The following is a 72,089-nucleotide window of genomic DNA, read 5'->3' on the forward strand; positions in this document are numbered from 1 at the left end:
TCCCTTTTGAGCTTTCTGCTAGGCACAAGACTAGCCAGGGTCAAGGAGGAAAAGGAAGAGAAAGAAGGTGAATATATCTGCTTGATTCCCAAGGGCAGCACAGCGAGCACCCAAAACTGCAAGAATGGAAACATTTATCTATGTTAGAAATAAATTATTTCTCTCAGATAAATGCCTCATGTGCCTATACAAAATGATTTATCCTTGCCAAAACTCACTGTTGGTTTAGCACAGTTGTGGAAACAAAACAACCTTTTTCTCCACCACCCAACCCCCACAACCAGGAAAAAAAAACGGGGATAAGAAATGCCAAAATCTCATTCATTTTGAAGAAGCTCTACAAGCACTGTCCTGTCAGAAATCAGAGGACAGCATCCATTCACTCTCTAGGAAAGGCAATTTTAAATTCATTTCAGGCCTTGCCCGTAATTGAGTTTAACAGCACAAAATCCTTCAGTTGACCTACAGTCAATCTTTTACTTCTCTTTAATACAATTGCTCACAAAGTAAACCAGTCTATCTGAATTTCTGGAATGAGAGCAAAGCTTAAAAAAAAAAAAATCAGAAGCACAAATAAGCAAAAAAGTGTTAAAGCCATCTGTTTGGGGAATATCAGAACTGATGCAGGTAAATAATTAAACTTAAACTAAGTGGCCTTTTTTTCCATACAAAAAGAAAATTTCAGGACCACATGGTATAAAAGTATCACATATGGAAACTAATTAAAACCCTATCAAAAGAAGCTTGTCATCTCTTATACTTCAGTAAGTGAACAAGAAAATAGGACAAGGTTGCTACAGAAATGGGCACAACAGTTTGCTTTGAAATTTGTCATTATTTAATCAAACCACATTTCAGGAATCCAAGTTGCTTATGTTACTGTTTATTTGATCAGAAGTAAATTCAAGTTTGATATAAGCTAATGAAGAATAGCTGTAAATTATAGGATTTGAATGTGCTATTACATGGCATCTTGAAGTTCACATCATCATATCGTTATGTTAACTTAAAATAAAACGAAATATTCAAACAAAAAGCCAAGGAATCTCATCCTAGAGGTATATGAAAAAAAAGATAAAGTGGTTCTGAATGGAGATTCAAGTCACCTGAGTTCAACTTTTAGCTCACTGAGTATTTTGGTCACTTAAGACTTAACCATTGTCACCGTCCCATCCGTGATGCCCAATAGGTTCCTTTACTTGTACATTCAATCCCACTTTCATATTCCCCTGGAGATTTGGTACACATAGTTAAATATGCTACACTGAAGTGAATTTAGCAATGCGCAAATTCTCGATTGCTCGGCATCTCCCTATCCCACAAAACACCCCCAAACATTTACACATGTGCTCTCTCTTCCTCCTTTGTTTTGTTAAATTTAGATGTCTCACATGGATTCTTAAAGACAAACCTGTGAATAATTATTCTCACCTTTCTACCTGGGAATCCTCTAATTAGAGTCAAACTGAGAAAGAATCTTATTAGACCTCCTACTAGGTGCTTTATATGTATGATCTCATGTTATCCTAAGAATGACTCTGTCAGGTATGGAATATTATTATTCTAATTTAACAAATAAGAATACTGATGGTTGAGAAAATATCTGGCTTGCCAGAAGTCACATACCCAGAAAGTGACACAGTTGGCACTAAAACCATGTGTGTCTTTCTCAAATGCCCAAATAGCATTATGTTATAGTGTCTAACTTTAGAAAAAACAACCTGATAAAAATGGGAGGGTCATCATTTGTGAAAAGAGTTTACCTTAAGATCAACAAGCCTTACCCATAATCCAGAGCTGTGTTTCCTTTTGGACATGAATGTTTTGGTCATAAAATGTGTCTGAAATATTTTTTGTGGGAAGATTTGTAAAATAAAAGAAAATAAGAATATATAACTAATGAAAACATCTGGAAAGGGAATTTAGGTGCCAAGTTAATCAGTTGGAGTGTTAAAAGTTGTTGACAGTAAAAATTATAATTTTTTTTAACATAATATAAGATATTTCAAATACTGGTATAAAAGCAATCTTAGATTGTTTGGACTCATAAAAATAGGATGATAGGGGGCGCCTGGGTGGCTCAATCGTTAAGCATCTGCCTTCGGCTCAGGTCATGATCCCAGGGTCCTGGGATCGAGCCCCGCATCGGGCTCCCTGCTCTGTGGGAAGCCTGCTTCTCCCTCTCCCCCTCCCCCTGCTTGTGTTCCCTCTCTCGCTGTCTCTCGCTGTCGAAATACATAAATAAATTCTTTAAAAAAACAGGATGATAGGAAATCATCATATACATAAACACTCATGTCTGTCACATTACAAGAATCTCCATAACAAATATTTTCACAGTGTCATTTGGTAAGCTATTTCATTTCAAGATTACTTTAAGGAAATAAACTTTTTTTTTCCTAAATATAAGTCTACAGAGATCAATAAAGTCCTTTTAATCTTGCTCAGTCTGATTAGAGCATTATTTAGTACTATATGAGTTTTTAAAAATGTATGAAGTGAAAGCATATGCAGATCCTTCCTTTTCTCGTCTGTACCATGAATCTACCCTAAGCAGATACAAACTGAAAAATTTCACAGTGTAAGACACTTGGGTGCCATTATATGATTTTATGTGGAGCCTAGGAAAGTTGCCACCTTACACACACAAGCTCAATATAGCAATCAAGATTCAGAGATGACCTTTTGGTCCAGTTGTCTAGCACTGTTGAGATCAAGCTGTTGGGTTCTGAGGCTTACCTTGCTTTAGATCCCTTGTAATGTTTACCATAGTGCTCTGCTCATTTGGAAACATTTATTGATTTAATGAATAAAGCAATATATTCTGTAGGAGAGCTGATAGCTTTGCAAATAGCAATAGTTCCTTCCTTCCTTCCTTCCTTCCTTCCTTCCTTCCTTCCTTCCTTCCTTCCTTCCTTCCTTCCTCCCTCCCTCCCTTCCTTCCCTCCTTCCTTCCTTCCTCCCTCCCTCCCTCCCTCCCTCCCTCCCTTCCTTCCTTCTTTCCTTCTCTCTCTCTCTCTCTTTTCCTCAATAAGAACACGGTGAAGTCAGGGAATTTTGTCTCCATTAAGGAAAAAGCCTAACCAAAGATAACAGGGATGCATCTCAGCTTTTGGACTTCAAGAAGAATATTGCTAGTACCTTCCAATTGTAAAAGGGACTATAAAACACATTAAAATGCCTCTGAACCTCTTATCCAGACTAAATAATCTTCATTGTTGGTGGATATCTGGCTCTTTCTATGGGTCATTATAGTTGACTTTAGCAGAGTCAGGGGATACTCACAATCAGATATGCAAGCAGAACCATCGAGTAGAAAAGGCAATAAATCACAAGTCAGGAAAACAGTCTAAGCTGTGAAATTGATGAAGCAAAATAAGCAAAAACTTAAGTGGTCAGCAGCAAAGACAATGGAAATCATAAACAGGCTGAAAACTAGGACTAGGCGATTAGACCTGGGTTTTCATGGTTAAAGTCACTAAGCTGGACATGAGGATAAGAAACTTACCACAGCTCAAGACGTCTAGGTTAAAGGCAACAAAATCAGGACAGGGAGGCCAGTTACTAGTTGGAGAGGCATACTTTGGTGCCATTACATCCCGCAACTAGCATTGATGATGCCTCTCCCTCCTGCTTAGTATCCTAATGTTCAGTTTACCTCCTGCACAAATCTTCACACTGATTTTCAGGTTGTCACTTTCAACATTTTACTATTTGATAGTTTTATTCATCCATTTTTTTTGTTTGTTTTAAGAATCACTCTCAGACAAGTAGCTTTTCACAAAGGAAATATAACAAAATAAATCTTACTCTCCTTTTGGTTGAAAATCTCTTTTGAATTGCTCTTTTTGATCTCCATCGAGGAAGTTGTTAAACACTTACCAGTAAGTTTCTAAGAGACTATAATCACAGTTTCTTTAACTCAGACATGACTATCTTGCTCTTGATCTCTTCTCTCTGAATTTTGGAACTGAACATATCAGCTTAAATAAATGAATATGTCATTTTTCTATCTTTTCATGACCATTGATGTGATAGATATCAGAATAGAGTCCTTTTTTTCATTTTCTACCTTGTGCTGATAAAGGGGGCAGAAAGGTAATAATGTCTTTAAATGGAATACAGCATCTCATGAGTATTCAGGACTTAGAGTAGCTGACATTGGCAAGGATTACAGAATGAAGAGCATTGATGATAGGTGTATAATAAAAATGTGGTTTTATCGGAGAAGACATTCTGCTTGCCTTGCTTCCATTATCCGACATCTAATCAAACTGGAACCAGATTATACGAGGAAAAATTGTATTTGTAGCACTGGATGCCATCCATTTCTGTAGACTGAAAAGTGGTCATGATTCCTAGCTGGACACATCCTGTTTTTTGTTTTGTTTTGTTTTGTTTTTTCAGAGTAAATTATCCCACTCATAATGTGTCTTCTAGGAAATTAACACCATAAATAATACTTGGGTGCTCATACCATTTTTGTCCAAGTAATGATTAAGAACTACAATTTTCCATCGTCTTGAAGATTATATAAAGGTCAAGAAAATAAAACAGTTTCTCTTTGTTGAGACTTCCACTACACAAAGGGCCTAAGAAATAGACCTTATATTTCTAATATATGTGTAGGGTGATGCTTTATTTTTCAAAAGCAATGTTAGTATATAAAATATAAATTTAATGTGCTGAGACATTATTAGTTACACTGCCAATGATAATAGAACTAATACTTTATATTTTGATTTTTCTGAATTTGTAGAAATTTTTCCATGCCTTATTTGGACCTCACAAAAACTTTAGGAAGTAGGCTGCATTTTGATGGGAAAAAAATCCTCAAACTTATTGAATGCTTATTTTGTGTTGGCACATTGTGGGTACTTGCAAGTGTATTACCTTTTATTTTATTTTATTTTATCCTATTTTATTTTTAGAGCAGGAGTGGGGAGGAGCAGAGGGAGAGGAAGAGAGAGAATCTTAAGCAGGCTTCACATTCAGCATGGAGCCCAACTCGGGGCTCAATCTCACAATCCTGAGATCATGATCTGATCCAAAATCAAGAGTCGGGTACTTAACCAACTGAGCCACCGAGGTGCCCTTCAAGCCCTTCAAGTAAAGTATTACCTTTAATCCTCAAAGGAATCCAGCAGGGTCAATTTATAGAAGAAAATGAGGCTCAAAGAGATTAAGTAATTTTTTCTTGAATGCATGGAAAGTAAGTGAAATTCATTCATTCATATATCCGACTCTCTACTTACAATTCCGGTTGGATATGTTTGAGTTATCTCAAACTTTACATATACAAAATTGAATTCTTTATTGTCACTCTCAAATCTGCTGTTCTTCATTTTCCTCTTCTCTGTAAATGACAACACGGTCCTCCCAGTTGCTCAAGCCAAAAATATTAGAATCATAAATATTTCTTTTTATTTTCCCTCATCCCACATCAAATTCATTAGCAAATACTGTTAGTTCTACCTTATTTATCCTGAATCCCACCATTGGTCATCATTTCTACTTTGATCACTTTGCTCTAACCATAATCAACTCTCACCAAGACTATCTTAAAGAAGCTCCCAGTGGTCTAATTCCATGCTAACTTTCTCTAGCCTACTTATTGCAAAGCAGCCAGAGTTTTCTTTTGAAAAAGTAAATCATATTATGTCACTTTTGTGCTCACAACCCTGCAACAGCTTACTATTTCACTCATAGTGTTAATCATGGTCATCAAGGTCCTGCATGATCTGTCACGTGCTCTCCTCTCTTCACTCTCTCACTAGCCCAACCCATGTACACTGGCTTTCCTCCTTGACCAAGCCAAGCACATGCTGCTTCACGCCATTTGAAAATCTCTCTTTCTGGATTGCTCTTCTCTTAAATAGTCTACCACGGCATTTCATTTGAGTCTCTGATTAAATGCAGTTTTATAAAAAAAAAATCATCTATTTTAAATAGCATGCCAGTTTCCCTCCCCTTCCCTGCTTTAGTTTTCTTCTTAGCACATTATCAACTGATATCAATTTATTTATTTTGTTTTATTGTCAACCTTGTGTTACTAGCATAAGCATCCCCAAGATAGTAATAACTTCGTTTTAGCTTATTGTTGTGTCTTTAGCACAGAACATAGTAGACTAGATTATTTGAAACATCCACATGATCATCAAATATTAAGTCTCATATGTGCTAGACACTATCTTCTGAAAGAGTTAAATCTAGTGAAAAAATAAACATTGATCAAGTAGTTATTGGAGCACTGAGTGATAAAATCAAGACTTGCACAGTGGTATAGGAGCAGACAACAGGTGACATGACCTACATTGGGATATCTGTGAAGATTTCCCGAGATTGACTATGGGTATGAGTTAGACAGGCATAAAGGGAGATGGTAGGGCAAAATAATTACAGTAGATGGAATGGCAGATGCCAAGACTGCCATGTATGAAGAAAGCAAGCATTACTCATTTGAAAAAGGTGAAGAATTTTTAAATGGGAGAATTAAGTACATTAAACAAAAGGAGGGTAGAGGAAAATAAAGCTAGGAAATACAAGCTTCATGTATTAATCATTTTCCTAAACACAATGGGACCTATATAGACTAGAAACTTTTCCAAAGGTCAGTCTAAAATGTGAAGATTGAATTAAAATATGTAGTATGAATGTGGACATTTGTGAAATGACAGCAATAGTATAACATGGTAGCAGTGAAATGGAAAAAAAAAACCCACAAAGGATTCTAAGAGAATACTCTTTTTTCTTTTCTTTAGAGAGAGAGAGAGTGTGCACATGCATGTGTGTGAATTGGCGGGGAGGGGCGGAGGGGGAGAAGAGAGAGAGAACCCCAAGCGGCCCCATATTTGGCACAGAGCCCGAAGCAGGGCTCCATCTCACAACCCTGAGATCATGACCTGAGCTGAAATCAAGAGTTGACTCAACGACTGAGTCACCCAAGTGTCCCTCTAAGAAAATATTCTTGATTAAAACAAAGCTTTTTTTGAGATAAAAAAAAAAAGTTCTGTGGATGGATAGTGGTGACAGTTGCACAACACGAATGTACTTAATGCCACTGAACTGTACACTTAAAAATTGTCAAAATGGTAAGTTTTAGGTTATGTATATTTTACCACAATAAAGGAAAACTAGAAATAAATTAAAATCTAGAGAAAATAAAAGACACAAGAAAGTACCAGAAATATTTTTTTTAACCAGCTTTTAGTTTTTATTATACGTGGAAAGTAAGAGGCTTTGGAATTAAAACATGATTCATAGATTTCTAGTTAAGTTATATGGGGCTAATTTTGAGATGATTTTGATATATAAGTGGAATTGTCAAGTAAACAGTCAAATATGGAAATCTAAAGCCCGGAAAAGAGATATGGACTGAAAATAACAAGATGGGAGCTGTTGGCATGGAGATGGTAATTGAAGCCTTTGGAATGAATGGGATTATTATGGAAGAATATATAGGAACAAGAAAAGTGGACTCACAGAGAATCTAACAGAAAAATACAGAGAGGAAAGAAATAAAAACGAGGAGAATATTTGACAGAAGTTGAGTATTTCAAGGAGGGAGAAGTGGAGTAAAATTATACTGAGAGGCCATACAAGATAGTATCCAAGAAGTATCTTTTTATTTGATGACAGGACATTGGTGATTTTAATAAAAGCACTTTGAGTGGATTATTAAGATTATAAAATGGAATGGGTTGGAAAGTGAATGGGGAGTGAAGAAATGGAGGTAAGGCATTTTAGAATAACCCTTAATGAGTTGTTATGAAAGAGATCAAGAACTAAGCAGTACCTGGATTACTAGAAGGAATCAAAAGGCATTACTTTTTTTCAGTATGGAAGACATTTACGCATGTGTGAATTTCATACAAAGGTACCTGGGGAAGGACAAAGTTACAAATAAAAAGAGAGTGCTCTGGATTGATACTCCAGATGTTTGAAAAGAAAATTAGATCCAGGTTATAGCTGACCTAAGAGGAAGGACCATTTTCCTCATTACAACAGGAGGAAAGAATGTTCTCTTAGAACTGGAGACTAAACAAAGAGAGTTGTTTGTTTCCCACAAAATCATAGTTATTCTTTTTACCCTTAGTTATTTTTATAGCATAATCAGCATCTTCTGTTAAAAAAATATTCTGAGATACCAAAAATAATGTTTAGAAAATACTTTTAATTTTACCAAAATATTTTATTTGGATATTATCAGGGTGGCTTCTATTTAACTCACTTTCCCAACATCTGCTACTTTCTTCCAGACACATGGAGCAGTTACTTGTTCTTTGAACAGGCCATCTATTCTCATGGCCTGATGTCTATTTCCTTTGCCAAACCAAATCTTGATTTCCTTTGTGCCAAGATGAGAATTTGTCACTAGGGATACAAAAAGGAAGAAAATACAATCTTACAAAGATTCCATAAGAAAAAGAAACATGGATAGATTAGTATAACCCAAAGATTAAAATACTGAAATGAGGGATGTATTTCACTATAACAAGACATATTACTAAGAAATTGAGCTCCTGAAGGATAGAGCATGTCTCATCTATCTTTAGCACAATAACTATTATGTACATCCAAAGAATTCAAAAATAATTATTGAACTACTGAATAATTGAAAACAATGGTACAAGCTTTATATTTATGAATAGTGTCATGAATGCAATAAAAGAGCCTAAAGGTTTTTGTCACCATTCCATTTTGGGTTTTGTGAACTATTGATTATTCCTAGGGAAAGACTATTAGGAAGACTAAATTTGCTAAGAAAGCAATTAATTAGAGTGCTCAAAATCTATAGTCCATGTACTTTTACCAAAGACTATACCTTTGATGTTAATCTCATATAAATTGCTTCTATCTACACTGTGCTACTCATCTGCTTCTCTAAAATAGCAGTACATGTTAGAGGCTAATTGTAGAGATCACAGTATTTTCAAGTACTGATAATTATGTTGTATTTCAAAATGTACTTAGTGTATACCTAATATTAATTTAGAGAAATACTAACGTTCTGTTGTGTACTGAGGCAGTTTATAATTCCACAAATAGCTTAATAAAAATTTCATTTCTTGAGTTCTCTTAGAAGCTTATCTGTAGCTCAGATTTATAGAGCATCTACTTTTAGAGACTGATAGGAGAAAATACCTTGTATAAAATCCCTATATTAAAATTACCATTTCAAAGTATTTAGAGAAATAAACTCAATTGTTGGTTTTACTCTAAAGTATTAATGACATTGGATGGATGATAATATTGACTCAGTGAGCTCTGATTATACTTTTGATTTCAAGGTACAAGCTCCTAGAATGTGGCATTTTCCCTATGTTGAGTTAAGCAAGATACAGAGGATATGCATTTACATTTAGAAACTTATAAGATATAATGACTTGTATCAAATCCCTGTATTTAGATTACCATTTCAAAATATTTAGAGAAATAGACTCAATTGTTATTTTTATTCTGAAGGATTGATGATTAGATGGATAATATTAATTTGTTGAGCTCTGATTATACTTCTAATTTCAAGATGGAAGCTCTAGGATGGTGGAATTTTATCTATGCTGGTTAAGCAAGATATACAGGATAGAGGATACTATATATAATTAATACAATGTACAATAAAAATGTTGTTGAGCATAATCTTTAGAAGTAATTTCACATTTATGTAAAATATTTTTATTTCTTTTTTGAAACAACGGCTTACCACAACATCTCTCCTGGTGATTTTCACATTTTAGGCCAGCAGTGGTAAAGCAAAAATAAGAGATAATCTTTGACTCCAAAATTATCTTCCTATTTATGTATTTATTTAGGTCTTATATTTTAGAGAAACCATACAGCATGATGGTTGAAGGCAGGTCCTAGAAACTAATTGCTTGGATTCATATTCTAGATCTGCCACTTATTTTAGGATCTTAACAACTTTTTCAACCTCTCTGTGCCTTGGCTTCCTCATCCGTAAAAGAGGGATCATGATTTTCTGTCAGAGGGGTAATTAGAAGAATCAAATAAATCAATGCATAAGAAACAAAAGTGCCAGGTGCACAGAAAATACTCAGCCTACATGAGGTTATCGTCACTGTGGGCTTTGAGGATACAGTTTTGGACTATTCTAAGCACTTCATCTAAATCTTCTTGGTTTGATCATTGCAACTTGAGTATGTGGTAATAGACAATCAATACAAAGTTCAACTTAGAAATATAGATACATAAATACAAACAAAAATAAAATTGAAGAAAATATTCTGGTAAACTTTTGCCTAATAGTTGACACAGTCTCTTGGGACGCCTGGGTGGCTCAGTCGTTAAGTGTCTGCCTTCAGCTCAGGTCATGATCTCAGGGTCCTGGGATCGAGCCCCGCGTCGGGCTCCCTGCTCAGCGGGAAGCCTGCTTCTCCCTCTCCCACTCTCCCTGTTTGTGTTCCCTTTCTCACTGTGTCTCTCTCTGTCAAATAAATAAATAAAATCTTAAAAAAAAAAATAGTGGGCGCCTGGGTGGCTCAGTTGGTTAAGCGACTGCCTTCCGCTCAGGTCATGATCCTGGAGTCCCGGGATCGAGTCCTGCATCGGGCTCCCTGTTCAGCGGGGAGTCTGCTTCTCCCTCTGACCCTCCCCCCTCTCATGTGCTCTCTCTCTCTCTCATTCTCTCTCTCTCAAATAAATAAATAAATAAAATCTTGAAAAAAATTTTTAAAAATAAATAAATAAATAAAAAAGAGTTAACAGTCTCGTGGGCACACGTGCCACTATAATGTTTAGAGAATAAAACTATATGAGATCTTTGAATTGCAATTTCCACTATTTCAAATTACAAATTACTTCATCTCTGATGCTTGTCACATTCTATGTATTATGTCTTATTAGGCCATTATCATAGACTGTCAAATAGGAAGCAAACTACTCAGTTATTTTTTTTCAAAATAATTATAGCACAGTAAATACTTGCCATTTTCAGAGTAAAATACATATGGCACTTGAGGGCAAGGAGGCCAAGGGGGACGGACAAACTCTAACCATTCAATCTATGTAATTAGAAATGGATTCTAGAATCTATTATGTAGCTAATACATAGAAAATATTAAAGCCTAAGTTGTCAGTCTCTAGGTCTCATGTTCTTAAGCTTTATGCTATATTGCCTCTCTAAGTATTTATTAACAATATTGAAACCTCAACATTGTTTTATAAAATTATTTTTATTTTGATATTCTAAAAAGTCTTGAGTACAGAAATATCAGTTTCTTTGGAGTGCAGGATTTGAAGCCAGACGAACTGAATTCAAATCCTAGCTTTGCTACCGAACAGCTTTATGATATTTGAGACAGTTTATTTCAAGTTCATGAGCTTCAGTTTGCTCATCTGTAAAATAAAGTTGATACGGTGTCTCATATACTTATTATAAATTTCAAATGCTACTATATGTAAATCATGTACACAAGTTCTAGGGAAAAAGGAAACATTCAATTATTATTAGCTATTATTATTATTAGCTAATGTAAGAACTTGGGCTCAGAATGCTATTATATTAATTAAGTTTGTGAGTGGCAGAAAACCAGAAATGACAGTGGCTTTAAAAAGATAAAAGTTTGGGGCACCCGGGTGGCTCAGACAGTTGGGCATCTGCCTTCAGCTCAGGTCATGATCCCAGGGTCCTGGGATCGAGTCCCACCTTGGGCTCCTTGCTTAGCGGGGATCCTGCTTTTCCCTCTGTCTCCTGCTCCCCCTGCTTGTGCTCATTCTCTTTCTATGTCAAAATAAATAAAATCTTTAAAAAACAATAAAAGTTTATGTATATTTCATGTAAAAGTGTGGAGATAATCATTTCAGGGCAAATGTGTCTTCTGTGTCATGAACTCAGCTTATTCTATGTTGTTTTCTGCCACGTATGCTGCCGATTCTTTCAGACAACTCATGGTCAACTTTGGCTTGACCATATTCAGCCACACCCATCTGTATTTAAGTCAGAAGAGAAAAGGAAAGGCAAAACAACAACAACAGATAAAAGGTATAGACTAACTATCTCTTAAAGACGTTTCCCAGGGACTGACACCTATAACTTGATCAACATCCTTTTTTCAGAACTTAATGACAAGGCACAACCAAGAACAAGGGAAGGTAGGAAATATAGTCTTTATTCTAGGTATGCAAGAAGGGACAAGCATTTTGGGGGCCTGTCTAGGTCTTCATTAAGGAGCTAAGAAATGAAGTGAGGGACTTGAAATTTGTTTCAGTATTGGCTGAAAAATTTTTTCCCTAATACATCCCTTTTCATAACAATAGATTTCTTATGAAGTATTAGATGCCATCTTTATCTCTTTTACATTTTTAATAATATCCTCTGTCCTAGATATATATTTTCTCCTTTTATTTTCTCTCTGGCCTTTTTTTTTTTTTTTTAAGTAGAAAACCAAAAAGCAAGGGTTATCAGTCTAAGGAGGGCAACACAGTATGGTGATAGTACTGTTTCTGGGGTAATACAGAGTAGAGAACCACAAATTTCTCTGCTTTTTAAATCCCTTGTTCTTAAAAGTAGATTCATTTGGTGAAACAAAAAACCCACATATCTTTGCCATATGCAAATATTTTTGGAGAAATATGGGAAATAAGTTAATATTTTTCAATAACCACTGCATATTCTATTGAAGCACTTGGATAGCTCACCAAAATAATGGACAAAATACTGACTTTTTAGTTAGTGTTTCTTGATCCATTTAAAAGATCAAGCTGTTGTTTCTGGCAAATAAAACTATAAATTGTGTGGTCTATAGGCAATCTCTAAAAATTATATTTCTTACATTTTATTGTATTTATTTATTTTTATTTTTTACTATGAAGGCACTTTTATTTATTTTGTATTATGTTCAGTTGGCCAACATATAGTATTTTAAAATGATTTCATTTATTAATTTGAGAAGGAGACAGAAAGAGCATGAGTGGGGGAGGGGCGGAGGGAGAGGGACAAGCAGATTCACCACTGAGTGCAGAGCCTGACTCAGGGCTTGATCCCAGGACCCTGAGGTCATGACCTGAGCTGAAGTCAGATGCTCAACCAACTGAGCCACACAGGCACTCCTATATTTCTTACGTTTTAAACTAGATGTTGGTCTATATTTGTAAAAGTACGGAAAGCAGAGGGGAAAGAGTAATTTTACAATGGAGAAACCTGACAAACACTACCATATCTGGGTGATTAAAGTCAACAACAGTGATAAATCATGTTGGTAGTATATACCCTTGATAGGACGCGATAAAGGTGGCACTTTGTCTTCGTGGTCTTCCTTCCAGAAACCAGAAACCCCAGTCTAATCATGAATAAAAAAAAGATAAACCCCAGTTGAAGGAAATTTTACTAAATACCTGACCACAAATCCTCAACTGTCAGGATCATCAAAAAGAAGGAAAATATGGGAAACTGTCATACATAAGAGGAGCCTAAGGAAACATGACACCTGGATGTAATGTAGTTTCCTGGATGGGATCCTTAAACATAAAAAGAGCATAAGCTAAAAAGTAACAAAATCTGAATACAGTATAGATTTTAACAAAAATATATCAATTGGTTCATTAGTTGTGACAGATGCGCCATACTAATATAAGATGTTAATAGCAATGGAAATTTGGTATGGAGGTATATAGGAGCTCTCTGTACAACCTTTGCAACTTTTCCATAAATCCAAAACTACTCTAAAATAAAAAGTTTAGTTAAAAAGTCAATATTATTTTGTAATTGCAGGTACCCTTTTAAATATATTGGCGCCGTTTCTCCTTTTAAAATATTAACCAGCTTTAAATTGGGCAACTCTCTAGAATGTAGTTGATGGAATGGCATTTTTACAAACAATGATAGCAGTTGTGCAAATGAGGCAAAAGCCGTAAAAACAGATTAGTCTGGAGATGGCAGAAATCTTCAATGCTTCTGCTGCTCATCTAGAGATAACCTGAGAAGTAAAAGAACTCCAGAATCCTCATGGGCCTGAATTATTACTGGTGATTACAGTTGAAGGACATTCTGAAAGTCACACAAGATGACGTGCGGGTTTCTTTCCTACCAAAGCCTTTTGGTAGGAATCTCTTCTGAACAAGAAATTTAATTGATCGTAGAACAAGTATATGATATTGGGGCACCTGGGTGGCTCAGCTGGTTAAGCGTCCAACTCCTGATTTCGACTCAGGTCATGATCTCAGTGTCCTGAGGTTGAGCCACGTGTTGGAGTCCACGTTCAACAGGGACCCTGCCTGAGATTCTCTCTCTCCATCTTCTTCTGCCCCCTCTTGCTCTCTCTCTCTCAAATAAATGAGTAAATCTTTAAAAAAACACAAATATTTGCTTTCTAATTACCTGTTTTGAAACTACCTACCTAAATTGAAGAGTTTTTTTGTTTGTTCATTTTACATCCCTCTATTGTTCCATAGAAGGAACAATAAATAAATATTTCAAAACATATTATAAGCAGTTAGGGAAAATGGACCCATTATGGATAAATGCTGGATAAACATCTCCCTGTTTAAGAATTACTGATGATTATCTCACTAACATCATTTAGAAGGATGATTTTTTTTCTGTTTATGGCTTGCATAAAAGCGGAGGTAGGAAATAATTCTGACATGGCTTAATTTATGATCTGTCACATAACAGAACTGGGTCACCTTTGCCAAGTTATCTCTCTCTACGCCTCAGTTTCTTTCTCTATGAAAGGAGAGAAATAAAACTGACCCTATGGGATTGTTGTGAGGTATAAACAATATTAGGTATGGAAAGAGATCTTTATAGGCCTAGGCATAAAATTGCTGTTCAGTAACTAAGTCACTCGAAATAGGACAGGATAAAAATATTATCCAAACTTGCTATTTTCAGATAGATGAGCTTTCCAGAAAATGAAAAGGAAATAATGATTATACTTTTGCTCATCTATTACCAGTAAGGGTAGCAGTACGTACTCTACTTAATAGAGGAATTATAAATTTTTCAGAATGAAGAACCTTCTTAAAATCAAAACATTTGCAGATTTTCATACAAAAATAATTTGAGAGATACTAATTCTGACCGTATTTGACCATAATCTAGATTTGAATGCTTTTAGAATATGTTTATAATATATTATTCCTAAGGGCATCTGTTTACACTTTTAAAAACTGTAATACACATATAAGCAAGACCTAATATTCCTTCAGTCTAGGAAAAAAATTGATGTAAGGATTTTTGCATGTAGTCCTTGCAATAATACCAAGGTCTTTAAGAGTTTGTGTCCCTGTGCTCTGGAACCACCGATTTAAGCCATATCTTTTGAGCAATCAAAAATCTACACTCCCTAGCATGACTGCATTGTCCTGAACAATGTCATATTAACTATTTAAGGGAAAAAGACTTAAGGTAATGTTTTTGCTTTCCCCTGCTGTTGTTTGCATACTCTGATACTGAGAACTTATCCTAGGTCTCATCCTTCTACTATCTTTGTAAACAAAAGACGTATTATGAGACAAAGTCTGATTGTCAGGCTTTCAGACATTCCACATTGTAAAAAAGACCCAGGAAAATCCAAGTAGCAGGGAATTCCATTCTGTATTACAGATGAAACAAATCAAGTGTTGACACAAGAAATATGCAATATAAGACAGTAAATAAACTATCTCTAGTCGCTGTTGGATGCAGATTAGGATTGTGACAGAAACTGATGGTTACAGCTGTCTCTGCTATGCCTACCCTCGTAAAACAGGGCATCTATATATGGTTTATACTGCCTGTCAGTGCTTCCGGAGAGCTGTAGACTATAAACTCAAGAGCCTGGGACCACTGAGGCTTATGACACTTATGTGGTATCTAATAGCACTACCCAACCAGAAATAATGACTACCTGGCACACATAAATACACAAACGGTACCTGCCGTGGAAGACTTTAACAATTTTCTTGATCTGATAAAATGGTTGGGAAATAAAATTTTTAAATTAAGTCCTTTTTTTTTTCTCTTTTAGAGAGAGAGAGAAAGAGAGAGAGAACACGAGTGAGCAGGGGTAGAAGGAGAGAGAGAATCTCAAGCAGATTCCAAGCTCAGCACAGAGCCTGATGCAGGGCTTGATCTCACAACACTGAGATCATGACCTGTGCCAAAATAAAAAATCAGAGGCTTAACCAACTGAGCCACCCAGGGGCCCCTAAAATTAATTACATTTTTATTGTATGTTAGCTTATCATTTTTGTGATCTCTGCTAACTCCACCCCAAAAAAGTCTCTGTTAATGGAGATGGGATGATACGGTTTTAATTTGAGAAGAGAAGCTACAGTCGCACTGAAGATGGGGCAAAATAAATGTCAATTTGCAGGTAGGTCTTCCAGGATGTGACAGAGCAATTGAGGATGCACATAGATTAGTCCTTGTCATACAGAGTGTGGCAGATTCACTGTGAGGACAAGACAGAGTCATAGTAGGTTCTGCAGCCTGTGCCCAGAACCCTGTTATCTGTGGAAGGTAAAGGAAGCCAGAGTGTGAAGGAGGGTCACTTCAGGCACAAGTTATAATAACAGTGACACTTCCTCAGTGACTTTTTCTAACAGTCTAGATTCTCCTGGCATTCTGTCCTGGGGTAGTTAGACAGGGAAAGCCACATCAGTCAGTTGGCAACAGAAGGAAGTTGGCAGATGTGAGACATCCAGAAATTACCCTCCTTTTTCAGCCAAAGGGGGGAGAAATGAAGGTAGAGATTCGCTGTGGTGCTATTAAGTTGCACCTTGAATATGATGCTAGGCAGGTAATCTGGGGAAATACTAGTACCTCAGATCATAAGTATTCTGAGAGGACAGAGAAGATAGTTAAATTCCAGTTGAAGGAGCCTGAGAAGAACTGGTGGAGAAAGAGGAAGGACAGGACACTGACGACTTCCAAATCATTCTCCTGAGATCCACGCCTTGCCTACTGGAGGACATTCCCTCCCTAATAAACCACAGAATAAACTACAGGATAAACCACAGGTTTTATCCTCCACGATAAGCCATAACACGCTGCATCTGAATTGTAATCAAATGCTCACCCACGATCCTCTCAATTAAATTGAACATCCCTGAATCATATTGATGTTTGTATCCTCAGTGCCTAGGACTGTGTTTAATCCTTTAAAAATTCTCTGTATTTGTAGAATGTATAAAATACCCAATTAATGAAATGACAGTTAAGAAAATTCTGCTTTCTAACTTCTCAGATATGTTTTTAACCCAATTTAACACCAAAATTTATTTTTATTCATTAAGGTTATGACCATAGACATTCTGGCACACCAGTATGTTCAAATTAAAAAATGCAACTATCCCATTCTCCAATTGCAGAGACCACTAAATGCTTGCAGAGGTTTGTACACTACAATGAATGGTTTTTTCAATTTGCATAATAAGATTGCAGAACTAATAGTTCTTATTTCTGCCACTTTTCCTGAACTCTTTCAAGTTAAAGATATTTTGCAAAAGAAGATTGTATTTACTACAACTAAAGATAGCACTTGGAAATCTGATTTGTCAGGAACCTATAAAACTCATAGACTAGAAATATATAAATATAGCGATGCCCCTTTTAGTTTAATCTATAGCTTTATGGACATTCTTCGAATGAAAAGATTTAAATGAGCTATGGATTTCCAGATGTTAGCTATAGGTGAAATCTCTTCTTGATTGCTAATGATTATTCCACTATATAATGTGTACCAGTTTGCATGGATCCATCCCATTTGATTATCACACGGCCACAACTTATGCTTACCTGTGCTCCCATTTCTCCACAGTGACATCTCTGATATTGTTTCAAGTTCTCTTGACTATATGCTTTATTTATTCCTTCTGCCCAAGAAGTAGGTATGGTATCATACCTATTATTTTACCACTTTACAGAAGCTAAATTGGAATGTTAAGTTTTCAATGAACTTAGACTTCATTAATGCTACTAAATTATTTGTCTTATAATTTTTTTACTAATAAAAGGTTGAGGAATTAATATTAATAATAAATATTAATATGAATTTTTTTATTAATATATGGACCACAGAAGACAATCCAGTCTACCTAGGTTAAATCATGACAACAGCAAATAGGTTCACAATAAGGGATTATTTACTTCCCTATATTATGAAACCAAAAATACTCATACTGAGAATTTGCTAAAAGTTACTCGTATTTAGAAATGTAGTCCTTGGGACAACCATGGCCATGTACCATTCTTATTGGCACTGGCACACAGATGCTAGTGTTCTTGTTTGTCATTCAGTCAGAATCCCAAAATTGTTCACCTTCTTGATGTCACCCAAGTTATACCAAGGAGTTCTTTATCATCTCCCAAAGAGACAAGCAGAGGAGCAATTACCAATACATTACAGGTGCGGTACATGGAGGTATTAATGGTGTAAAGTAGACAGTCTTTCCTAACAAAGCAGTATCCTACAAGCAATTGTAGAATATAGCACATGCCACTTAAAAGTTATTTACCCTAGGATTTCATCATACCACATACCCATACCAAAACTTACAACCTGGATTGCATGTGTACTTTCTTTTAGCAATAATTCATCTTGAAGTCCATTGCTCAAGGTTGGAATTATGGGAACAAAGCTCAGGAATTAAATGAAAAAGCAGAATTATACAAGATAGTATTGTCACTATAGATATTGCTTTGGACTTTTCTCAATACAAACCACTGAATGATGCTAAAATGTCTCCAGGCTAGGGATCAGTTTCAAAATACTACCAAACATTAACCACCTGTATTCAATTGAACCAAATGTTAAACACTGAGGCAATATATAGTATTCAAGAGAAATAGGACACCACTTTTTGGCAACAAGAAAAATATGTTCATAAAATTGAACATTACATTTAATCAGTTCACATTCTTTTCAGTAATCAAGTGTTCTTTTGTAAAAACTAATAAGTTATGAGCCAAAAAAGAGTGTCAAACATTCTTAGGAACAATAATGACATGCTCAGTAAATAAAGTTGCATTTTGAAGGTGGCTTTTCTGAATAGAGGTATTTACAGAAAGAGCGGCACTAGCTGACTTGATGTTGGTGTGCTGCAAAATGCAGGAGCTGTCAAACACTGCATAGTTAACATTTTTCAAATTCATGGACTTCTATTAAGATTGTAACCTTCAGACAACATTTAAAATAAATTCCATTTTTTTTTCCTACTGGACACAATTTATCACTTTCCAGAAAATGTGCAGTCACAAAATGATTTTTTTTTCAGAAGTGTTCAATTGAAATAGAGTTGTTGTGTACTTCAGGAGGAAAAGAAAAAGACCAAGTTGGAAATAATAGTATCCCTCAGGTCAGGCGTTTCCTGTCAGTTAATGAATAACTGGGTTAGAGAACCCCAACGCAAAGCTTACTCCTTAAACAGCACCGTGTATAGCTGATAAGGGTTTTCATATTGACCTTTTCTGTGGTTTCCCACTAGTCTCTTTAAAGCTATGGTTTCTATTGATCCACATCCCTATGTTCCTTTTTAGATATTCTTCTCGAGAAATATCCTCTCAAGATTAGCAAATGCGTGCACAAAGAGAAAAACATGACCTCAGGAAAATATCATGGGGCAACAGTAATAGGTCTTACGCAAGATGTCTGCCATTCTCTGGAGAATGAGGATTAAAAGTGGAGAGGGTGGGGGAGAGATGCAGGAAGTCTGCATTTCTAAGCCAAAAGAAAAAAAGGATATGTTTCACAAATAATGGCATTTTTAAATCTTTATGTATTATTTCTTGAAAAGGATTTAGGGTTAATTGAATATGGGCCCCATGTCAGCTGGTCTCATTATCATATTTGCATATTCTTAATTAGTTGCAAAGGGTTACAAATAAGCTTTCCCAAATACTTGGAAAAATTTACCGTGGATGCTAATTTATTGATGACAAAATCCTCAGACTACTAAACTAGCTGGTGATCTAGTATACTTTAAAACCTTTCTAAACTTCTCATCTTCGAAAAATATGAGAATCAGATATGTAAAAGGGAGTTTGTAGATTATTTTAGTTCAGATTCTCATTTACAGAAGTGCAGGTTGAGCCGTAGAGTGATTAACTGTCTTGTCTAAGGTCAGAAATGCAAAAATACCACACAAAGAAATACACAGATACCAATCAGTAGAGTGGTTACCTGTACGTTACTGTCAAAAGATGTCCATTGACGGATGGATAACGAAGATGTGGTATATATATACAATGGAATATTATGCAGCCATCAAAAGGAATGAAATCTTGCCATTTGCAATGACGTGGATGGAACTGGAGGGTATTATGCTGAGCGAAATAAGTCAGAGAAAGACATGTATCATATGATCTCACTAATATGAGGAATTCTTAATCTCAGGAAACAAACTGAGGGTTGCTGGTGTGGTGGGGGGGGGGGGGGGGGGGGTGGCTGGGTGATAGACATTGGGGAGGGTATGTGCTATGGTGAGCGCTGTGAATTGTGTAAGACTGTTGAATCACAGATCTGTACTTCTGAAACAAATAATGCAACATATGTTAAGAAAAAAGAAAAAGAAGAAGATAGCAGGAGGGGAAGAATGAAGGGGAGTAAGTCAGAGCGGGGAGACGAACCATAAGAGACGATGGACTGAGAAACAAACTGAGGGTTTTGGGGGGGGGTGGGGGGGGGGGGCCGGGCTTAGCCTGGTGATGGGTATTGAGGAGGGCACGTTCTGCATGGAGCACTGGGTGTTATATGCAAACAGTGAATCATGGAACACTTCATCAAAAACTAATGATGTACTGTATGGTGATTAACATAACATAATAAAATAAAAAAATATTTTTAAAAAAGTTCAGGCTCATCCTATGGCACGGAAACCAGGACTATATGGATCTGGAGACGAAAAGGGTGAAGGACACCATCACTGGCCCAGTATTTTGGGAATTGAATGGAGAATGGAAACTGAAGTGGAAATCCAGAAAAGACAATGGAAGAAGAAAGCAGTGAAAAGGAAAAAGAAGTAGAAAAAAAGAAACGGTCACGAGTTAAACAAGTGCTTGCAGATATTGCTAAGCAAGTGGACTTCTGGTTTGGAGATGCAAATCTTCACAAGGAGAGATTTCTTCCAGAGCAAATAGAAAAGTCCAGAGATGGATATGCTGAGATATCACTCCTCGTGTCTTTCAACAAAATGAAAAACTTGACCACAGATGGAAAGTTAATAGGCAGAGCACTGAAAAGTTCATCTGTTGTGGAGCTGGACTTAGAAGTCACCAAATCAGGAGAAAAATGCCGCTGGGTGAATGACCAAAGGATGAGGGTGAAAGGACAGTGTATGTGGAATTACTTCCCAAAAATGTTAGTCGCAGCTGGATTGAAAGAGTATTTCGGAAATGTGGCACCATTGTTTCTATAAGCATACCACATTATAAATCTACTGGAGATCCAAAGGGATTTGCCTTTGTGGAATTTGAAACAAAAGAACAAGCAGCAAAAGCTATTGAGTTTCTTAACAACCCACCAGAAGAAGCACCAAGAAAACCTGGTATGTTTCCTAAGACAGTAAAAAATAAGCCCATTCCTGGGCTTCGAGTATCAGAAGAAAAGAAAAAGAAGAAGAAAAAAAGGCTGAATGAAGAAGCAAGACAATATCCAGATCAAAGGGTCAAATCTAGACACAAGTAAGGAGAGTGTTGGTAAAATGAAAAGATCCAGGACCACGTCTGAGGGATCAGAAGTAGAAACAACTGAAACCCAAAAGCCGCCCTCAAAGAAAAAAAGAAAAAACGGGAAAGACAGGAAGTATCCAGCTTACCTGTAGTCAGAACAGGGAAGGGGAAGAGAAGTATATCTGAAGAAGCAGAATACCCAACTCCCAGGTCAAAAGTAAAGAAAATTACTCAGAAAGACAACATTAAAAAAAGAACAAGTTTCCAAAGACAGCAAAGATTTGGAAGTCTCTACTGAAGAGGAAAAGGATGCTGGAGATGTAAAAGATGGATCCTTTTTAAAAGCAAAAAGGAAGCATAAGAAAAAAACACAAAGAGAGGCACAAAATGGGAGAAGAGGTTATACCATTAAGAGTCCTTTCAAAGAGAGAATGGATGGATTTGAAAAAAGAGTATTTAGCCCTGCAAAAGGTCAGCATGGCTTAAAAAACAAACAAACAAACAAACAAAACAAAACAATATCCCAAATAAAATTGGAGTCAACAATGGAAACAAACAGAGAACCTACTACATCTGAGATAAAAAATGAAAAACAAATAGTGAAGAGGGTTGTCCCCAAGAAAATGTTAATGCAGCAGGACCACAGATTGTGAGTGGAGTGACTGTGAAGATCATTAGCACTGAGCCTCTGCCTGGCAGGAAACAAGTCAGGGATACTTTGGCAGCAATCTCAGAAGTTGTTTATGTTGATTTGCTAGAAGGAGATACAGAGTGCCATGCAAGATTTAAAACTCCTGAGGATGCTCGGGCGCCTGGGTGTCTCAGTCGTTAAGTGTCTGCCTTCGGCTCAGGTCATGATCCCAGGGTCCTGGGATCAAGCCCCGCATTGGGCTCCCTGCTCGGTGGGAAGCCTGCTTCTCCCTCTCCCACTCCCCTCGCGTGTGTTCCTGCTCTCGCTATCTCTCTCTCTGTCAAATAAATAAATAAAATCTTTGAAAAAAAAAAAAACTCTTGAGGATGCTCAAGCTGTAATAAACGCATATAAAGAAATTAAAAAGAAACACTGCTAGAACCTCGAGATCCTTTCTGGTGACCATGAGCAGAGGTATTGGTAGAAGATTTTGGTAGAGAGGCAGGCCAAACTTAATCAGCCTCGTGAAAAGAAAAGAGGCACTGAGAAGTTAATTACCAAAGCTGAAAAGATTAGACTTGCAAAGACTCAACAAGAAGTAGACATACTAGATTTTCTGAATATGATTGACAAATGGTTTTGGATCACCTCTTTAAGATTTCACTGGACACTTGAACTTTTCTTAGGAAATCCATTTTATTTTGGTAGTAACAGTTTTTCTGAAACCTATGTTAATTAGAAGAAATACCTTTGTTCTTTAATTTGTAAGTAAGACTTTTCAGACAAGTACATTGTATACCACAGTTTTCCATTAAAAACATTTTATTTGCTGACATTATCTTACACAAATCAACCTCAAAGTGATTTAGTAAATGTTTTGAACATTATCATTAATTTTGTTTTTATATTACAAAAATAATACTACAGAGTTTAGAAAAAAATGTTTGACAATGGACTCACTCTACTTCTTACTTTGTAATTTGTTTTTTCCTTTTCAAATATCTTTTCATGTTGATTTATACAGAGACTTATGTGTGATATTTCATTCTGTTTATTGCACTTTGCTTATCTGAGCTTCCACTGAATGGGCCATATGAACTGTTTCCAATTAAAATGTTAAACTTAAAAAAAAATAAGTTCAAATTGTTGGGACGCCTGGGTGGCTCAGTCGCTAAAGCGTCTGCCTTCAGCTCAGGTCATGATCCCGGGGTCCTGGGATCGAGTCCCACATTGGGCTCCTTACTCAGTAGGGAACCTGCTTCTCTCTCTGCCTCCCGCTCCCCCCTGCTTGTGCTTAGTCTCTCTCTCTGACAAATAAAGAAATAAAATCTTTAAAAAAAAAATTCAAATTATTTCCTAAGACTCAAAGATAGGATCAGTTTGGAAGGTAGGTACCCTAAGGCCTTACTCTTTATGTCCAGAAACAAAGATAAGGAGAAAAGCAAGAGGATTAGGCATGTCCAATAGGGGCTCCATAGGGGACATGAAGACTGATTCATAGATTTTAAGCTGGTGGGAAATATCCCTTTTACAGACCAGTGTTCCATACAATACATCCCATCAGAATTGTTTCCTTGAGATACCTACCAAATAATACATATGTGTGTAAATGTGTAAATGCACATGCACATAAATAAATAAATAGGTACTTCGTCAACCCCTACTCAAATACATTTAAAAAATGCTACAAATCATAACCCTCCTAGGAGATGTCCATGGAAATATTAATTAAAACTCGATTGTCCCTGCAGTTATGAAAGGCCTTGTGAATTCTTTCCCTTCCCTTCTCCAGACCTGCACACACAGATTTTAACTTTTGTTATGCTCACTGTTTCCTTAGCTTATGCTGACCAGGAAACATTTCTTGTTATGACTATTAACATTCTGTAGAAAAAGTGTCCCAAAGAGCACGTGGGCAAAATCATGTCTTAAACATTCATCTCTATGCGTAGAACAATTTGGTCTAAATATGAAGAGATAAAATATGAACTAATGCAATGAACACCATGCATTCTGCTTCTTTCTTCTCTACTAGCCTTTCTCAGTAAGCATCTCCTCCCTGAAAACCTCATGGACTTGGTATGCTTCTTTTCTTGTTCAGAAAGAAACCTCTCCTTTTTTGCTCATTTTTACACAGGCTAAGAGGCAGTATAGCACAGTGTTTAGCATAGACACAGAAAGAAACCAACTTGGTTGACTGATCGAACTGTGTTTCCAAACCCTGAGTTTCTCATGAAGGTTAAAAAGTCTGGGTGCAATTTTTAGAGATCGCCTTGTGCACTATGCAATTTAAAATAATGCCCTGTAACTCTTAGAAAAGATTGATGTGGATGTTAAACGAGATACTACATACAAAATTCTTAGCATAATGCCTTACACACAGCACTCATTAAATATTAAATATTAGTCCATTCACAAGCTAAAGTGTAAAACAGTGCATCCATTTTCATTAAAACATTTCATTTCTTTTTTGACACTCCCACCCTACCCCAATACCAACCTACTAGGATGACAGGACATTTACTTCATTTGATATCCATGATTTAGTTTTCCTAGCGTTACCACAGTCCCAGAGTTTAACCCAATTCAAATGCTTGGGAGGGAGTTCAGTAGCTGGGGTCATCTGCTGCTTGGTTTGCCTTTCATACTGCTCCTATTAAAATGTCCATCAATTGTCCATCAACAGGTGAAGGGATAAAGAAATGTGGTATATATATATTTATATATATATATATATATATATACATACAATGGAATATTATGCAGCCATCAAAAAACTGAAATCTTGCCATTTGCAATGACGTGGATGGAACTGGAGGGTATTATGCTGAGCGAAATAAGTAATCAGAGAAAGACATATCATATGATCTCACTGATATGAGGAATTCTTAATCTCAGGAAACAAACTGAGGGTTGCTGGAGCGGTGGGGGCTGGGAGGGATGGGGTGGCTGGGTGATAGACACTGGGTAGGGTATGTGCTATGGTGAGCGCTGTGAATTGTGCAAGACTGTTGAATCACAGACCCGTACCTCTGAAACAAATAATACATTATATTAAAAAAAAAAGATAGTAGGAAGGGAAAAATAAAGGGGGGGGGAATTGGACGAACCATGAGAAACTATGGACTCAGAGAAACAAACTGAGGGTTCTAGAGGGGAGGGGGTGGGGGGAGGGGTTAGCCTGGTGATGGGTATTAAAGAGGGCACATATTGAGTGGAGCACTGGGTGTTATACGAAAACAATGAATCATGGAAGACGACGTCAAAAACTAATGATGTAATGTATGGTAATTAACAACATAATAAAATAAAATTTTTAAAAATGTCCATCATTGTATTTGTCCCCGCTCCTTCCATTTCAATAATTCCGTTGCTGCTTCTATGTAGTACATGGGGCTTGGAAATGACTATAATCTTACTTAATACCAAATATGGAACTTGGAAAACCCACATGGCCTGACAAATCAGTCAACTCGTAGGTCTTGCCACTTCATGGCACCGTGAGTACAAGGACCAATAACTGTCAGGATTCTCAGACGTCTCAACCTTTATGTGCTCTTTCTTCTCTTCTCTTCCTCCTCCTTCTCCCCCTTTTTCTTCTTCTTTCTCTTTCTTTACAGCCTCCTCCCTCCCAAATTTCCTGCTGATTAACCTGCTGGAGACTGATTTTTATCCTCTCAGTTTCCTGCCAAGATAGTTTGTCTATATCTAAAAATTCCCTTTGGCTTTTAAAACCAAAACAACAAAACAGGGAAACTTAAAGGTAAATTTTAATTTCCACCCTGCCTCCTCCCCAGCTATTATCTTACCCAAATTATTTACAATAATTATTCCAGGAAGGTGCTGATGTAACATCAGAAACTCTTTGGAGTTTTGAATAGTTTTAACCACAACATACCTTTTCAGCTCTGTTGTCAGCTCTGTGGAGGTCAGTCCTGTCCGGTCCTCCAACCCTGTCAGAGTGCCTACTCAGCTCTTTCTGTTTGCCCTTTTATTGAATAGCTTCATCCCTACTGCCTGTGGTGTTTTGTTTTTGTTTTTGTTTTCCCCAATCCTGGAATTATTTTCCCATTCTACCCTTACGTTTCTACTCCACTGTCATTATTTTTCTCTTGTTGGGGAATACTGATCAGCCCTGGCAGAAGAGTTCCAGTGGGTAAAAAATGACTGAAGGTGTCTCACAAATAGAGCCCCAGAGAAAATGAAAATAAAATATCATGAAGAGATACAGACCTAGAGGAAAGCCAGGAAGTATAATCCAAGGAGGCTTCCAAAATGAACGAGGCTAAAAGGGCATATGGTAAGCTAGGAAGGACAGGGGCCCCAGATCTGACAGAAGGTACAGGAGTGGTCAAAAACAAGCAGGTCATAACTTGGGCTGACTTCCTCAGACAAAGGTGGGATGTGCAACGTTATTTTTTACGTTCTGGTCATTGCATGTTACCCAGATGGGGGTTCCTTAAGTTTAAAAATAGTGATTAAGCCTTAAATCTACGCCAAAGTTCGTATCAGTGCAGTAAGAAATATCACTTACTGAAGGAAAAATATAAAAGGTGATCCCAGAGGTCGTAGGCAGGTAGTATTTGCTTTTTCCCTTGTACAATGCCCCGTGTTTTTTTGTTCACTTTAACTACCACCAGTGTGTCCACTGTGAGCAGCTTATGTGAGGTGGGCCTTAGAGTGTGAAAACTCATCATGGTGGTGGCCTTTAACTTATTTACATATTATAACCCAAGCAGTTACTCTGATACCCCAATATTTATAACTCTTGCTATTAATATATTTTACAAGCTGCAGAAGAACAGGAAGGAGCTGAAAGCATAGTTCCTCAGAGTGCTTCTTGTTTATTTATTTAGTGCTCTGGACTGGTGCCTAGAAGTTAATCTTCAGGAATCCACCTTATAGGAAAGCACATTTGCCTTTGCAGAGACCAAACCCCAGGGGATGAAGTATGGCATTTTGATGAAAGTGGCAGCAATCTTCAGGCTGATGTGAAAGCTCTGATGAACAAATTTTACTGTCATTGTGCTCCAAAGGTTTTGTTTTGTTTTTGACTGTTAGAAGATTAGAAAAAAATATTATTTATGTCTTAGGGCTAGTTCTCTTCACAAATACCGCTAGTCCTTGTCACAGAGTTGTTCCTTATTGATATGATTAGGTTTAAGTATAACAAATTGCTATTTGTCCTCCATTTAGCCCATCTGGGTTTTTTTTTTTTTATTGTTTGGTTGGTTGATCTGTTTTGTTTTTTCCCTTCTTCTTTGCATTAACTGAGTATTTAAAAAATATATATTCCATTTTATTTCTTCTATTGACATTTAGTTATACATGTTATATTTTTTAGCTGTTAATCTAGGAATTATAATATGCATCTTTAATTTACAACAGTGTACTAGGGATTATTACGCATTCATGTATAATGGAAGAACCTAACAATAGTATTCTTTCGTTGACACTGGTCCTATATTTTTGAGCTAACTTTGTCACATATTTTACCTCAACATATTTTATAAAAGCCATAATTCATGGTTACTTTTGATTTAAGCAATTTATTAAGTTTAAAGAAATTAAGGAAGAAGAAAAATTGGTTTTATATTTATTGATGTATTTTCCATTTGTGATATATTTCATTGTTTTGTGTAGATTAATTTTCTATCTAGTATCATTTTCCTTTGATTTAAATTTCTTTAATATTTCTTGAAGAATTCTATTGGTGAAAAATTCTCTCAGCTTTTGTTTTCATCTGAAAATATCTCTATTTCCCTTCATTTATTGAATATGCTTATGCTGTATAGATAATTCTCGGTTGACATTTTGTTTTTCTTTCAGTGCTTTAAAGATGGGATTTGTTTTGTTCTAGTTTGCACTATTTCTGATGAGAAGTCCACGATCACACTTACTGTTGATCCTCTGAATAGTATCTGTTTATTTTCACCCTCTGATTATGTTTCAGCTTTTATCTTTACTTTTATTTTCAAGGAATGTAACTGCAATATCCCACGCTACTACAAAATCCCAAACTAAAATATTTTGTATTAATACAGGCTTTTTGGATCTTTGGATTGAAAGTCTATTACAAAAATGAAACTTGTTCAGCCATCAATTCTTTAAATATTATTCCTTCCCAAGTTCTCTTCTCCTTCTGAGACTTCAATTAATTATGTTAAAACAATATTCAGCTAATATTGTCCATGGTTCACTGAAGCTTTGTTCATCTGTTTTAGCCTTTTTTCTCTCTGTGCTTTAGTGTGGATGCCTCCTGTTGCCCTATCCCAGATTCACTGATCCTTCTGCTATCGTGTCTAACTTACTGTTAAGCCCAGCAGGTGAATTTTTTATTTCATAGTTTGAATTTCTCAATTCTGGAATTCCCATTTAATTGTTTAATAGTATGCATTTTTCAATTGGTACTTCTAATTTACTCACTCATTGTGCCCATTCTTAAATTCTCAAACACTTTTAGAACAGTTGTTTTAAAGTTCTTGTCTGGTAATTCCAACATGTTCTCCATATCAGCCTATTTCAATTGATGTTTTTCCCAGTATGAGCAGTATGAGTAACATACTTCTGCTCTCTATGTTAAATAAGTATTTTATTTTATGCTGATTATTATAGATACTAGCTTGATACTTTCAAGTCTTGTTTTTAAGTTTTTTTTTTTTTTTAGGTCACATATAATACATTAACCCTAATGCTAGAGTAGTCCTACTCCTACGATAAAGCCTTTCCAAAATTTCAACTGAATCTCAAGTATTTATCAATGTCTGTTTACTCTGGGTGATCAAAATCCAATGTCTCCCAGAAACCTGTGACCCCCCTAAATATCTATTCAGAGCACAGCATCCTGGTAGCTGTTCTGTTAGGTCTCATGGAATTTTAGCCCACATAGGCTCAGTTTCGTAATTCACCAAAGACTTAAGGGACCTATTTAGCTTTCTGCAGCAGATTTCTCTAAATATTTTGCTTCCCTGAAGTACCCTGCCCTGGCTATCTGAGTAGCCCCAACCTATGAACAGAGCTTCCTCAGTTCAGCAAGACCATTCTGTTCTGTTTGAATTCTATCTCCATTGACTGCCGTTCATAAACTGCCTTCAAACAGAAACCCTGCGATTTTATGGGCTCATTTTGTGTGTTTCCCTTCTTTAAGGGATCATAGTCATGAGCTGCCTATTATCTGAAGGCTAAAAACAATTGTGTAGTAGTGAATCAAATTGCAAATTTATCATCTTACCATTCTGTAGGTGAGAAGTCCAACACAGGCATCACCAGGCTAAAATCAAGATGATGACATTGCTGTATTCCTTTTTGAAACTCTAGTATCTGTTTTCTGATCTCTTCCAGCTTGTAGAGGCTGTTTTTAATCCTTGGCTCACAGATTCCTTCCTTCATCTTCAAATCAAGCAAGTGCAGGTTGACCCCTTCTCACCTCATATCTCTCTTCTTTCTTCTTCTATCTCATCACTTTGGCCCATCAGGTCAAGGTTTTCCACATTTATGGACTCATGTAATCAGATTGGGCTCACTCTGATAATTAGGATAATCTCCCTTTTCAAGTTACCCTTAATCACCTGTACCCTTAATCACTACTGCAAAATCCATTTTACAATGTGCAATAACATTCACTGGACCTGGCAATTAGAGCATGGGCATCTTTGGGCCACAATTCTGATTACCACTTTCTGCCTACTATATCCCCCAAATATATGTCCATCTACATATAAAATACATTCACCCCATTCCAAGGTCCCTGAAAGTCTCACCCACTACAATTGAGCATCAATTCAAATTCCCAAATCACATCTAAATCTAATGAACTCAGAAGTCCCTATTCTCATTATCTATAACATCCAAATTAGGTATGGGTGAGAGTCTGGGTATGACTTATTCTGGAGCGCAATTCCTCTCTATATGTGGGACTGTGAAACTAGAGAAATAAGTTATCTGTCCCCAAAAAATGATAGGACAGGACCAAGATAACAGTTACAGGCATTCTTGGTCATAAAGGGGGAAAATAGAAGAAAAAAGGAGTCAGTAATCACAAGTAATTTAAAAATCCACCAGGCAGTTTCCATCAGTCTTCAAAGTTTGGAAATAATCCTCTGTGGTTTGTGATTCTGTCCTCTGAGCTTGAACTTCTGCTCCTAGTTTCATGTCTCTGCCCTCTGAGATATCCTTCTTTTTCCATGAAAGATAACTTGGGTTTGCACCTGAAGTTTTATCAGCTTGTTTACTGTCTGTAGAATTTTAGAGGATCTGGCAACTTTCTCTTACTTGATATTGTTTCTTTCCATTTGGTCCAACCTGATGGTATTTCTGATGATATAAAATTCTCAAGAACTTTCTGGGTTGCCCATGAACTTCATGGGGATTCACTCCATTAGATAAGACACGCATCTGCAGATCTTTCCTAGATAATTCTCTATTTTGGGTTTCTTCTGAGATGGCTGAGAGGATCTATGAGTCACACCATTAATCTCTTCAAAGAGCCATTTGTATGACTGAACACTCTGACCTTTTGATTTTTTCAGAGTTATTAGCAAAAAGTTGAGCAAAGCTTTGGCTTTTTCTTGAAAGCATTCTTGTCTGATAATGAATCTTTTAAGTTTGGCATCTTTTGCCATCGGGGTAGGCTTAGAAATTCCCAAATCATCAAGTCTTTTTTTCATTTTAATAGTTCTACCCTCAATTTCTCTCTCTCTCACCTTGCATTTTAATTATAAGCAAAAGAAAATAAAACAGGACTCATCTTCAACATTTTGCTTATAAATCTTAGCTAAATATCCTTATTTATTGCTTAAAAATTCTGGTTTCTACCCACATGCATGACACAATTCCACTAAGTGTTCTGCTACTATGTAAGAAGTACTCCCCTTTCTCCAGGTTCCAATAACATGTTCTTCACTTCTGGGATTACACCAGAAATGCATTTAGTGTCCACACAACTACTGGTGTCATTTCATGATTTAGGCTTTCTCTAGAATGATTTCAGTTTTCTTCATAATGCTCCCCACCTTCTTTCAAGTCCTCACTGGCGGTCATTAATGTCCATATTTCTACTAACAATCTGTTCAAGGCCATCTATACTTTTCTATCATGTTCTTCAGTGCTTTTCTAGCCTTTGCCCACTGTACAGTTCCAAAGCCACTTCACATTTTCAGGTATTTGTTACGTCAGCACCCTTCTTTCAGGTATCAAATTCTGTATTAGCATTGTATTGCTGCTCTAACAAATTACCACCTACTAACAAATTACCACCTACTTAGTGCCTTGAGCTATACAAATTACCTTAAAGCTGTACAAGTCAGAAGTTTGACATGGATCTCACTGGGTTAAATCAAGGTATCAGCAGACCAGCATCTCTTTCTAGACGTCTAAGGGTCAATCCATTACCTTGCCTTTTCCAGCATTTCTAGAGGTTGTCAGCATCCCTTGGTTCACAGTTCTTCTCCTCCACCTTCAAAGATAGCAACAATAGATAGAGTCCTTCTCACTTCACATTTCTCTCCCTTCTCTGTCTCATCTCTTTAACCCAATCTACAAAGGTTTCCATATTTAAGGATTCATGGAATTAGATTGGGCCCACCCACATAATCCAGAAGGATAGTATCCTTTCCCTATCCTGTGAATATCCTGATAATATCCTGTGAATAAGGTATAGCCTTATTCACATCCGCAGATTTCCCTTTTGTCATATAAAGTAACCATATTCACAGATTCTGGGGATCAGGGTATGGTCATTTTTGCAGAGCAAATATTCTGCCTATCACAGTTTTTTACTAATGTTTGTGCGACTTTTATGGTTTGGATATTAAAGTTTGTGTTTGCAGCAGAAGAGCTAGTTTATTACTAGGTATTCCACCATGAAGAGAAGCTTTAAATGAAAAGAAGTTTTGGAGATAGTTTTATGTGATATAAATCTAAACCGTGGCTTAAAAATTAAAAACATGCAGAGGCACCTGGCTGGCTCAGCTGTTAGAGCACATGACTTCTTGATTGCAGGGTCATGAGTTCAAGCCCCACCTTGGGTGTGGAGCATACTTAAAAAAAATTGAAAACATGCTTTTAGTTTTAAAAGGGATATTTTATTCTTATTGTCAAATATAATTTAATCTATTTATTTATCACATCATTTTACATATTTGAATATTTTGAATGTCATATTTTATAAATTTGAAAAAAATATATGTTAATATATCTTACTTCATCAACAAAGATTGAAATATTGAGAATCCCAAAATGTAAGTCTAAAATTAGTGTAATTCCAAAAGAGAGAAATAGGAATGATTGTAAACTATGCTTATGCTAATGCTGTGTGACATTATTCTGTATACTAGTAGAAAGAAATATTCACCATTTTTATTATAATATATACTGAATCACATAAGTTTTGAATAATGGAAAGACTATGGCAAGGCAGACTTTGCATATAATGTAACTGCCTCAGACTAGTAAAACACTGTTCTCCTGATTACTGAAGATGTGACAGAAAACATCTGAAACATAAAGATAAACATAAATAAAATGTACAGAATTATTTTATAAAATTTTAACTTTTTAAATTGAAACTATCCTAAGGGTTTGATTAGTGAATTGGAGTAAAGGGAAAGATGATTGCAAAACTCCTTAAGAAATGTATGGGAAAGTGGAGAAGAGAAGCCAATATTATAAAAGTTTGCATTGTTTAAAAAGTTAAAAAATGTTAGAAAATTTGTATGGAACCACAAAAGACCCTGAATGGCCAAAGAAATTTTGAAAAAGAAAAACAAAACTAGAGGTATCACAATTCCAGATTTCAAGTTATACTACAAAGCTGTAGTAATCGAAACAGTATGGTACTGGTAAAAAAAACAGACACATACATCGATACAACAGAAGAGAAAACCCAGAAATAAACCCCCAATTATACGGTCAATTAATCTTTGACAAAGCAGGAAAGAACAGGCAATGGGAAAAAGTTTCTTAAACAAATGGTATTGGGAAAACTGTAGAGCTATATGCAAAAGGATGAAACTGGTCCACTTTCTACACACACACAAAAATAAATTCAAAATGAATTAAAGACCTAAATGTGAGACCTGAAGCCATAAAAATCCTAGAACATAGGCAGTAATTTCTTTAACAACATTTGTCTTTAACAATGGCTGTTAAATCTCTTTAACAACAACAAAGCAACTTCTTTCTATATACGTCTCATGAGGCAAGGGAGATAAAATAAAAAGTAAACTAATAAGACTACATCAAAATAAAAACATTCTGCATAGCAAAGGAAACAATCAACAAAACTAAAAGACAACCTATGGAATTGGAGAAGGTATTTGCAGATGATATATCTGATAAGGGGTTAGCATCCAAAATATGGAAAGAACTGTATTCAAATCATATCAGGTTTAGGTCTGTGGCTTTTCTGTTTAGAGACCTGAATCAATTCAGTAGTAAAATGAAACAAAATATATAAAGAACTGATACAACTCAACACCTAAAAAATAAATAATCCAATTAAAAAATGGGCAGAAGACATGAACAGACATTTCTCCAAAGAAGACATCCAGATGGCCAACAGACACATGAAAAGATGATCAACATCACTCATCATCAGGGAAATGCAAATCAAAACTACAATGAGATATCACCTCACACCTGTCAGAATGGTTAAAATCAAGCATATAAGAAACAATGAGTGTTGGCAAGGATGTGGAGATAAAGGAACATTTATGCACTGTTGGTGGGAATGCACACTAGTGCAGCCACTGTGGAAAACAGTATGGAGGTTTCTCAAAACGTTAAAAATAGAACTACCTATGATCCAGTAATCACACTACTGATATTACCCAAGAAATACAAAGACACTAATTCGAAGGGATACCTGCACCCCTATGTTTATAGCAGCATTATTTACAATAGCCAAATTAGGGAAGCAATCCAAGTGTCCATCAATAGATGAATGGATAAAGAAGAAATTATTAATATTAAAATATAGAATGCATATACAATATAATTAATATATATTTAATATTAATTAATATATTAAATATATATTATATTATTCAGTCATAAAAAGAATGAAATCTTGCCATTTGCAAAGACACGGATGGAGCTAGAGTGTTATGCTAAGCAAAATAAGTCAGAGAAACACAAATCCCAAATTATTTCACTCATACGTGGAATTTAAGAAACAAAATAAATGAGCAAAGGAAAAAAAAAAAGAAAGAGAGAAAAACCAAGAAACAGACTCTTAACTATAGAGAACAAACTGATGGTTACCAGAGGGGAGGAGAGTGGAGGGATGTGTGAAATAGGTGATGGGGGTTAAGGAGTGCAACTGTCTTGATGAGCACTGGGTGTTGTATGGAAGTGTTGAATCAGTATATTGTACACCCAAAACTAATATACCACTGTATGCTGACTATACTGGAATTAAAATGAAAACGTAATGAAAAAGTAAAGAAATGTTTGCACATTAATACCTAGGTATGTCTGAAAGACATATATGATAGCAAAGAGCAGAAAAATAAAAGCATCAGGCCAATTAGTGGTAGAATTAGAACATAGTTCCTTATATTAAATAAGCTAACTGAACTTGGAAAATCATGATGCAATAATAAAAATATAGACTTAGCTATCTTAAACACGTAGCATAATTTCTGTCCAAAAATATTCTAGATTTATTTTCAGTGATATTTGCAAATGCAAAGGAGTTTTACTAAATTACAGCATAAATATCATACTCTGGATTTTTAGAAGTTATAAATGAAGTAGGAGAAGTGGCAAAAAGCAAGAGGATAAACTATTAATTGTTGCCCTTGACATGTAATTAATAATGCCTTATTTAAGTATGTAGAGTTTTATGATTTACAAAATACGTTCATAAATCCTCTTTTTTTTACAACTCTGAGACAGCAAAGGAAAGAAAAGCCTTAGGAAATAAGGTAGTAGGATTTCAAGTTTACAGAGGACTTTGTTCTTTAATTCTAGTTCCATTAAACTTTTAATTCTTTGCTTTCAAATTCTGATAATATTTGACAGAATGAAAGCAGAAAGCACATAAAGAAATATTCTTTGCCCCATTTTCCACATTAATGCAAGGATAGCATCAGAAATGCCCTTAACATACTAATCCAGTGAATACAAAAGCAACAAAAAAAACAGAACATTCCAATATTATTGAATAGCATATCCGTGGAATCAAGGTACAGCAGGTAAACTTGTTTATTCATGTCAAGGATATCTCTTACTTGCATTTTTCCAACATTATATTTGAGACCATCTAAACACTTAAGCTGTTATAAAATACAACTTCAAGATTTTAATTAAGAAGCTCAATGTTTTCCTTCAAAGTCTCTGCCAGCAAGCTGTGTAGCTCCTAAGAGACTGATTGGATTATGTATTTTTGGAGAACAGGAATAAAGGATATAAAGTGTAAAATAAGTTCACCCAATTACAATTACTTGGGTTAAATCTATGAAACCATGGTATATTTTAGCAAAGCCAATTTCCCAGGAAATCTTAGATTTGACAAAGTTCCTAAAAGGAATTTTCCTTCTTCTGCATTTGATGCAGATTTAGGACAAGAGATGTCACCTATCTTTCCTCTTTTTTCTCCCCAATTCTTGCTACAAATTTTCATGTAAGCAATGATCATGGGTATACAATGAAGCTTTTGACATTGAAATAGTCACAGGGGCCATGATTGGGAATTTGGAAAGGAGGAGGTGACAACTTCATGCAATGTCATAATGCATTATAAATGCCATAATACAAAACTCTAAGAGGAAAGATATTGAAAGATTCCTCTTCCCTCAATACCTCTTCCTGACCCCTTTCTGAGAGGACTTGTCTTACTTAATACACTAGTATTTGATTTCAGACCAGTTTCTGTTTTAATGGGAGGCAATAAAAGAATGAAAATCTTCCTAAAGGTAAAGAAAAAAAATCAAAGTGTATATTCCCGTATGTTGGAAAAATAAACTTTGGTGTCACTGATAATAAAATTATTCAGTTTGGGGAGTGTTCTATCCTGCTCAGATACCAAACCAACTAGGTATTTGTGTCCATTTTACCTAAAGATTTCACTACAGAATCAGAGTGTTTCTACTTAGTTTCCTAAACATGTACAATAAGAAACCAGATTAAAACTTCCACTATAATGGATAATTTAATCCAAATTCAGTCTACATCATCAGTGTCTGTTTGTTTTGCCAACTAGCATGCAACTAGTTGAATGTCCTGATTTTTGGAAATCATTCTGACATACATCAATATATTTTAACTTGAACTCTTTGGGGAAAGAGGCAAAAAATTTCGTTCATTTTTTAAAATTATTTTTACTTATCTTTACATATATGAGATCTCTAAATGAGATGTTAATTTTCGTACAAGATTTTAAATCATTCTGTCTTTAACTTTGAGATCAGCTTCTTTATGATGACTTCGTGCAAATAGAGGTAATTTCATATCTTTTCTTGTGGCATCAATAATTTAAAATATTTATGAGCTCCTTGGTACTATACTAAGATTTGAACACAATATATACATATCCTCATTTGTAAATTTATAAACAGAAATTTTTAATGTAAAAAAAGAAAAATAAAAGAGATCTCATCAAATGTGGAGACTATAAAGAGCCATTCAGAACAACAGAATTCAACATACAGACCTCTGCTGATAACGGCACATAAGGCCTTATTTTAGATTTAGCATATAATCTTCTTTGGCAGATGGCACTGTAGCCAGATAGTTCAGAGAATCAAGAACCAAGAACAAGAACCAATTACACATGGGGTGCTCTAGTGGCAATGCTGTTTTCATCACCCAGCAGTGAGGATGGTCAGGTCATCAGGAAAGGAGCTTCACTTCTACCACATCAAATCGACTAGCTGGTTCTTCGACAGTATTTGAAAGGAGAAATATTGCTACCCTCCCCACCCCCACACCAGAACCCAATGAGACCACCTCACTTTGTTCAAGTCTGCATCTAAGTATCCTTTGAATTTACCTAAGGATCCTACTGAGGTCCAGCTCCAGGCCAAAATTCTATATGGGATTTTTCAGAACCAACCACAGCAATTACAAAGCCTTTACCTGGCCAGCGTCACAGGGGCAAGCTTGCCTTTCCTTACCAGACTTGGTGTACAAGCAGTGAACTGTAGTCATTGGAGGGAGTTATAGTCAAGGACTCAGGCTCCCTTGGCTGTCCATGCTCGCATGCAAATCTGCATTTCCAGCCCAGGCACCTTTATTCAGAGCCCGGTTTATCTGGGTACTTCACAGAGGTCTTCCTCAGGCCCCTTCTGAAGCCTCCTTATTGGGGGAAGGATTGGAAGGGAAACTTAAAAACACTTCTTTACTCTGAGTCAGTACTCAGCACATTTTCATTCCTAGTTCTTCCTCCTCATCCTTCCCTTTGTCCCCTTCGATCCAGACATCTGCAGGGACCTTTTGTTCAGGGGTCTCTCAACAATGAGATATCCCCCATGTCTACACTGGCCACACTGACCATTGACCTGTGTGCCATTTCACGAAAGAAAATGGAAGGATGAGATGGGGAAATACTTCGACACCTAGCGGCTCAGCTCTGTGCAGCTCAGTTGAGCTCCTGACATTCGGGACATTGTTCATTATTAGATACAAGAGAGGTTAACAACGCAAATTTTCTGGCTTTTATCATGTCAAAATGAATGGCTAATATGGGAAATTGCTGACATTTTGGAAGTATGTTTTAAGGTGCTGCGCACCTACTAATAAAAGTAATAAAGTTTTAATTTATGAATTATTATAATATACCAGTGTCACATATAAACAGCATTTCAAAGTGTCACTCTTCACTGTACTGCCTGGACATTTGTCATAATATTATGACCACTTGTTAGTAAGCAAAATGGAATTCAGAGAGGCTACCAAATTTACAAAGTAAGTTTCAGAATTAGAATTTGAATAAATTCTATCTTATTCAAACATTCTCCTCCCTTTTTTTTTGTCTACTGCAATATAGCTACTTTTCTAATAGATAGATGCTCAACTACATTTAATTAAATTGAAATGTTACTATTTCTTGATAATAGAAGCTGAGCTTCAAAGCTAGTCTAAAATTAGCTCATCTGCTTTTCTTCTAAAATTAATTAGACTATCTTGCCCAAGCAACCTGTTTTTCATGACTTAATATTATTTAGTTTCTGATTTTGTTACAGAATCTTTTGTTGTGCAGGATCTGAAGCTAAGAAGTAAGATAGATAGGGTTTGGAGTGTCAGATATGTCTTAATTCTGAATCACTGAGATAGTCAGCCAATCAATTTTAAGAAACAATAATAAAGTAGGAAAAAATAGAAGGGGAGAAAAGGTCAGGAACATTTTTTTCTTCATAAGTGTACTTGCTCTGCAAGTGGTTTTAATGAATCATTTCAAAATTGAACAAGAAACAGATGTCAGTTAATTAGAGATTTGAATTTAATGACATGGTTGCATAGGTATGGCACAAAAACATCTGTGTTCTAGTACCTAACATTAATTTAATTTCTTTACAGGAATCATTTACATTTTTCTTCATTTTCAATAAATTGTTTTCCACTGCACAAAATAACACTGTAGTCATGAAGTCATTGCCATCTAAACAGACCACTGTGAGGCTGACTCTACTGCCATCACTGAATAATTCTGCCTCTCATAGGGAACCTTACACAAGAATAAGAAGCAACAAAAATCAATTCTAAATTATGTAGACAGTACATTCTCTGTGCCTTGTGAGAAGATTTAAGGATTAGTAGGATTAATAGGTCAAACCATATGCAATTGTAAAATGTCAGTTTAGGATTTGAGCCTTTCAGATTTCACTTTACTCTTCCTTTGTGCCATTACACTTGTGAAACGCAAGCTAAGAACCAGTTTAATGCTTGATGTCTTAACAAATCATTTGGATAAAGCATGCAGGTTTTACTCTTATTTAAAAAACAAATTAAAACTATATACATATTTATTGAATATTTACCATGTGTCAAGCCCTGGGTAAAATACTTTTAATATCTCCCATTTAGTCTTTTTTAACAGTCCCATGAGATGATTATGACTACCCATATTTACCAATGAGGTAGAATACTGTAAATAATATCAGCACTTGCTCTTTTCACCCAGTAAGATCGACTGTAAATTACTCCATAAAAATGTAAGGGTGGGGTACCTGGGTGGCTAACTCAGTTGAGTGTCTGATTCTTGGTTTCAGCTCAGGGCATGATCTCAGGGTTGTGAGATCAAGCCCCATGTTGGGCTCTGTGCTGGGCATGGAGCTTTCTTAAGATTCTCTCTCTCTCCGTCCCTCCCTGCCTCTCCCTCTCAGAAAGAAGAAAGAAAGAAAGAAGAGAAAGAAAGAAAGAAAGAAAGAAAGAGAAGAAAGAAAGAAAGAAGAAAGAAAGAAAGAAAGAAAGAAAGAAAAAAGAAAGAAAGAAAGAAAGAAAGAAAGAAAGAAAGAAAGAAAAAAAGAAAGAAAGAAAGAAAGAAAGAGAGAGAGAGAGAGAGAGAGAGAGAGAGAGAGAGAGAAAGAAAGAAAGAAAGAAAGAAAGAAAGAAGAAAGAAAAGAAAGAAAGAAAGAAAGAAAAAAGAGAAAGAAAAGAGAGAGAGAGAGAGAGAGAGAGAGAGAGAGAAAGAAAGAAGAAAAGAAAGAAAAAGAAAGAAAAGAAAAGAAAGAAAGAAAGAAAAAGAAAGAAAGAAAGAAAGAAAGAAGAAAGAAAGAAAGAAAGAAAGAAAGAAAGAAAGAAAAGAAAATGTATGGGCGCCTGGGTGGCTCAGTTGGTCAAGTGACTGCCTTTGGCTCAGGTCATGATCCTGGAGTCCTGGGATTGAGTCCCACATCGGGCTCCCTGCTCAGCAGGGAGTCTGCTTCTCCCTCTGACCCTCTTCCCTCTCATGCTCTCTCTCTCTCATTCTCTCTCTCTCAAATAAATAAATAAAATCTTTAAAAAAAAAGGAAAATGTAAGGAAATGTTTCTTATCTTTCTTATCATATATGGTACAGATAGATTAGCCTAAGACAGGGGGACTGGAAACAGTAATTGGCAAATAGAGTAAACTTGCTGATTGCTACAGAGGTTTCAAATGAAAATAAAATTACATCTCTTTTAATTTGAAGATTGAGAGAAGGAAGGGATAAGGAAGAAAGACATGCTAGCTTATTTTATTATTTTTCATATTAGGTAACATATATACAATACAATGTATTGGTGTAAAGATAGCAAGTGGAACACAACTATACATCTTTCTAAAATACCAATATATAAAATATAAGTATTTATACTTTTTGTCCAGTAATCTAATGACGAGAAATGTATTCAAAATATACACTTGGTAAAAATACAAAATGACTTTTATATGATGCTAATCTTTGTGCCATTAATTTTGAAAGCAAAAAACCGGATGCAGTCTAAAAGTCCATCAATAGACATGAATAAAAGATAGTACATTCAGAAAATGGAATGCCATATATGGTGAAAAGGGATAGAAAACATTTCCAAACACTTATATGAAGCAATCTACAACATATCCTTCTCTCACAGTCTAATCTCTTTGTTCTCTTTTTTAAAGATTTATTTATTTATTTTAAAAGGAAATAGAGGGCGTGTGGAGGGGGGGAGGGGAGACGGAGAGGGAGGGAAAGAATCTCAAGCCGACCCTGAGATCGTGACCTGAGCTGAAATCAAAAGTTGGATGCTTAACGGACTAAGACAGGCACCCCTGAATAATTTCTTTACTGAGCATAATGAAATGGTCTTAATATACTTTATCAATTAAGTAATTTATTTTCTTATTCACCTAATAATCACATTGTAGTACTGAACAGAACTCAGGCTTTATCTAGCCCTATCTGTCCATTTTATTGCAGAAAAACCTGAGGCCTGAGGGTTGTATGCCTCTTCTGTAACATTTTAATTAAGAATCATGTCTACGGGGAATATGCTGTACCCCTTTTTTACCTTATTTGAAGAATGCACATGAAGCACTAGATTCTTGAAAAGACAGAAAGTCAAGTTTTAAAAATTTACAACATACATAAGTGCCCTACAAATAATACATGTTTTATAAAATTCTATTTCTCCATTCTTCTCCTTTAACTATCTCTTCCTTCTACTCATTTAAATTCTGGTGATGTCTTTGATTAGATGTGAGTTACTGCTTTAGGTTTTTACATTTCTTAGCACAGCTGGTTTCCATAAACTTTTCTTGGGTGCTACAGTTTCTCTGCCTCATATGTTACCTTCACTATATCAAGAATTCTGAGGTTGCCTCTTGATTCAACTCATCTGAGATTGAAAAGTTTTAGAATTTCCCACTCACAAAAGGACAGAGCAGCCTGGCTGTACTTTCTTAGCAGAAGGTATACCTTATCAGTAATATGTCTTATTGCCCCTAGGCTACCTACAGCTGAGCTGACTTGGCCTCCTCCTTTGGACTTATTACTTTTTCTCATCAAATATATATGCCTCCTAGAATGGTATTATAATATTTGTGAGTCTAAATCTGGCACATATTCACCACAAATTTGTATTTAACTCATGAATGTGAGTGGAAAAAAAATGTGAACACATGAGAAAATGGATAGCAATATAACATTTAGGCATCAGCCACCATCTATTGACTGAAGGAGAATCTTGGCCTTCTAATTAATGTATTTTAAAAGTCTCGTGCAAACCTACAACAGGACAATATTGCATGGAATGAGACTGTAGACAATACGCAGCATAGACTCAAACAAATAACTGGGATCAAAATACATTACCCTACTTACTGCCTTTCTTTACAACTAATTTGAATTATCTACCTTCTCCCATCTCTGGGGGTGGGGGGGAGAAGAGGTGATATAGTGGTAACCCTGCTAGCATTTTTGGCAACCCAGTGAGCACAGAATGACATTCTGCTATATTAAGTGTGAAGGCTGTGCAATTGGGAGTATGGTTTACTAAGGACATTTGTGACACTGTGGATTATGTGTGGAGCATCAACTTGGTCCCCAAGATACTGTAAAATTGATACTTTTTTTCACAAAGACACCTGGACACCAAAGCCAATTTGTGTGAGCATGGCATTTCTTATTCTGCTATATGATTTTTGCCCTTGCTATAAATAGCATCACAAATGAATGCAGTTTAATAATCTAAAAAAATTGGGGAGTGCATTTATCTAATGTGTTCTTACAAGTTTAAAAACATGAGAAAGTGACAACATAATTACATCTCGCTTTATGCATATTGTAAAGATAATTTTAGTACCTCTACTTTTATATAAATCCCTTAGTAATCACTGATGGATCATCAAAAAACAGATATAAAATAATTTATAATTATTATAAAGAAGTTAAGAAAATGACTTTAGAAATGAAAAGGGTTACAGTAAAAAGAAAACATTTTATAAAGTAAATCATGGGATATTTTATCATGGCAAAGAACGCTTTGAAAGACAGTTTAATTGAGATTAAGTCATACTTTGCTTTCTAACTATGATTTCCTCTTTCAAAAATGTCTATGATTGCTTGTCCAACTCTCTTAACTTTCCTAATATATCATAAAGGGTTAGTGTAACTAATACATCATGAAAGATAATTTCAAGAATTTTTACCCATTAACTCTGTCTTGACTCAGTTATTGCTCAAAATGTATTATCTTTTTATTGCTATTAATAATTTCTAAGCATTAATGATAAAATCTGCTTATTGACTCAAAACATAGACTCCTAAATGATAAGTTGAATTCTCTCAATTTTAACTGAAAATTTGCCAGTATGCTAGAAGTACAAGTGATATTTCCAAATCAGTTTAACATTTAATTCTCATAAACACTTACTTATGAAGCAGAGAGATGCTTTCCACAAACCTATCTAGATGAAAACTTGATCCATTGGCTACTGGGAAACACAATTCGAAGCATATGTACTAGTATCCTCTTTTATGAATGAACAGAATAACTTTACTGGCCATAGAAATACAATCCATTTAATCCATTTAAACTCTAATGATAACATTATTTTTAACATCATTGAACTCAATTTAATCTAAACCATTTAAAATCTGGTGACTTCCAATTTTTTTAGCATCATCAAATTTAAACAAATTCTACATTAAAAACAGATTAACTTAACAAACATTTAATACCTTTTACTCACTAGATATTGCTTGATACATAGATTATTTACAAATACTTGTGAGTTAGTTTCAATTTTTTTTCCTTTCAATAATGTTGGATTAAAAACAAAACTGTAAGCGTTTTGCTGATAATGGGTAGACCATCGGTTTAGCTACACCAGGTGAGACTCCAGACTTTTACTTAGGGTCTGTCTCTCTATAGCTTCCTTCCTGGATTCAAGTTGAAAGAATATTGGCTATTTGCTCTCCTAATGGGGGAAGGAGTTAAACTACCTGAGTTTTGCTATGCCTCTTAAGGCCTTAGATCAAAATTGGCACAAGTGTCATTTCCAGGTTCTATTAGCTAAAGTAAATCATATGGTCAACACTGAAGTCAATAGTATAGAAAAGTGCACCGCACTAACAGAAAGGCAATGGCAAGAGAAGGTAGGAATGAAAAAGTTGTGATAAACTAATACTGTCTAACACACCTTAAGACAATCAGTTCTCAGGGAAACAAACTTGAATATCAACTGTGTGTCCCAGTGACGTTACAAATATATCAAGGTAAAAATGGGTGTAGGCAGGTGCCTGGGTAGCTTAGTAGGTTGAGTGTCAGACTCTCAGTTTTGGCTCAGGTCATGATCTCAGGGTTGTGGGACTGAGCTGTGTCTGGATCTGAGCCTAGCATGGAGTCTGCTTGAGACTCTCTCCCTCTCCCTCTGCCTCTGCCCCCATTGACAGGCACACATGCCCTCTCTCTCTCTCTCTAATAAAAAAATAAATAAATCTTTTAAAAAATGGATGTGGGCAACAATGTTCTTTAAGTCGGTATTTCTAAACTCAAGATATACTTTAGACTCATCTGGGGAGGGGCACCTGGGTGGCTTAGTCGGTTAAGCTTCCAACTCTTGATTTAGTCTCAGGTCATGATCTCAGGGTCCTGGGATGGAGCCCCAAAGTGGGCTCCATGCTCAGCAGGGAGTCTGCTTGAGGATTCTCTCCCTCTGTCTCTCCCCCTACTCTCTAAAATAAATAAATAAGTCTTTTAAAAAAAATTAGAATCAGCTGGGGAGATTTTATTTGTTTTAATACCAAGGTGCAGGCTTATTCCCAAAGATTTGCACTTAATTATTCTAAGATGGGACTCAGTCACTAGTATTTTTAAAAAGCTCTTCAAATGATTCTATAGTATAGCCAGGTTTTGAAAGCCACCAAGATACATTTCTCAAAATATGCTTTTATTAATAATGCCTTCTTGGGGCACCTGGGTGTCTCAGTCAGTTAAGCATCTGCCTTTGGCTCAGGTCATGATCCCAGGGTCCTGGGATCAAGTCCCGCATCGGCCTCCCTGCTCAGTGGGGAGCCTGCTTCTCCCTCTGCCTGCTGCTCACCCCTTGCTTGTGTTCTCTCTCTCTCTAACAAGTAAATAAACTCCTTTAAAAAATGCTTTCTTGTCTCAGAAGTTTGAAAACTCAGATATTATTTAGAAAGTCAGTTCAATCAGATAAAGATGGTTTTGATGAATTCAGCTGTCACTTCCCTTAAAACAAATTATATCCCTTAAACTCTGGCTATGGTTTGACTGAACTCTAAATGGTTTTGGATAAATAGTATTCTCTAGTAATCAGGTAGACACCAAATATGCAAATGTTCTCTTTCTTCATGGTATCTGAACAAAACAAGGTTGTCGTGTGGTCAGTGACTGGGCAAAGATGTCAGAAAGAAAAGATTGTACAATTCATTTTTTTCTGAACTTGTTCCTCCTTTCAGTGTTCCAGCCTACCTAACACCCCACCTCATCACTGACCCACATTTTCAATCACTTCTCATGGCAGCGAGGCATTCTTAACCACGACCTCATTTATGACTCAAGAACTTCTTAATGGTTTTTATCCTCGGTATAAATTACAGAATCTTTTTGGATATAGCTGTATCACTACAAAAGATACAGACCTGGAAAAAGAAAAGAAAAATACGCTGTTTTTCTGAAATTTTCAGACCTGATTTCTTTTACTTTCAGTTTGCTATTTGTTCACTAATGGACTTCAAAATATATTCCTGCCTTCTTACTTTAGATGAATTTAACTTGCTTCTTTTTGCAACCATCCTACTCTGTTAGAATTCTGCTATCCTCTTTTCCATATAACATCATTTTTTAGCCAACCAGTGATTCCACTAATGATTTAGATAACACTTACATTTCACCGCAAGTCTTTAATGCCTTAACAAAAATTAAAAACTATGAGAATTACTGATAGTTTGACATGAATTCTTGAGGTCTGAGATATTCCTTGGAAGGGAAAATATGGGGTATTACTCAGGTTGCATCCTGTAGCCACTTCATAAGCCATAGTATATAATAGGACTATATCTATTTTAATATTTAAATTAGTTGCTTGAACCACCACATTCCCCACTCCTATAAACTTAAGTACATTCTAACGCATGAGGAACTGGTTCTGCTTGTTCATATATCATCATGCTGAAGCTGAACTTGAAAGGTAAGTCTTCTGAATTAAAAAAAAATTATCGGGGCACCTGGGTGGCTCAGTCATTAAGCATCTGCCTTTGGCTCAGATCATGATCCCTGGGTCCTGGGATCAAGCCCCGCATTGGGCTCCCTGCTCCGCAGAGTGTCTGCTTCTCTCTCTCCCACTGCCCCTGCTTGTGTTCCCTATCTCGCTGTGTCTCTCTCTGTCAAATAAATAAATAAAATCTTTCAAAATAAGTAAGTAAGTAAATAAATAAATAAATAAATAAATAAATAAATAAATAAAAATTATCTTCTGCACTCAAGAAGTGTTTATGTTTGTGTCTCTGCTGTCCTTGTCATCATCTGCTGCTTGGTGATCCATTTTTCAGCTGCTGAGTTTCTGTGAAGGAGGATGGCCCTCTCGTTCTGTGTTATACTTGGCTATGGATTTGTAATGCAAGGTTTACTAAGGTTTATAGCTCACTACATTACACGTTCAGGCTTAGTTTTTATTCCTGAGGAATACTGCCTATTCCAGGTTTTCCATGGTTAGGGAAGCTGGTGTCTCTGTCAGTTTTTCGTTTGGTGACTATTATTATCTTTTCTTGCCAAGAAACTTTAGATGAACCTCAAGAGAGAAGTGGATATGTTCTCCATTCCTTTGCTCCCAAAAGGGAAATGGTCCCAAAACTGGTTCTGTAGTTTGTTTTGTTTTGTTTTGGTTTTTTTTGGTTACTTTTTTACTTTCTTCCTAGTGATGAGTTCTGCTTATCAGTGGGAACTAGGAGGCAGAGTTATTCCCTTCCCCTAGAGCAAATGCTCACTATGCGGTCTCTTAATTACATAAATGAAGACAGAATTCCACCCGCTAGATTCTTCTTGAATCTCCAGTATAGGGTGGTGGGGGTGGGGGGTGGAGCTTAAAGTGAGTATTATATTATCTGGTGAGATGAGGGGTTATGTAGAGTTCATAAATGGCTTCAGATAGCCATTCTTATTTCTCCACTGAGATGCAGGGATGTAAGCAGTTACCTAATTGGATTATTTTTATAAGTAGTGTATGATTCAGATACTGCAAGATACTGCAAGGCAGATTTAATACCTTGGTGGTATACTGTGTACTATCTACCAAGCTGTCCTTGGGGAGATCAGAGTTGCTGTGCAAACTGCAGTTATGTACTTTATCCCACTGCCTAAGAGAACTTTTCTGGCTCCTTCTCTTTGTAGAATCTATTTCTTACCTGAGTGCTCACTGTATGGCTTAACTACAGTTGGAATCCAAAAAGGATTGTACTTCATATAGGAGAATAAAGGCTTTCAAATTGTATTTACACTCTGTAGCAATTACTTATCAGCACCCGCTCCTTCCCATGGGTTTCTAGGACTCTTCTTAGGGGATATTTTAATCAGCCACTGTTCTTCAATATGATACCAGAGAATAAGGGATCAGTCCTCCCAGACAGGAGGGGAGCCCACATTCTGCCCAGTGACCGTAGGTTTTGGTGATTCTCTCTGTTCAGGCATTGAGCCCAATCTCTGTCTCCTAATGCAAAACTCCCAATTCATAAAGGCCCTCTTAAATAAAATTTTCCTTGCCATCTTTAAGAAATACCTGAATAATTTTTTCTTTAACAGTTTCCTAAAGCCCAACAGCAATGGAATAAAAAAAATTTTTTTTAAATGCAATGTTTACTGTAGTTGTGAAGTGTTTAAAAAAAGCAATGGAAGTGAGTTGAGGCACTTAGAGAGTAAGGCAAAACATCCTTTTATAAGGGATGATCAGAGAGGAACAAACTAAGCAGTTGAGAAGTATATGAATTCAAGGAGGAACAAGTAGAATGAAGCAGTTTTTGAGAAAGAACCAGGATTCCCTGATGCAATAATTTATACATGGGGTTGAATTTTCCGAGAGCACCCATAACGTCACTAGGAGAGAGAGAAGGACATAAAGGTCGGACAAAAAATGCTGGGCTATCAGCAACTCCAGATCAGAAAAAAATGAGAAGAATTCTATATTTCTAACTTGTATATTACTCTTTTATTTTTCTTAAGTGAGTAAAAACGTGCCTTGTACCAAACCAATAGTAATAAAACAGTATAGAGATAAAGAAAGTCTTTCTTCTACTCTCTCCAGCCACTCATTTTCCCTCTCTGGAGTAACTACTGTTGCCAGATTCTATAAGTCCTTCTAGAGATAGTATATATATTTCAGGAATATTTATATTTTCCTCTACAATTATAGCAACTATTTATTCTGTTCTGTACCTTGGTTTTATACCTAACAGTATATCTCGGTGATCCTTCCACCAGTGTATATACAGTGCTGCTGCCTCGTTATTTTTAATAAGCTGTATAGATTTATAGAATGGATGTAACTTAATTTACTTTACAAATCACCTATTGATAGAATTTTATACTTATGCCATATACTTGTAGGATAAAATCCTAGGAGTGAAATTTGAGACTGTGTTGATATTGCTAAGTCATATCTCATACAAGTCTTTGTAGATTAGTTTATAATTCAACAAATATTCATTCCTCTTCCCAAGCCCTTGTGGTCCAGACCGTGTGACCTGCTTCAACTAATTGGATGTGATCAGAAGTTACAATGTGTCATTTCTGAGCTGAGGTCCACATATAGGGCACAATTCCTTTGCATTCTTCCAATCTGTTAAGGGAAAATCGTTTATCCACTCACAACACTTCTGACACCAATCTCTAGGTTTTCCATACCAAGAAACTCTCCAGTTCTCTGTAGATCCCGCCTGGGTGTCCTAACAATTTAATTCAAATATGGCACTAACTACCCAGATTTAGGACAGACCCCACAGGTAAGGGGCTCAGTCTGAAAAGGCTTTCCCTCACTTCAGATGCCAATCACAAGTACTGGGTTCCCGGGTTATCCATACTTCTGTTCAACTTGGCTAAAAATCAGAGGTTCCCACAACTCCCTCCTCGAGTTGGGCAATTTGCTCTAATGGCTCATAGAACTCAGGGAATCATTTTATTTACATTTACCAATATAGTCTAAAAGATATTATAAAGGTTGCGAATGAACATCCAGAGGCAGAAGTATATAGCTTGAAGACCAGAGGGCCTGAGCAAAGGAGCTTCTGTTTCTATGGAGTTGAAGCATGCTACCTTCTCGGGTGAAGTTGAACATCTTTTGGTATTTTTTTTTAATTGGGCTAGATCACTTTTTCCAGCTTTATTGAGGTATAATTGACAAAAATTATGTATATATTAAGATAGACACATGATGATTTGATATATGTACTGTTTGTAAGATGATTACTAAAAGAGTTAACTCACCCATCACCTCATGTAGTTACTTGTGTGTGTGTCTGTGTGTGTGTGGCGGGGGGGGGGGGGGTTGAGAACACTTAAGATTTATTTTCTTAGTAAATGTCAGGTATACATTAGTAACTACAATCACCATGCTATACATTAGATCCCCAGAACTTATGCATCTTATATTTGCAAGTTTGTACCCTGTGACCAACATCTCCCATTTTCTCCTACCTCCCAGCGCCTGGCACCACCTTTCTACCTTCTAGTTCTATGAGTTTACTTATACCTTCTAGATTTACTAAGGCCCAAACTTAAATATAGCCTTTTCATCAAATAATGGACTATGGTTGTCCTGTCCAGCTTCATAACTCTGGACTTGATAATGCAGCTCATGATGGACAGCTCAAAACACTTAGACATTTTGTGTCTCATGATCAGCTGCTCAGCCTCTATCAGGGCTCAGTAGCACTCAAGTAGCAGTAGAAAGCATGATCTAGGCTATGACTTTCTTTTGGGTCGTGTCAAAGACCAGACAGCATCACAATCCACTAAAGGTCCTAACACCATTGGATCTGCCAGTCATAGTGGCAGAGCAGAGGCACTACAGCCTAGACTCAATACATAAACATTGTCTTTCTCTGTGCACTAGTCAAAGCTATAAGCCTTTCATGTTACCTAATCAGTGATTTTAAGTGCTTTTCTAAAATTCACTTTGTACTGCCTCAAAAATCTGAGGAGGCCAAATAAGACCTGTACCTTTTCATAGTGGAAAAAAGTAGCAAAATATAAAAAATTTGTTTTTTACCTTAGAAGAACTGTCTCAACGACTAGATTACTGGACCCTAAAACTTTACTGATGTGGCAGATCCTTGAATCTTTATGGGCTGAAGTCCTATATTCTAGCATATATGTTTTTATTGTTGGCATCTAGAGTAACTGTCTCTTTCTTCTCATCAGATTCAATTAATATGTTGTCATCAATGTAGTGAACTAGTACAATGTGTGTGGAACATTAAAGTAATTGACATCCCAGTGGACAGTATAATGACAGAGAAGAAGAGCATATATCCTTGGGGTAGGGTAGGAACTGAGCATTGTTATCTCTATGTAAAGGTAAAATGCTTCTGATTTTCCCTATTTATGGAGAACAAGAAGAAAACATTTGCCAGATCAATGACCACATACCAAGTGCCAGAGGCTTTAATTATCTGCTCAAATAAAAATATAAACATCTAACATGGCAGCTGAAATTGGGGCTACCAACAGGTTAAATTTATGATTGTCAATCTTCATCGACCATTATCGATCTCATTTTTGGAAGGACTATAAAGGTTAATTACATAATGATATGAAAACCCCTGGCCTTTCTTCCCAGAAGGCATTCTTGCTTCTGATTTACTATCTTGGCAGGCCAGAATAGTTTCCAGTAGTTTCTGGGGCTTCCACTTGGCATTTCAAATAATGTCTTTCTCTAGTCAGGAAACCAATGTGATTATTTTGCCAGCTGCTAAGTATGTCAATTCCAAATACACATTACAAGACTGGGGTAATAATCACAATATATATCCATGGAAACTCTTAGAAATGTTACAAAGCAGATATGCCTAACACTTTATTCCAACCTTACTCCCCTAAACTCTTCTTTTAATTGGTGTTTTGGTTTACCAGGTATCAATGTTAAATCAAACAGACCTGTAAATAGCCATAGGTCTTATAGGGGAAGGAATTTTATTGTATATATTTTCAGAAGTGTTATAGGGTCCTTGCTTAAGGATCCCAGGCTTCTTTTTCAATCAAAAGGCTCTGGATCTATGAATTTCATTTGAATTGGCCTGGGCAAGGACCACCATTTTCCATTGTATCAGGTTTCAGTCTTCTGCTCTACAGTTCTTGACTTTTTATTACCCAATACTCCTTAACACCCTTGCCAATGGTCCATCTTTCTTAACCCAAGGAACATCATATTAGTTAATACCAAAGATCCTCATGGTTAAGTCTTCCTGATTATCCTTCTGGCCTTGCTTCTCATTGAAGTAATTGCATCCACTTTGCCTCTGATATTTAAATACTGTAATTTGGTCTCTAGCATTTTGTAATTCCATCATTCTGCTGATACTAGGTATTCCGGTTCCACAGCAACAAATCCTATCATTAACTCCAGGCTGAAGGACCACAAATTTCTCTAATAATCTGGTACCTCCCTTACAGGGCATTTTTGTGTGCCTTAGTGACACAGGTGTCCTTTGAGTCCTCTAGGAGAACTCAATATGGTGGTAGGCTTTCAGGCCTTACAATGGCAGTCTATTCTAATATTCCTACCTCTCTGGCCTTTGGCCCCTTTCTTAATACTATGTCAAAAATGTCCTGTCATCTTTCCAAGGTTCAGTAACTTCCAAGGTTCAGCCATCATCTTGTTCAAGCTTCAAGGAGCCATCACACAGACTCTGTCCACATGGTCTTGCCAGAACACCGAACATTAAATGGTAGACGAACTGCCCACGTAAACAAAGTCCTGCCATTGAGTCTTACATTCTGTCCCCCATTTCAGTATCTTGAAGATCTATTCTAATATCTGTTCCACTGGTTCCACTGGTTCCAGAATGTATTAACCAAGTCTTGCAATTTCTTTGGCATTAAGCCATTCATTCTGGAGCAGGGATTGTACTAACCTGTTTAGGTGTGCTGAGACCTGACTGATTATCACTCTGGAGGCAAAGAGACTTGTCAGGGAAGATCCAGAATAAGGTAAGTGTTATCTTGCAAGTCATCTTCCACCAAGAATAAAGAGATTTCTGTTTGTAAAAGAAGAAGGCAGTTTCAGTCAACTCAGTTAATTCAGGGAGATCTAGGGTTCAGGATTTTTAGGTTCATTCACACACATGGCTTTAGCCTAGGTATCAGGGTTCTACTGTTTTCCTCCTAGGGTCTCAGAAATGACTGAGATTGGGCAAACCATCTCCTTTGCATTTTTACCACTCTTGCATCTGTATCTTGGGCCTGATTTTTCAACCATTTCTTCTGGGACAACTGAAAATTTGGTATTTCCTCAAAAGCTATGGTAGATGCCTTCTGGCTTTTGCAGGATGACTTGACTTAATAGTTGGCTGCCCTTCACTTGACATTTTCTTTTTGCAACATTTTCAAAACATTTAAAGTAAAGCCAAATACTCCTTAATTTTAAAAATTACTATTAAACCTATACCATATAACCTCCATAGACCTTGCAAATTCCAATATTTGTCTTATATCTTCCCCTGAGCCCAATAAACCACTTGTTTTAAATACCATTAAACTACTGTGTATATTTTAATTGATTTATGTATTTCCTACTATGATTCATAGATTTGTTGGCTCGCTTATGTGATAGGCCCCCAGTGTTGTTTTTTTTTAAACAAAATTCACATTTTATTTAGGTTGAAAGAAACTATACAAAATTGATTTTCTTCACCAAAAATAACAGCAATGTTTTCTGTATTATTCCTAGATAAACCAAAAAACACTTATTTTTGTAGGTTTTCCAGGTTTTGTTTATAAATCAAGACGAGGCAGTAGATATAGCCATGGAAAAAGACACAGGAAAACAGACAAATCAGTTGTCAGTATCCATGGCCTCTGATCCTGTCTTGACAATGAACAGAGGTGTTCAACATATACCTGTTAAAAAGCTTATGAAGATGTAGGTGTTCTACATACACTTGCTAACGAGCTGATGAAGATGTAGGCTTGACAAAGGAATGTAAACAGAAACAATCCAATGTGGAACAACAATGGCAGGCTCTCCCATTCAAACTTAACTGTAACTTGTTCCTTTAAGTTTATTTGATAAAGACAGAATCTCTACTGCAATCCTTGCCTGGCAAGCTCGCGTGTTTCTCTCTCTCTCTCTCTCTCTCTCTCTCTCGTAACTCCCTTAACTGTCCATTACAGATTTTTAGCATACTAACACTCCTACTATTCAAAGGTCACTCTAAGCTTCATTATAACATTTTATAAAATGTACTCCTTCCTCCCATACCTCCTCAAAATCTTTATCTTCTAAGAACTGATAACTCAATACCAGACAATTGGATCCAGTGACAATAAATATTTTATCTAAAATGACTTAACTAAAACAATTCCCAAGTGCCATTACACAGAAGTGTAATGTGGCACTTTCAATGCTATCTTCTGGAACAGGTATGTCTCCAAAGCATGAGAGTTTAAACAGGGAACATTTAAACAGGCAGATTATCAATGGCTAATGTACTCAATGAGAGGTCGACAGGTCAAGATATTCAGTGATTAAGTAGGCCCGCAGTGTTTTAATTGTCCAGTAGTGTAAGTCTTCTCATTTGTTTTTTCAGAATGTTTAGCTATTGTTTATTTTCAGTCACATAAACTGTAGAATCAGCCTATCTAGTTCCAGCATATCCTTTTGACACTTTTCTTGGTATTTTTTAGATGTGGTCAACATTTAAACCAGTAAACATCAAGTAAAGCAGATTATCATCCATGAGCAGTTACCATTTGATTAGTTGAAGACCTTGTAAGACATACACATCCTATTGGTTACATTCTATTGGTTCTGTTTCTCTGGTAAACTCTAATACAAGGAAAATATTAATAATACAGACAAAATTGACAGTACTTTTACCAACTTGTGGATCCTTAAAACTAGACTTACCATGGGGATTATTTTACAATGTTTAAAATATCAAATCACTGTGATATACACCTGAAACTAAAAGGATATTGTATATCAATTATACTTCAATAAAAAGAAAATTGTTGAGGACTCCACACAAAAACCTGCACACAGATTACAGCTTTGTTCATAACTGCCAAAACATGGAAGCAGCCAAGGTGCCTTTTAGTAGGTGAATGTATAAATAAAGTATTGCTCATCCAGATATTTTTCCAAGGAAGACATCCAGATGGCCAAGAGACACATGAAAAGATGCTCAACATCACTTAATCATCAGGGAAATACAAATAAAAACTACAGTGAGATATCACCTCACACCTGTCAGAATGGCTAAAATTAACAGCACAGGAAACAGGTTAGGATGTGGAGAAAGGAGGACCCTCTTACACCATTGGTGGGAATGCAAACTGGTGCAGCTATTCTGGAAAACCATATGGAGGTTTCTCAAAAAGTTAAAAATAGAACTACCTACAATCCAGCAATTGCACTACTAGGTATTTACCCAACGAATACAAAATGCATCTGTGTTCATCAGGGATATTGGCCTATAATTCTCTTTCAGTAGAGTCTTTATCTGGTTTTGGTATCAGGGTAATGCTGACCTCATAGAATGAAGGTGGAAGTTTTCCTTCCTTTTCTACTTTTTGGGATACTTTGAGAATAGGTATTAACTCTTCTTTAAGTGTTTGGTAGAATTCGCCTGTGAAGCCATCTAGTCCTGGACTTTTGTTCGATGAGAGTTTTCTACTGATTGAGTGTCTTTGCTAGTTATCAGTCTGTTCAAGTTTTCTATTTCTTCTTGTTTTGGTTTTGATAATGTATGTTTCTAGGAATTTATCCAATTCTTCTAGCTTGTCCAATTTGCTGGCATATAGTTTTTCATAATATTCTCTTATAATTGTTTATATTACTGTCATGTTACTGTTATTTCTCCTCTCTTATTTGTAATTTTATTTATTTGGGTCCTTTTCTCTTTTTGATAAGTCTAGCTAGAGGCTTATCAATTTTATTCATCTTTTCAAAGAAACAGTTTTTGGTTTCATTGATCTATTCTACTGTTTTCTTAGGTTCTATATCATTTATTTCCATTCTAATCTTTATTATTTCCTTCCTTCTGCTGGCATCAGGCTTCATTTTGTTCTTTTTTCTAGCTCCTTTAGGTGTCAGGTTATGTTATTTATCAGTTTTTTTTCTTGTTTCTTGAGGTAAGCCTGTTTTACTGTAAGCTTCCCTCTTTGGACACTTTCGATGAATCCCAAAGATTTTGGACCATTGTGTTTTCATTTTCATCTGTTCCCATATATATATTTTTTTAATTTTATTTTATTATGTTATGTTAATCACCATACATTATATCATTGGTTTTTGTTGTAGTGTTCTGTGATTCACTGTTTGTGTAAAACACCCAGTGCTCCATTCAGTATGTGCCCTCTTTAATACCCATCACCAGGCTAACCCATCCCCCCAACCCCTCCTCTCTAGAACCTTCAGTTTGTTTCTCAGAGTGCATAGTCTCTCATGGTTCGTCTCCCCCCTCTGACTCCCCCCACTTCATTTTTCCCCTCCTACTATCTTCTCTCTTTTTTTTTTTTTAACATATAATGTATTATTTATTTCAGAGGTACAGGTCTGTGATTCATCAGTCTTACACAATTCACATATATTTTTATTTCTTAATTTCCTGGAGGACCCATTCATTGTTTAGTAGCATGCTGTTTATCCTCCATGTATTTGTCGTCTTTCCAAATTTTTTTCCGTATGGTTGACTTCAAGTTCCATAGAATTGTGGTCAGAAAAGGTGCATGTGTGATTTCAGTCTTTTTATATTTGTTAAGTCCTGTTTTGTGACCTAATATGTAATCTATTTTGGAGAATGTTCTGTGCACACTTGAAAAGAATGTGTCTTATGCTGGCTTAGGATGAAATGTTCTGAATATATCTGTTAAGCCCATCTGGTCCAGTGTATCATTCAAAGCCATTGTTACCTTATTCTCTCTTTAGATGATCTGTCCATAGATATAAGTGGAGTGTTAAAGTTTCCAACTATTATTGTATTATAAATAAGTTCCTTTATGTTTGTTATTATTTTATATATTTGAGTGTTCCCATGTTGGTTGCATAAATACTTACAGTTATTATATCTTCTTGTTGGATTGTCCCCTTTATGATTATAGAATACCCTTCTTTTTCTCTTTTTAGTCTGTTTTAAAGTCTAGTTTGTTGGGGTACTTGGGTGGCTTAGTTGGTTAAGCACCTGACTCTTGAATTTTGGCTCAGGTCATGATCTCAGGTTTGTGAGACTGAGCCCCACGTGGGGCTCCATGCTCAGCAGGGAGTCTGTTTGTCCCTCTCCCTGCCCTCCACATGTCAAATAAGTAAATAAATAAAATCTTTTTTTAAGATTTTATTTATCTATTTGACAGAGAGAGAGATAGCGAGAGAGGGAGCACAAGCAGGGGAAGTGGGAGAGGAAGAAGCAGGCTTCCTGCTGAGCAGGGAGCCCAATGCGGGGCTCAATCCCAGGACCCTGGGATCATGATCTGAGCCGAAGGCAGATGCTTAACAACTGAGCCCCCCAGGCACCCCTAAATAAAATCTTTAAAAAAAATTTAAAAATATAGTCTAGTTTGTCCGATATAAGTTGCTACCCTTTCTTTTGACATCCATTTTTGTGATACATGTTTCTCCTCTGCCTCACTTTCAATCTGCATGTGTCTTTAGGCCTAAAATGAGTCTCCTGTAGGCAGCATATAGATGGGTCTTGTTTTTTTATCCATTCTGACACCCTATGTATTTTGATTGGAGTGTGTAGTCCATTTATAGTCAAAGTAATTATTATTTTTTAAAGATTTATTTATTTTTGAGAAAGACAGACAGAGGGGCAGAGGAAAGGGAGAGGGAGAGGATCTCAAGCATACCCCCCACTAAGCATAGAGCCCAATGAGGGGCTCAATCTCATTACCTTGAGATCATGACCTGAGCTGAAACCAAGAGTCAGTCAACCAACTGAGCCACCCAGGTGACTCTCAAAGTAATTATTGATAGATATGTATTTATTGCCATTTTATTGCTTGTTTTGTCATTGTTTCTGGAGATATTATTCTCTGATCCTTTCTTGTCTTTATCACCTTTGGTCTCTCCTTTGCACTCAAAGGGTCCCCTTTACTATTTCTTGCAGGGCTGATTTAGTAGTCACAAACTCCTTTAGTTTTCCTTTGTCTGGGAAACTCTATCTCTCCTTCTATTGTGAATGATAGCCTTGCTGGTTAGAGTATTTTTGGCTGAAGATTTTTCCCATTCAGCACTTTGAATATATCACACCACTCTCTTCTGGCTTGCCAAGTTTCTGTTGAAAAAACTGTTAGGCCTATGGGTTTACCCTTGTAAGTTAATGACTTCTTTTGTCTTGCTACTTTTAAGATGTTTTCTTTATCACTATATTTTGCAATTTTAATTACAATATGTCTTGCTGTTGGTATGCTTTTGTTGATTTTGAAGGGAGTTCTTTGTGCCTCCTGGTTCTGGATGTCTGTTTCCTTCCCCAGATTAGAGAAGTTTTCAGCTATTATTTCTTCAAATAAATTTTTTTACCCCTTGTCCTCTCTCTTCTTCTACAACTCCTATAATACAAATGTTATTACATTTGTAGGAGTCACTGAGTTCCCTAAGTCTACTCTTGTTTTGTATAATTCTTTCTCTCTTTTGTTCAGCTTCATTGCTTTCTATTACTCTGTCTTCTAGGTCATTAATTCATTCCTCTGCTTCTTCCATGCTGCTGTTCAGGGTATGGAATGTGTATCAACTGTGTTTCTAATCTCATTTATTGCAGTCTTCATCTCAATTGATTCTTTTTTATTTTTCTAAGATTTTACTTATTTGTCAGAAAGAGAGAGAGAAAGCACAAGCAGGGGGAGGAGCAGAGGGAGAAGCAGGCTCCCTGCTGAGCAAAGAGCCCAATGCAGGACTTGATCCTAGGACCCTGGGATCATGACCTGAGCTGAAGGCAGACACTTAACAGACTGAGCCACCTAGGCATCCCCAGTTGATTCTTTTTTAACTCATTTATCTCTGTGGTAAGGGTCTCACTGGTGTCTTCTATCCTTTTCTCAAGCCCAGTGACTATCCTTACAATCACTGCTTTAAATTCTCCATCAGGCATGTTACTTATATCTATTTCACTTAGATCTCTGGCTGTGGCCTTACCTTGTTCTTTTATTTGGTATAAATTCCTCCATCCTCACATTTTATCTAACTCTCTGCCTTCTTCTGTGTATTAGAAAAGCCAGTATGTCTCCTGCTCCTGAAAGTAATGGCCTTATGAATAAAAAGTCATGCAGTGCCCAGGGCCTGGCACTTTAGGGAGTGTCTCTGGTATGTGTTGCATATGCTCTGCTGTTGTGTTCTGGTTGCTCTTTCAGGTCACTCATCTGCAGAAGCTCTCCTTGCCTGCTGTGGGCAGTGTCTGGTCCCTGGCCTGAATGTGGTGATTTTTAACTAGACGTCCTCTGGTCTGTTTGTCAAATGAGACTTGTCACCACCTCCACCAGAACTGAGGCCTTATCAAACTCTCATAGGAAGATGTGATATGGGCAGGGGTTTGTGCTGGTCTTCTAGAGAAGGGGGCCTACCATGCTGGGACTGAGGCAAGCTGGCTGAGAAGAGAAGTTCCACCAGAGCATAGGGGGATGGGGTTCAGCCTAAGCTAGTTATGTAGCCAGTGTCAGTGCTGCTCTGCTTCCTACAGGTGTCTCTATATTTATACTGAGGGGTGGGGAAGGAAATGGTGCTGGCCAGCTCCTTTGTTCCCAGAGAGGTGTCTCTTCAGGATACTCCAAGAAGAATGAATAATCTCTCCCCAGTGTTCCCCAGGCATTCTTCAGATTGCTGTTTCCATCCTATCTGCCCCTGGGTTGTTTGCCTGCCTTCTCTCCAGGAGCAGTGCAGTGCCCTCAGGGCTCTATCCAGCCAAGCCCACTGACCTTTAAAACTCCAGGTTTTAAGCCCTGCTGGTTGCAAGAACTCACAAAATTCATCCCCTCTTGTTTTCCAAACCAATGGCTCTGGGGAAACATTCTTCATGTGCATTACCCTGTGTGCTCCTCTCTCTCTTGTCCTTATCTGCAGCCATGGCTCCCTCCCCTCCATAGTACTGGTGATCTGTTTCTCCCCTAAATTGTATCTCCACACTTCCTACCTTCTTTGATGTGGCTTCTTCTCTCCTTTTAGCTATAGAGCTTGTTCTATCTATCTTCAGATCTATTTCTGGGGTATTTAACATTATTTGATAGTTATCTAATTGTATTCATGGGATAAGTGAGCCTAGGGTCCTCCTACTCCACCACCATCTTCCTCGAATCCAAACTTCCTGGTTTTCTTAATTAGCACACAGTATCATCCCAGCCATCAACTCTATGCAAACTTAAGTGCTAGCAACCATGAACAGAGAAGCACAGGAAATCAAGTATACTGAGTACATACTAAATGTGCATTTCAGTTAAGCACCCTTGCCACTCATGAAGTAAACACAAATGAGGAAGTAGAAGCTAAATAAACTTAGGTTAGTTGCCCAAGATCATGGAGCTAAAAAGTAATAAATCCTCTGCCCACATTCCTAAACTTTGTAACTTCCACTAACTGAAGGGGAAATCAACTGGGGAAATAGTAGTTCTTGAGCATCAGCTGTGTACAAACTCTGTGCCACTGGTTGGGATATAAAATATAGTCTTTGTCTTGAGGAGTTCACTTTTGTATTAAGAAACCATGCACATATAAAAATAATGAAACAAATTTTATTTCCACACTAGAAAAAAGCCGGACTAATCATTTAGCTCAAAATTACAGACAGGAAAACTCAGATTAAGTAAGTTTAATAAAGTTACAAAAACAACAGCAGCAGAACAAGGATGACCAAGAGCCCAGAACTTTGGTTTCTCATCCAACAGTTTCCCCCCTGCCATGTGCTCTCCTTGGCCAACTGAAGGGCACAGACAGTAAAGTTGTAGTTCAAATAAGGGAGAATGTACGGGGGAGCTGGAACAGTTGACTCAATTTCTATTTAAGATCCTATTCAGGAGATAGTTTTTTGCATGTCAGCCAGTTCATTAGAAGAAACAGGATTGGATTTATCTAAAAGCAAATATGAAAATACAGGCACTTATTTCATAATTGTTCAGATGCTATTGATTTGCTGCACTGCTGTATCCATACCAATTGATAACCAATATTATTTGTAAGAGGAATAGACACATAATCATGATATATTATTTGCACAAATTTAAAAAGTAGGGGCATTAAACATCAGAAGTGACGGCAATTGAACATAACAACTTTGGAGATACTGGTGTGTTAAGACTCTACAATAACATTGTTTCTGAGTTCTCACAGCATTTCTGTTAAATAATGGCTTGGACCACTCAACAACAAAACTTTATTCCATTTAGCTAAAAATTTTCTTTCTAAACCATCTGGGCTGGCAGGTGTTCATCATCAGATCTGGGTTGCTATGAGACTGGAACTTGCTAATGCTAATGAGGTCTAGAGACAGAAACGTAAATTTTTCTCATTTGAAACAACTTTATATGTGCCACGACTGGAAGTACCAGCAACACCTTATGACTTTCCAAAATGCAAAATTTGTAATTAAAATTTCCCAAAGAGGATGTTCTAGTGATCAAAACTGATAGAGGAAATTGATGGCAATGTGTGTTTGTTTTCATTTTAAACACTGTCTGAATCTTAATGCTTTCCCTCTTTCCTGGTAGAGAACAAGTCCTAGTCTGTATATAATTTTAAGGTGGATTGTCAGGAGAAGAAGAGGAGCATCTTTTCTCTCATGTGAGAATTGTATTCCTAACCTTATAGGAACAAGAGTTATTTGTGTATGATTTTCATAATGAAATTTAAAGTGTGCAGAAAACACACAATAAATGATAGTAACATATGACAAACTTGGTGATTTCATTAGTTTTAGTGATCAGCTGATGTCACATTAAATTCATCCTGATCAACACAAACAGGCAGTCTGTACATAGGGCAAGGTTATATAAAATGTAGAACTGATATGCAAAGTGACCTTGAAAAACTGGAAAAATGTCTTTATAGAAACATGATGGAGATTAACAAAGGAAGTTCAAGTTGTATATTTGGAGTCCAAGGTTACTATTTAGATCTAAGACAGCAGACAAGTAACTGAGAAGAAAGCTAGAGTCATGCTGAATCCTGTGATGAATTTGAATAGATAAAAAATGTTGGCACATTGAATGCACTGGTAAAAGTGATATTCATGTTTTTATTTCTTCAACACTGCATTACTATATTGAGTACAGTTTGTGTTACTATGCCAGCACTACATAGGGGAAGGGCACCCCCTGGGTTGATGAAAATGGCAGTTTTCAGTCTGTCTTTTGTTGTGCCTAGTTTTTTTCAGAGTGTCTCAGCATTGCTGAGGGCAGGCAGGAAAGAGAGGGAAAGTGAATATGAAACCCCAATCCATTATTTCTGTTTTAATAAAAGCTTAATTTGCATCAGTTTTATATATCAAAGTTCTGTGTAATGTTTTCCCTGAAAAGGGAAGACGGAGGACTAGATTGCTAAAAAGAAAGGAAGGAACTTTGAAAGTCACCAAATTAAAGCATAGAAAATAAGAAAGAAATAAAGGTTTGCTTAAAGTAAATTATATTAAAAACTGATGGTAAAGGGCATAATGACATAGATTCTGCTAATGGATGGAAATAAAATAATATGTTGCGCTTTGTGAAATATACCTAACATTACAGAAAAAAATACATATGTGTATATGTGTGTGTGTATGTGTGTCTCTGTGTGTATGTGTGTTTATTTGTGTTTTGCAGAACTAAGCTAAGCACACAAAAAGTTTCTACTGGGTTAACAATGACAGAAAGACTCAACAATGATAAAGGCATGGAAGTAAATACTGTTTAATAAATTACTGAGTAGGGGCACCTGGTGGCTTAGTCAGTTAAACGTCTGCTTTCAGCTCAGGTCACGATCCCAGGGTCCCGGGATCAAGCCCCATGTGGGGCTCCCTGCTCAGTGAGGAGCCTGGTTCTCCCTCTTCCCCTCCCCCCTACTTGTGTCTCTCTCGCTCTCTCTCTCTCTCTCTCTCTCAAATAGATAAATAAAATCTTTTTTAAAAATTAAGTAAATAAATTATTGAGTAAATTATTGTATATATTTTCATTGGATAATGATAATATTAGAGTAGTAACATTATTTTGTATAATTACTGTGCCATAGGAGCTTTGCATTCATTATCTCAATTATTCTTTACAAAAGTCCTATAATTTAAGTGCTCAAGTCCCCATTTCAGAGGTGTGGAAAGTAAGGCCTATAGTGATTTATTAATTATTCTTAAGCTGCAAAATTAGTAACCATCAGAGAACTGTAAATCTTCAAATCTCACAATTTCTCACTGTACAACCTGCCATGAACACAGTTTGAAAAATTCAAAAATATCATGTAAGATGTTTCTAGAAATCAAAAAAATGTATAATAGAAGAAAGAGTGGTGTTTCTTTTATGTGTTTTCTCTCTAAACATGCATAATCCAATCACCATCTTAGCAGGTATGATTTGACCAAAGTAAATACTATTTGTGATTTTCAATAGTTAATTCAAATCCCCATTTAAGAGTAAGAACTGTTTTCATTCATTTTAAAGTTTCATCAGGAGAGCTTAATTTCTGAAGCAGCAGAAGTATTATTAGAATAATTTCAAACTGAGTACTGAAATTCTGGTACAATTCTACTCTTCCACTGATTTTGAAAATACATATCAATGTAAGCGGTTTCTGTGAGTTCTTTAATAATAATGAAGTGAATTGATCTCTATGGGGTCAACCTAGTAAGAAACATATAAGTAATTTATTTATTTTTCTAAAAAGGAAACCTGCTCTAATGGAAGAAAAATCAAAGTAGCATGTCACATTCAACTGGAAAACCACTGGATACCTGACTTGTGTTAAGGTATCCTTGTATTCCTAGGCAACAGAGAAGAATCCGCTGATTCTTCAAGAGTTCTTTGTCTTGCTAGAGTTCCTTTATTGAACATCAGATAAAAGGATGCTAAGTTAGTTACAGAATATAGTAAATTGTTTAAATTTTTTTTCTGTAAAGTTAGGTTAATAGGCAGAATCTATGAATGAACAGCTGAGTAGAATGATAACACACAATCCTAGTGTCAATTTTCAAGAGCATGCATTTGAAAGGGTTGCAAATGCAGCGTGAAAGCATACCTCACTTCAAAAAGAAAAAGAAAATATACCTCACTTCTGAATCCTCCTGAATTACGAACTTGAAGACGCATATGTCTCTCCATTCATTCACAAAGAACAGTCAAATATCCACATGGTGTTTAACTATTATTGGTTCCATCTACCATTTACTATGTATGTCTGAAACTTACAGCCACTTTATGTTGAAAATAGGCCCTCATCCTCTTTTTCCAGTCATATCATCCATGCTGCAAATGTCCATATGCCTGGCTGACTTGGCTTTGTGGCTGGGAGTTATGAGCAATTCCCAAATGCGTATCTCTGATACGCCATATTATTGTGTCACCTATTTCAAGAAGTGCTAATCTGGAAGATTCCTCCACATCCATACTATTAGTGTTTCTCCTTTCAGCCTCATTCCCCTTTTGTTCTGGAGAGTTCCAGATTTTCCTTGCATAGTAGGATGCCTGGATGCCTCTGAAAGCAGAAGAAATGCCTCCTATCCTGCATATCTCTGTGAGTTTTAAGTGAATTAAATGTCTAAGTTGTAAAGTTTAAAATCAGTAACACAGGGGCGCCTGGGTGGCTCAGTCGTTAAGTGTCTGCCTTCGGCTCAGGTCATGATCCCAGGGTCCTGGATTCGAGCCCTGCATCGGGCTCCCTGCTCCGCGGGAAGCCTGCCTCTCCCTCTCCCACTCCCCCTGCTTGTGTTCCCTCTCTCGCTGTGTCTCTCTCTGTCAAATAAATAAATAAAATCTTTAAAAAATAATGAAATAAAATAATAAAATAAAATCAGTAACACAATCATGTCTTTTGGGGTTTGGATTATATGCTAAACTAAAAATGAGTATCACAGAGACAGGATATCTGACAAATGATCATAAAAATCTTAGAAATTACTTGGTTGAAAGATATTCATACTTTTTTCAGTTCTCAAAGCAAAAAAAAATAATAAATACTTAAATCCAAAGTGAACAGTTGGATAAAAAATTAAACAATAAATAAACTTTTTCAAAAAACAAAAAAGAATCTTTTTAATAGCATATTAGTGTTTATTGAGAAATATGTTCAGATCATTATTGGATTTGCTCATTGTTTTAGATAAAGATACAGATTTTCATCTGTTTAATATACTTTAAATTTCCAGATATTGGTTGCATGCTCTCATTTGCAGAAGAAACCTGCACATACTAGGCTACCTTTAGCATTAAACCTAGCCATATTTTAAAACAGATTTTTATCAGGAAGCTATCTGCTGCCCCAGGTTCATAACTATGACACATTTTGTTTTAATAAATTGGAAAGACTGTGTTGCAGAGCTAATTAGGCAACTGACTATCATTAGTGTTGTACAGTCTCTTGCTAGTTTGAATTTTATAAATGAAATTAGTGTGATGATTCCAGCTCACTCTCAAGCAGACATTTTGCATTATTAAGCTGTGTTTGGCCCACCTCAGTAATTAACTTACTCTCCAAATATACTGTTTTCTCCAGTGTCTCCAAAAGAAGATAAAAAGAAGATTGGAAAGCCAACCAAACCCAAATTATGACAATGATAACTAATGTACATTGGAAGCCAAATGGTATTTTGTGTTTTAATTGAAACATCTCACATCATACCCTAATCCTTGATGAATTTTAAATGCATTCCATGGCATTACCCATTTAATCATTAGTAGCAACTATTTATTTATAAGGAAGATCCATAAAGACCAGGGGAGTGTGTTTTGAAGATAAAACAGAAAGAATATATATTGTGTGGAGTGAAACTTTCCTTTTTATAACAAAACAAAAATATACACATGTACACACACGCATGCAAAAAAATAAAACTAATGAGCTATCTTGAGGGAAAGACTAACTAGAAAAAATGAGCTGACTAGAGAATGATGTTTCCACATCATGATTCTGATCATGGTGCTTTCCAGGTTAAAGCCTTCCCTTACCCTTTATTTCCTAGGATAGGGGTCAGCAAGTTTTCTTAAAAGGTCCAGACAATAAATGCCTTTAGCGGCCATTTGCTCTCTGTTGCAAGTACTCAATTCTTCCGCAATAGTAAAAGAGCAGCCATAGGTAATACCTAAACAAATGGGCATAGCTGCGTTCTAAGAAAACATTATTTACAAAAAAAAAAAAAAAAAAGATGGCCTGCATGGCTCTTGAGCATTGTTTTCCGACCTCCTGACCTAGGCAGATTCACATCTCCAAATATTTATTTCCTGCCTCTTATCCTTTGTTCACACAACTATCTCTGCCTGGGAGTTTCTTTCATTGTGAATGACTGTCAAATAGTTACCAACATTGCCAGTCTAAATATATGCATCATCAATTTGGGTAGCCTTTCTTAATCTCCATCTCCCTCCCCTCCCCTCTAGTAAAATAAACCTCTTTCTCTTCATTCTTTTATTCAGAATCATTTTATTAAGTGCCTACTATATATTCTCCATGTTTGGGATAAAACAGAAATCCTGGCTCTTTGTAATTTCCATTCAGGGTGGGAGTAGGGGCTTGGCGGGGCGTGGTGAATACAAAGCATTTTCATTAATCAAGTAAATAGATCATGTTGTATATTAGATGGTGAAAATTATTATAGGAAAATAAGAAAAAATGAGCAGTATAAGGGAAATGGGAACTATATGTAGAACAGGGGCACTTGGTCCTGTTAAATTGGGTTCTCATCGTAAACCTCACTGAGAAAGTGGGACTTGAGAAAATATTTGAAAAAAGAAAGTTAAGCAGATATACTTTCTTATAGAAGGAACTGTTAGAGCAAAGGCCATAAGACAAGACTGCCCAGTGTGAATGGATGCAGTAAGCAAGAAGGAGACTAAGAGATGAATGTGAAGAGAATGGTGGAGGCCAGATACTGAGGGGCCTCATTAATCATTACAAAGACTGTGAAAGTGGGAGCCATCAGTGAGAACAGGAGCCATTTGACCTGGCTTATGTTTTAGAAGGATTTCTGACTGCTCTTTTGAAGACCGTAGCAGGGCAAAAGATAGACATGGTATTAGTGACAAGACTCCATCAATAATCCAGGCAAGGGATCTTATGGATCTGACAAAGAGGTAGCAGTGGAGGTGTTGAGAAGTGTCCAGATTCTGGACTTTAACATTCTACCTTTGCATTTTCTTGCATATATTTTTATCAAAATCCATTTTGAAGTATTTTTAATTCTTTACATGAATTCTTGGGTCCCCATATCAGGTTAACAAGAAAGTAACTTATGCCTATCAGTATTTCTAAGACTTTACTTAATTCCTGGCATGTTAAGCTAACCCAACAAATGTTTAATAAATATCTGGATGAATTAAAGAATGGATCAGCCAATCAAGCAATGAATGATTCAGAGTAAACATTTTTTTTCAAAAGATTAAAACAAATTAAAATACGTATTTAAAGAACAGGGATATAAGACAAAAGTGCAATGATGAATTTTCACCAGAAATAATTTAATCATAATGTGGCTAATTAGCTCATAACATAGCAAAAATGTGATTTTTGGCTTGTTGCTGTTGCTTCTCTCTTCATAGGTTGCACCTGGTCATAGCTAGGACTACTGTGTGTGACTCTACTGATAAGTTGTACTGGGTCCTAAAACCACAGAATGCTCTTGATAATTGTTAGGAAAAAAAATGTTTTTTCCTCTTCACTATTTTTACTTCTTAAAAAAATTAAGCTGTTTTCTGGAGAAGACATCTGAAAACATTCCTGTTACCTTCCAGTGCCTATTGTATTGTAAGCCTCGTGGCTTGCATTTAATAAACTGTGTTGCAAAAATCACTATCAAATATTTTTGGATATGTTAAATATACTCCCTACCCCACCATCCAAAAAGACGTAATCTATGACAACAAAGTAGATCTAAGAATACTTTTTTCAGAAGATTTTCTGAAATAATGAATTTCTCAGTAACTACAGAATTACCAAGTATGAACTATTGTAGGGTTTACTTATTTTAGGATTTTTGCTGGCTTGGGTTCTGCCCTCAACTTATTGATGCATTTGTGAGGTAAAGTTTGGAACATTTACAGCTGTGGGTTGTTTTCATAGAACTACTGCATTTATTTCAAAGGCATTTAATACCCTTTTCTCCATTATAAAAGGACAATCCCAAAATAAATTGTATTACCAGGATAAGAGAAAAGCAATTGAATTTTAGTTATTTTTAAAGGGCATTTGAAGAAACACTATCCTTGATTCTTCTGTGTAGAGATGAACAAAGGCTGATTAGCCCATCTAAGGTTTTACATCATTGGTTTGAGGTGCAAATTATTCATTTTGTTGCATTTTTAACAGAGTAGCTATGAAACTGGATGTCCCTTCTCTTTGCAAATCATGAATTCCCAGAAGGGAGAGTGAATCTGTGGTAGGGTCTGAATTGAAAGAAACAGGAAAACTAGAGCTATATTGGTACTGTTACAACACCTTCTAGCTCCTTTTATAAACTGTTCACTTTTAGATTTCTAACCCCAGTAAATACATTTGCTGCAGCCAGAATCCAGGTTCCTGTTGTAGCAGGGTAGTTCTCTGGGGTAATTGCATAAATTCCCTTCTATGAAGAACAGGGAGAAAGCCTAGGTGAAAATGCTTTCTTTAGTGTATTTCTGGTCTCCTTTGAAGCAAAGGAGAAAATCATCATCATTTGCCATCCAGTTTCTTGATGCAAGCCATTTTTTTTTTAAACTTGCAGCATGACCCAACAGAGAGTCTTACCAGACAATGTGTCAAAGCTCTTAGCTCAGTCCTCAGCTCTGCTCTATACAGGTTTTGTTCCTTCAGATAAAGTCTCTTTACCTCTGTGTTCCAGTTTCCTTATTTATAAGACTATAATCAGAACACTAACCCTGTTTACTTCTGAGAACTAATATGTTAACCAAATAAATATTTGTGGGAGAGGGCTTTGAGAAAATACAGGAATCTAAAATAGCCCACATTATAAACTTAGCTTTATGTTCACATATATCTTGTCTTTCAACCAATGCCTTGAGCACCCATATACTTTATCAGTAAGCCACAATTTTGACTGCAGGTATTAATGTCCAAATAGCAACTATTTAAACCAGGGTGGGGGCATTTTTTGTTTAGTTAAAATGATGTCTGGAGGTAGGAAACTATTCAGTGGTTTCAGTAGAGGTCAACAAATTTCTTTCCATTTTATAGAGTATGGATTTTTTTTTCATCCACATGCATGTTACCACCTCCCCTTTCCTGATAATAAAATGGACACCTAAGCACCGGACATCACCATGTACACATATAATGCTGGAAAGGAAAGCATTGGCTGGGGAAGATAGCAAGGCCCTTTTCCTGACAAGTTCATCTAGAAATTATCTTTTCTAGCAGTTCAAGAAGGTGGGATATAAAGATCCTGAACTCACCTTCTCCCATGAACACACCAAATCTATAACTACATCTGGAACATTTCTCTCTGAAAAAGACCTGAAAACTAGCTGAACAGCTCCTCCACAACAATGGATAAAGGGGCTACATAGAGATGGATAAGGAAAGGACGTTTTATAGCAGAGTAGTTTTATAGCTACTCTGTTGAAATGCAACAAAATGAATAATTTGCACCTTAAACCAATGATGTAAAACCTTAGATGGGCTAATCAGCCTCTGTTCATCTCTACACAGAGAGATAGAGACACGGTCTTGCCAAAAACCTCCCCCTGGCATAGTGACCCACAATCAGGAAGGATCTCACAAATATGTCCTTTCTCCCTAAGGAGCAAAGAATTTGTACCCTCCATCAGGCACCCCAATACTTGGGACCTGAAAGAGAGAAAGGATACCCCAAAATGTCTGGTTTTAAAAAACAATGGGGCTTGTATCCAGGACTCCCATGGAAATGCAGACTATACTCCTAAAGGGTTTACATGCAGATTCACTCACCCTGGGATCCAGCACAATAACAGCAGTTTGAAAAGCACCTAGATCATATATGAAAGATATTAGTTTGCTAATCTTAAAGCATCTTCCAGAGGCACAGACCTACTGGGACTCTCTCTGAAAAAAGAGGTGCTGGCTCGTGCCATTTTCACAATCTCCCTCTACTTTGGTAGCACCAGTGGGCATACCTCACCTCTATGCTCACCATGGTCCCGCTAAAGCCAAGATGTGTGTAGTCTACATAGAGGACACCCCCTGAATGCCTGGTTCCAGTGGCCAATGGGGCTTGCATTTCTGGTCAAGTCAGAAACAATTGGAGAGACAATTGTTGGCAGGCTGCCACCCCCAAGGCCCTACACAGATAACAGACTGAAACACACCCTCAGTGTTTCTGTGAAAAAGGCTTATTGTCCTGGAGCTTCAATCTGAGCGTCCAGCTTCAGACTTACCACACAGGTAGAGGCTATAGAAGTGCTCTCAGGGAATGTGGGCTAGGGCATGCTACCTTTGCACTCCCTCTCTACCTCACTACAACTCATCAGTATCCCCAAGAAAGGAGCTCATTACACTTACCTGGAACCCCAATTTTTTTCCAACTGTCATCAAGGGGTTATCTCCAAATTGCAACTAGACTGGAGACCAGCAGGGTTTGTGACTATGGTCCCACAAGATGGTATATATTGCATTCTTTAAAAGTTGCTGGCAGAGGGTTTGCCTTCCAAGCAGCTGGAAACTAGATGCCAAATGAGAACCCTCCCTCTAGAACACTGACAGGTTTTGCCTCATCCTCAACCACTGAGACCTATCGGAAATTAATCAGGCTAATTAGACAATTACAAAGGTTCAAGAGATAACCAAGAGCTAGGTAAGGTTAAATGATAAAGTTGAACTGCTACATAAGGCCAATCTTGAAGTCTCCTTCAAGACTGAGAGAGAGTGCTGTTTCACATATTAGATAGAAACAAACAGAGAGCCAAGCAAAATAAGGAAACAGAGGAATATATTCCAAAAGAAAGAACAAGATAAAACCCCAAGAAAAAATCTTAATGAAATAGAAATAAGTAATTTACCTGATAAAGAGTTCAAAGTAATTGTCCATAAAGATGCTCTCTAAACCTGAGAAAAGAATGAACAAACACAGAAAGAACTTCATCAAAGAGATAGAAATATAAGAAAGTACCAAACAGAAGTCTCAGAGGCAAAAAATACAACAGCTGAATTGAAAATAGATTAGAGGTGTTCAATAGGAGACTAGATGATGCAGAAGGAGGGTTTTGGGGTCTGGAAAACATAGCAATGGAACTCACCAAAAACGAAACAGAGAAAAAAAAAAAAAGAGGGAGAGAGAGAGAGAGAGAGAGAAAAAGAGAGAATTTTAAAAAGTGAAGATAGCTTAAGGGACCTATAGGAGAATATCAAGTGGCATAACATTTGCATTATAGGGGTCCCAGAATAAGAAAGAGAGAAAGGAGGAGAACATTTACTTGAAGAAATAATGGTTGAAAACTTCCCTAATGTGGGTAAGGAAACAGACATCCAGATCCAGAAGGCCCAGAGAGTTACAAAAAAGATGAACCCAAAGAGAGCCACACCAAGACACATTATAATTAAAATGTTGACGGTTAAAGATAAGAGAATCTTAAAAGCCACAAGAGAAGAATAACTTGTTATATACAAGAGGACCCCCATAAGCAGGTTTCTCAGCAGAAACCTTGCAGACCAGAAGAGAGTGGTGTTGCAGGACTTTTTCTCCATTGGTACCCACGGTTCTTGGTCACACCACTTCAAGAAAAAAGAGGTAGACCAGACAGAGTGATGGGCAGCAAAGCAAGGTTTACTGATAGCAAATTAAGTTTGAATGCATTCTAAAACTCTACATGTTATCCCCCCACCTCATGTTTTATATTTTCCAACCACAATAATATGAACCTAGAAATCAGTTATAAGAAGACTGGAAAAATCACAAATATGTGAAAATTAAATGACACACTACTGAACGGCCAATAGGTCAATGAAGAAATCAAAGGAGAAATTAAAAAATACCTTGAGACAAATGAAAATGAAAATAAAATATCAAAATCCATGGGATGCAGCAAAGCAGTTCTAAGAAAGAAGTTCATAGCTATACAGGCATACCTGAAGAAAAATCTCAAACAATCTAACTTTATACCTAAAAGAACTAGAAAAGGAAGAACCAAAGGAAGCTCAAAGTTAGTAGAAGGAAGGAAATAATAAGATCAGAGCAGAAATAAATGAAACAGAAATTAAAAAGACAGTAGAAGAAATCAATGAAACTAAGAGCTGGTTTGTCAAAAAGATATACAAAATTGACAAATCTTTAGCTAAACTCACTAGAAAAAAAAGAGGCTTCAAATAAATAAAATCAGAAATGAAAGAGAAGTTACAAATGAACCAAAGAAATACAAAGGATCATAAGAGACTACTATGAACAATTATACACCAACAAATTGGACAATCTAGAAGAAATGGATAAATTCCTACTAACATACAATCTTCCAAGAGTGAATCATGGATAGAAAGTCTGAAGAGACTATTAGTAAGATTTTATCAGTAATCAAAAACCTCCCAACAAAGTTCCAGGACCAGACAATTTCCCTGGTGAATTCTACCAAACATTCAAAGATTTAATACCTACCTCAAACTCTTCCAAAAAAAATGAAGAGGAGGAAAAGCTTCCAAGCTCATTTTATGAGGCAAACATTACCCTAATACCAAAACCAGACAAGGACAACACAAAAAAAGAAAACTACAAGCCAATATCCCTGATGAACAGCAAACCAAATTCAACAATACATCAAAATGATCATACACCATAATCAAGTAGGATTTATTCCAGGGATGCAAGGATGTTTCAACGTCTGCAAATCAATCAACATGATAAACAACCTTAACAAAACAAAGGATAAAAATCATATGATTTTTTGTTATGTTTTTATGATTATCTCAGTAGATGCAGAAAAAGCATTTGACAAAATTCAACATCCATTTATAGTAAAAACTCTCAACAAAATGAGTATAGAGTGAACGTACATTGACATAATAAAGACTATATATGACAAACCCACTGCTAACATCATACTCAGTAGGGAAAAGCTCAAGGCTTTTCCTCTAAGATCAAGAACAAGACAAGGATGCCCACTCTCACCACTTTTATTCAA

At 36.4% G+C, this 72,089-nt stretch overlaps 1 pseudogene; it reads left to right on the forward strand.

Annotated features, from left to right (window-relative positions):
• Nucleotides 1–20,913: 20,913 nt before the first annotated feature.
• On the forward strand, nt 20,914–22,871 carry LOC113922527 (annotated as a pseudogene).
• The last annotated feature ends 49,218 nt before the right edge of the window (nt 22,872–72,089 follow it).

Source organism: Zalophus californianus, chromosome 9, assembly GCF_009762305.2.
Source record: "Zalophus californianus isolate mZalCal1 chromosome 9, mZalCal1.pri.v2, whole genome shotgun sequence".
Lineage (NCBI taxonomy): Eukaryota > Metazoa > Chordata > Mammalia > Carnivora > Otariidae > Zalophus > Zalophus californianus.